This window comes from Pygocentrus nattereri, chromosome 16, assembly GCF_015220715.1.
Source record: "Pygocentrus nattereri isolate fPygNat1 chromosome 16, fPygNat1.pri, whole genome shotgun sequence".
NCBI classification, from domain to species: domain Eukaryota; kingdom Metazoa; phylum Chordata; class Actinopteri; order Characiformes; family Serrasalmidae; genus Pygocentrus; species Pygocentrus nattereri.
The window spans coordinates 24,472,669-24,533,616 of NC_051226.1; the positions used below are offsets into that span (position 1 = coordinate 24,472,669).

A 60,948-nucleotide genomic window follows, 5' to 3' on the forward strand; every position below is an offset into this window, starting at 1 on the left:
AAGAAAGCAAGGGTTTTTCTCAAGTTAATTTTCTCAGTGCTTTGCATTTTCAGTCAGGGATGCTCCTGCAAGTCCCTATGGGCACATTTGGGCCTACCACGTGCGCATTAGAATGACTCAGTCATCCAGTATCCCTTTTGTGCACAGGGGTGAAATTTGTTTGGTGTGTCATCATTTCAGAAGTGTGATATTTTGTAACCTACCACTAGGGCTCGAACTCTCCAAATTTGGCAGCTACGCCAGTGCTTGACCACCAACTATAAATACAACCTCATATGAACTCTTAGGAGCTTGGCATCACTTTATTTGGGCCTAAAAGTCGAAATTTCTTTGTCTGAGATGAAGAAAGCAGAAGGTCTGAATAATGAACTCCATTACATTCCATTTATATACTCCCCATTCAATTTGTAACAATCAACAATGTTCTTATGCATTTTCCCTTGAGAGAATTATTTTAGAAATATCTAATTTATTTGTTTATTGTGCTGTTTTATATTAAATAAAGGATAATTTAAACTTCTGGCTTGAGTTCAATGCACACAGAACTTTTGACATTTGATGTCTGTATTAAAATCTAGTTTCAACCCGAGCTATATTTGCACAATATGTTTATTTTACGTTTCCAACAACAATACATTCATTCACATGAAGCTGCATGTACAGAGTTATAGTTATTAACTCATACTCAGAGCATTTACAGTGCTTACATTGGGAATTCATTGGAGATCATTTAATTACACACTACTTAGCATCACCTAATATAAAGTGTGACTCAGTATCTGTGACCGCATTCAGAACAAAGAGCTACAAGCTATCTTGCATAGTTAGCACTGCCAGGTCTAATCACACTTAAACGTTGCTTTCTAAAGCTCACGCCTGTCCAACTTTGCCCTGGCTTATCTCTCCTGTGTAACAAATCACAGCCTGGAGAGGAGCAAGCCAGCCCTTACTGGGCCCTGATAAGTGTCTGTCTCAGTAGAGATTCTGACAGCCAGCTGGACAAAAAGAGATAAGAGCAGGTCCTCCATAGCTGGCCTCTTCTCATCACCACATGCCCCACATGTTTGCCTGGGGTGAAAGGGCCAAGCTTGCTCACCAAATGGCTCTCTGCATGCCCCTGGCTGGAGCCCTCACACTCTGTTTTTAAATGATAATACTGACACCTGATCTTATCTTTGGTTTAATTAACCCTTTTAAAATACTAAAACACGCTGTTTTGCTGGGTAGGGCTACTACAAGGTAACTTTGGGACAAGGAGTAGAGGCTGGCTGCAGTATTGCGAGAGCAATTTAAGTGTGCTAAAACTACTAAATGTGAAAGTAGAGAAGCTATTTGTAGATGTAGACTTCTAATACTAATCTAATCTAATACTAATCTAATTTCTCCCCATGTGAGATTTAATCCATGAATCTCCTAGATTCGCATATTGAGACTAATTTGGCCTCAACTTCAATTATTATTATTACTATTACTTTAACAAGAGATGTCCTGGTTAGTTTCTTACAACTATGAAATATTTTGAATTACTGAGCAGCCAAGATTGCTAAGAAGGTCCTTCTACAAACTATAAGTGGAGTGGAGCCAAAAATCAAAAAAGGACTTGTTGCGAAAAAGTTTCAAGACCTTAAATGTTCTTTCAACTTATTTAAGTAATCCTTTGCTCTTGTACAGAGTGAATGTTGCACTTTATAGTACAGCACTGATTTTTTTCTCAACTTTTTGAGCAACCAGCATGCATTGATTATTTGCTACCATCTACCATTTAAAGTTTCCTCATTGTGTTTATCTTCCTCTGGCCGGTAGTGGGTGTTTTTTTTTTTGGAGAGCAGGAAGGTTTTTGCACGACCAATGAGCTCATCTTATTGACCTGACAGTTCTAGCCACAGCCGGTGAGGGAATGATTTAGGGGAGATATTGATGCTGTTGACTCAGTAGCTCATTTGCGCTGACCGGTTCCTGGCTCAGGGCCGTTCATACTGAAAGAGGTGCACCTCTTCAGCAATGGGGCTCAAAGGCCATATGTTTTAACATTAGTATAATATTTACAAAGATTTTAAGGTGGTAGAGTAATGATGCAAGAACTTACTACAGCCTTAATTAAATCAATTCTCTACACAAGTCCTCTGCTTTAGAAATCAGTGGCTTTTGGCAACTCTTGAGATTTTTGGGATAGTGTAGTGGTTAACACTTCTGCCTTCTACGCTGACTTGGGTTCAATCCCCACCAGGGCAAACACCCTACACTATACCAATAAGAGTCCTTGGGCAAGACTCCTAACACCGCCTTGGCCTCCCTATGTAAAAATAATCAAATTGTAAGTCGCTCTGGATAAGAGCGTCAGCCAAATGCTATAAATGTAAATGTAAATTTTTATATGCTTGAAAATGACTAGAGATGCAGTGATATGGGAATTGTGGGCTGGAACAAATATCAAATATTTTTCATGAACACATCTGGCATTACCAGTGTCAATATATACAGCTACAAAATGTAGAAAATGGATAAGCGTGACAAGCAAGCAGTGTTTCTTTTTGAAAGTGTTTAAATGGAGTAACATGAACAAAATACAGACCATTTTGCCAATACCAATATGATTCCAATATCATCTGGCAACCCTCAAATCAAGAATTAGCAGTAATAATTAATAATGTGCAGATGTGCTCAGAGAACCACTTCTGCTAACATAGAGCAATTAGGCACGTCTAATTGTTTACACCTCAAATCTCTTTAAAACTTCTAATCTCAGCCAACAGCAGCTCCTGCCATTATCCACATTTCTGTATTATTTACACCCCATCATAATCTGCTCAAGTGGGTTCTGTATCAGCATTAATGTTATCTGAAGGATTCAGTGTGTTCAGCAGTAAGACTATTATAAATTACATCACATTACATCAACTGTTAGCTTTCCCATTACCATTCCAATTAAGATTACAGTGCTGCATCACCAGTCACGATCCAGTTCTATTTCAAGAGCTCTTAGAGCACAAAGGACTCTAACATCAACACACTACCGATAATATTCAGCTCAGATTACATAGGATTTTGCCAATGGTAAATCCGTAGATCTTACAAAGATGCTAAACCTGGTTTTTGCAGGCTTTAATAAGAGAATTTTTTTATTGTGTGTGTTCTCCACAGAGCACAAGCATTAGCCATAACACTATAGAGGGACCATTTAAGAGATATAAACAGCCCCTCAAAAGATGCTAAAAGATATAATTCACTTACAGTGGTGTGAAAAATTACTGAGGAGAAATTTGGGCCTCCTGCCCTGTGCAGAATTGCTTTATTTCATACAGGCCTCTCCACCATTGCACGGTAGTTGGATCCACTATGTCCTATTATGCATCAACCTCGAAAAGCTAAGATTCTCCCTGAAGGGTTCCTTGAGATTCTTTCACAGGACCTGGGATCCTATGCTTGAGTTTATCAACAATTCTGTTCTACTCGAAGATAGCAATGCCTAAATATGTGAATTGAGAGGTACGTGTTGCCCTTTTGTATCTTATTTGTTTATTATTTTTATCAATATTGTTACCAATTTATTTATTTATTAATTTATTTTTATTTAATCTTATTGATATTTGTACATATTGTAATTTATTATTTACCTTTAGTATTATTTACACATTGATTTAGACCACTCTTGTCCTGGTAGATATTCTGTTTATCTCTGTAAAGCTGATCCCCAGGAGCATCTTTAGTGGAAGTAGGTATTCTAAGGGGGAGGGTGGGTTATGGTTTAAGGATAAGGGGTTGATGCAGAAATTCACTTTTTGTTGTTTTACATGAAAAGTGTAATGTGTCTGTGGTTCTACAAAAGGCAATAAAAAGATGTGGGAGAAAAAAAAAAGAATCGCTTTACTTCAGCCACATTATAAGGCTTTCGAGCATGTATTTAAGGGCCTCTCAACAGGGTCTGTGTAAAAAAAAAATTGACTAAGCCTCTCCTGTTTGAGCTTTAGATCATGGACTGACATTCCCCTGCAGGACTTTCTCCTAGAGAGCAGAATTCATGGTTCTGTCAATTATTGCATGCCGCCCAGGCCCTGAAGCAGCAAAGCATCCCCACACCATCACACTACCACCACCATGTGTGACTGTAAGATGTATGATGTTGTTATTCTGGAATGCTGTGTTAGTTTTATGCAGGATGTAGCGGGACCCTGTTCATTTAGAGATAATGTGGCTCGCTCGAGTCCCAAAGCCTTAAAAATGGCTTTGAAACTCTTTCCAGACTGACATATTTCTCGTCTCTCTCTCATCTCTACCAAAATGTATTTTTATCCCAGCTGCTTGGTGAGACCCTTTAGTCTATTTCATATTGCTGAGAAAGTTCTTTTAAAATGATGTATAGAATTCAACAGGGCTGGCAGTAATCAAGCCAGAGTGGGTCTAGTTTAATTGATCCCAATTATCAACTAAATTTTGTTTAATCTGTTGACTGAGTAATTACCTCTACACACAGCCAGGTGGTGTTTGTGAACATTTCCTACAATAAATCTAAGTCTTTTTCTTAAATTAGATTTTGTTTGAAGATCTGAAACACGTAGATGTGACAAATATGCAGAAATAGAAACATTTTTTCATGACACTGTTTTTGTAGTGATCTTTAGGACTTCTACTACACTACCAGAACTTAGGACACATCAGATTAGATGATTTTTAAAGTGTAAGCGTAAAGGTTTCGTTTTTCTCCTCCACCCTGTGCTTTCAGGTATCCAACAAGTGTTCAGCATATGTAGAATACGTTCAGCATAGGGAACTGCTTCTTGCTTAGGGAAAGCATCCCAGGAGGCTCCTCAGGAGAGAATGCCAAGCGTGTGTAAAGCTGCATGAAGCCACAGGAGGGAATAACATATCAAAAATATGAAACACTTTAGATTTGTTTAACACTTTTTTTTTGGTCCCTGTTCAACACCTTGTTTGGTATAGCTTTAAGATCACATGAAATCTGATATCCACAGTTGTTCTAAAACGTGGAAAAGTGTGAGTGTGTTGAAAGCCTGGTAGCGTGTGTCAGGTATTATGATGACAGGGGGCCTAAAAAAATCACTGAAATCAATTCCCTTTGACCCAGTAATAGCACACCAGACAGAGAGAGTCAATATCCACAACATATAACCTTCTCAGTCCAAAGACGAAACAAGTAATGTTTTGTTATGAAATATGCTCCCTGCTGCATACTATATCATTTTGAATAAAGGAAACATATAAACACATATATATAATATTCAGTGTCCAGTATGCTGAGAAAATATATATGAAAAGCAAGCACTGAACTTTTTCCTAAGCTAACTGTAACCGCAATAAAATGTTCCTTAAGTCTTGGAACTACTTGCACTTTGGCATGAATGGCTCCTAAAGTATAATAATAAAGACCTTTTTAACTCAAAGCATATACACTCATTTACATGACTATACCTAAAATGAACAAACGGTTGAAATAATCGAGGTCACTGATGAAAAAAAGTCAGAAAGTGTTACGTCATATTACAATCTACATAGATTTGTATGTAATATTACACATACTGTTTATATTTCATGTGCTAGTGTCACAGAGACACAACATGTGTTCTTAACATCGGCTCTTTAGAAAGGAAATGTTCATTTTTGCTTAACTGGGTCTGTTGATAATAAATATATGTTTACATTTTTTAAAAGCTTGCAAATTTCATGTGCCTAATTCCACAGTCTAGATCCACAGAAATCCACTGAAATCATGAAATGGTTATCCAAAATTCATAGAACATCATCTATCGTCACTCCTAAATAAATAAAAGATTTACTTTTAGTTTTTTACTTTTAACAAATAAAATAAAAATCTTTAATGATTGTGTTTTGTAAAACAAGTCAAAATTTTTACTTTGTCCAGATTCTTGGACATTAAAATTTATCTCAAAATTTGCGTATGTAGAAATAAATGTCTACTATTTTTTTTTTTTCATGAGAGGGACCTTCTAGACTGACATACAAAGAAAAACATTTCTGAAATAAACACAGGATCATTTAGTGACAGTCTATCTCACCGGCTGCTTTGGTTTTATTTACAACAAGACAAAAAAAGAAAACACTCTACCAAATGACAAAGACGGAGCTCGGTGGAAAGTGGAATATGAAATCTGCTTATTTAGAGCTTGAATTCCTGGGAAAAAAGCGTCCAATATGGTGGACATTTATAGTCAGGAGTTTACACAGAAACCTGCTATCATTCCAATGCATTTCCACTGTCATTTTGACATCACTGCACACGCACTGAGTAACACAGTAAAGTGTGATCTGCTCCTAAAATATTCAACTCTGCATTTTCACAAACAAGACACAGATACACGCTGCAGCAATTTCTCACTTCATCATCTGCCTGATCATCTGTCTGAGCTGAGAGAGCTGAGTCATGCCAACTGCTCAGCAGTTTATCACAGTTAATGTTCAACTGTTTGGCCTTCGGAACTCCGCTCCGGACGAGAGCACAATGGCTTATCTGTGTATGTTTTCTCTTTCTCTCTATCTGCTGATCGGGGGAAGTATTTGAACACTTGTTTATACACAGAGCTTCTGCAGATAATGCCTGGAACGTGTGGGCACAGGAAGTGTGAAGGGTAAACACCCCGTTAAAACGGCACCATTTTATTTTGACTCATTCCCACCCACAGGTGTGACTAGATCTGGTCCACACTTCATGAAGAAAGAGTTTAACCATATTTTAACAGTATTTTACTCTTCTGCAGTCATCAAAAAAGGAACATGAAGAAAGGAACTATTCATGAACATGAATAGAAAAAAGTTTCTATTCAATTCTACATTTCTATTTCACTTGCCCAAACATGCTTAAAAGCACTAATTAGGGATGTTTTAATATACTGGAATATCCCACTGCAAGAGAAAAGTCTCTTTTATATCACAATAAACTCAATGACAAATATAATAATTGTAAATAATTTATAGACACAAAATAGTTTTAATTAATCAGACAGTGATTTATAACTCCAGTGGGGAACAATTAAAAAAAAAAAAGAAAAACAAAGGCAGAGGCCTTTTCAGCACATCGTGTATCTCCATGCTCCTGCAAGTAGACAGAGGCATGATTTAGAAAGAGGAGATGAATATCTCCCAGTCCAAGTCTGCCACAGGAGAAACAGGGAGTCTGCTACATATTGGATCACATATCCTAAGGCTAGGCCCAAGGTCACAGACAATAGAACATGCTGAAACCAGAGAGCAGAGAAATCAAGCTAACCTCATGCACACTGTGATGGGATAAGAAGAAAGAAAAAGGAAAAAGAAAAAGCGGAGGAGACGTGGGCCTTTCCATCGTCAGCAGGCCCTCATAACTCCTTCACAGTTTTCTGGGACATTATTTATTGCTCTGTAATTTCGGAGGTGCCAGGGGAGCATAATTGATTTGGCTTGGATTTCAGGCATGGGAGGAGCGGGAAAGGCCTGTGCAATCGGAGCACAGAATCTGGGCCCCCGAGCCGCCTCGCTTCACCTCACGGCCCGTCATAATCTCCCAACGGCCTCGCTTTATCAGCATTCCCACAGCACGACGCGTCTCGGCGCCTCCTTTGCACCAATCACTCCCAAGCAACCCAAACTGCAAACTACATTTTCTTTCTCCTTTAATGGCAGACTTCTCCAATGAGGCAATGAGGAAGGGAAGGTGGAGTGAATAAATGTTTGTGAATGTCAACGGGCTAAACCGCTGTGTTATGATCTTGCACGCGTGCAACTTCGACTGATGAAGGTGCCATGCGTGCAAAGAGAATGGAGGTAGGATCCAACCCAAACCTCAGGAAAATGGTTCCCTCCACTTGAGCGGATCAGACTGTAGAGGCACCGGTCTGCAGACTAGATCTTTTCAGGGTCAGCCGCAACTGAAAGTGCTGAGAAGTGAGCTATGGTGAAAGTTTTTGTATAGTCAGGAAAAAGTCAAGATAATGCAGGATACAGTGTTATTGAAAGTTTCTAGCCTGGAGCCACATTGCCCAATGTGTGTTTAGGTATACAAAGAAAGGTTTGGGGGTGGAAGAGGGTGCACTCAGAGAGACATGGACAGAAAAAGAGGTGGAGCAAGACAAAATTTAACAAGTAACAAACTTTAAAAGTAAAGCACCAATATCATTGCCATGGTCTAGTCTAACATTGATATCAGGTAGGAAATCAGGGCTAATAGTCCCTGGGTTCTGAGACTAGAGCTCTATGTCTTTGAGGGGGAGGGAGACAGTTCCCACACTTCACCTCTAAACACCATTTAGTGGAGGCGTTAAGACAAAACAAACAGCAAATGTCAAGCTGGCAGGAGTTCCTCTGAAACAGCTGAACATATGCAACTTCCTAATTTGCAAAGTTAAATTTATGACCTTAATTCAATTAAGTGTGTGAATACCAATTAATTGAACGAATAACAAAAGAAAAAGTATTTGAAATGTACGATCCCTGTTCCTATAAGATGATTAAAATCTCAATCTTTCCTTGCATTTTCACAAAGCAGTCTATAAAGGCATGGTTCAGCTTAATCATTCATTTCATTCAATTACAGGCCTCTAAGACTTGCCTACTAAATGCTTCAGCGTTGTCTTTCCTCAATCTAAACTGCCTCTTGCCTCTCTGTGGTCATCAAACCCACATGATAGCCAAAGCTTCACATTGACATAATTTTGTGGATAGACTCAGCTCCTTGCCCATATGTGCATCTAGTGAAGGTGAGTGAAGGGTGTAATTGTGGGGGCGCTGTGGTGGGGACTCTGTGCTGGACTGCAAAGCCACAAGCCCTTCCAGACTCCAGCGCTCTGTTTGTTGACAGCATTCTAGTAGACGCCTAATTAGTTTCCAGACACAATGGCAGCTCTCCGCCAATGGCGTCGGTCATGAGCCTCCATTTCTTCCTCAAAGCTGGCCCACTGAGACTGTACTGGCTAGATTAGGCTTAGTGAAAATCCATCAACAAATGGGTATTCACCCACAAACCCACATCCTCTTCACTACACACACAGGCCCATGCACATAAATCCACAACTAGACATAAATATGCAAACTCACCAAGTGCACACACACGTACATACACACCCCTCCCATTTCTTTCACCATTGCAGGTAATTGGCTGTAAGGTATTATCTGCCTAATTATCAAATAAATCCCGCTCTTCCTCTGCAGTGCTGCATTTACACAAAACAGGAAGGGGGGATTAGTGGGGCGCGCTGTGCTCAGATCCGGAGCCCTGCAACTCACTGCAGGAAATCTACTCAGCATTCAGCACACTTTACACATGCCTGCCAGCACAACACACACACACACATGCACACACATCTTTCTCAGAGTTTGCTGCAGTTTTCATATAATTAAAGCATTATAGAAATGTTTAAATAACTGTAAAACTATATCTAAAAATTATTTCAATTATTTGAACCATTTGAATCATTTATTCCATGAATGGCCAGATTTTGCCCATTTATCTTACATAGAAATATGAAAGTACAAGTAATTTAATGGCCAGAGCTGACATGTTGATCATCCTTGCCCAAATATCACATGATTTGTGCAAATGTTCTGCAAAGAAGCGTCAACATCGGGCATAAGACCTGCAGTGTTTATAAAGTGTACATAGCCTCTTGAAAAATAAAGTCAGTGCTGTATCAGGCACATCAAGAACAGCCTTTCCAAACATATGTAACAGGTACTGAAAAATGCCCACTTTTTGAGGATATTTTCCTTACCATTGGCATTGAGGTGCCTAAACAGCATGTGCTCTTCATCAGTTTTCTCTAAGGAAGATATCTGATTGTTATTTCTTTTTGTATAGGATTATTTTTATCAGAATTTTCTAAACCGAATTTATTTTTTATTTCAGTTGCTCCAGCCTGTCCCTGCCAAACTTCCAGCTCAGATAAAACCCAGTTAGCTCACACTTACTGTATCATACAGTGTCTATCTGACACAGCCCTGATGATGGACAAGAGCACTGCTTTCTAAAGATATTGACCTTGTTGGTGAATGACTCTGTACTGAGGGGGATGTTGAACATCTGTTGGAAATTGCACAGGGGCAACGGCAGTGGTGGGGGCAGGCTGGCTGCCCTTCCTCTTGCAGGCATTATCTCATCCCCAGAACACTCCCGCTCCATCTTCCCCTGGCTGACTCTACGCACAGAAGCATTACTCGCATCTGTCACCCATTAATCGCCAAATTACGGAAGAATTGCGCGTCAAAAGCCATTACCAGCGCTGCGTCCCTAGGCTCCCATATGCTTTCTTTCTCTCACACAGTCTCCTTTCTGCCTCTTGTAGGCCTTCACTGTGTTTCTCAACAAATGGGAAAACAGCGTTCACTCCTATTTGTTAAGATCATGCAGAAATGTAACACTTCCACTCCCCCTTTTTGTTGAGAACTGTCTTATTATTGGTTAGCATTTCTGGATAAAATGTGAGTTTACTCAACATTAAACATTGAAAGACACAATTTCTGTCTGAATGGGGACTGATAGAGACTTAAGAAGCTGTTTTGTTTCCCTTCACAGTCTTACAAGCTTCATAACGTTCTGAGATTTTCTCTTCCAATTTTGTCTTCCAACTTGTCAATATCGAACTTTTTACATGGCACTGCAACTTAAGCTAATACCTGACTTGATTTTGACAGGTTACTAACTTAGCACACTTATTCCAAGCAACTCACAGCTATGAGGAGTTTAGCATTCTACCTCATTTAACACACCTGATTCAACTCAGCAAAATCAGCTAATTGGCAAGGTTTCCATGAGCTGGATTCAGAAGCTGCATTCTGAAAGCTAGGCTGCAGGCAGAATGGTGGGTTTGTATTGCATAATCCAAAGCACAGGTCTACTATGGCCTATTTGTCACATCAGTGGAAAGAAGTTCATACTTCTTTCATACTTCAAACATACTTACTGGCAAGATAAAGAAGCTCAGGTGCCTAAACTTTTCAACAGTACTTTGTATTGCATTATAATATAAATATTTCTGAGAGCATTCACCCAAACACATGCATGAGAATGATGATATGTAACTGGAGCTGAAGTAAAGAAGTGTCACTAAAATCATTTTCACAGCAATATTACACTTAAAGAACCGCACTGTAAAATGCTGCACTACATTGATCAAATGACCTTTACCACAATCTGGAGGAAATACTGTACGCCAATTTGCAAAAAAGTGAATGGACAAATACTTTAACGTAAGGACACACCATGATGTAAACAGACCAAAAATTCATTCTAGAAGTCTGTGTTAACATTCATGCAGTTTCACCGACTATCACACCAACCATAAATGGTCCCTGTGCAAGAAACTGTGGAGGAGTAAGCTGTCCTTGTACTTCCATATCACCATAAGAACAGAGGTACTTTGCCCCTTCACTCTCTCAAGTGCTGTGTTGACAGAGAAAACAGCCTGGCGAAATACATGCCAGAAGAACTTTGAGATCCAGTTGCATGCCTCCCTCTGTGTTGGTGAAGTAGCTCAGCCTAACAAAGCCCCTCGATTCAGGTAAGGAATAGTGCTGACCTCACGTCACAGAACTGTAGGGTTGGGGTGGGGGAAAAGGCCAGCAGAGGCTCAAACCAGTCCTTTCACAGCACTTTGGGAACAAAGACCCACTTATACTGCCAGCACTGACAGCTGAAAACATCTTTAAGCTTAGGCTGTTGTAAGAAGTGTGTGCATGTATGTGTGAGAGAAAGAGAACAAAAAAGGACACTGGTTAACATCGAAATTGACTTTCTTTTTTCCCAATCAAGAATACCATCCTAATTAGGACTAATTCATCATGAGTTTTTACAAAAACACCTCCCCTACTCTTCACTTAAAGGCCTTTCGTATTTGCCATTTTAAAGCAGATACAAGAGGACACATGACAATAACCAAAAAAAGGAAAAAAAAAAAACGAACCTACAGCAGTCTGAAGAGAAATAACAGCAAAAAGACCAACAGCAGCTACTGTCTTACAGCTAAATCACAAATACTCTGTGGTTGCCAGTCACCTCCTGTTGCTGGTAGAAGACTGTGGCCAGCCTGCCTGAGGAACAGCAGGCCTCCCATGCGTGACCATGGCCATAGGCCCAAGACTCACCCCTCCTCCACCACAGCTGTTGTTTTCAAGGCTCAGGGCTGCAGGTCAAGACCCATAGACAAGCACTGCAGACTCAATGCAGCCTTTGTCTCATTCTAAGCGGACAGTAAGGTGCACCTTTTGGCCCAGCACCCCAATAGAGAGGCTGGGAACCCCATACTGTGAAAGTCCATGGCAGCCATTTTGAATGAAAAAGCTCTGTGTGATAGATACACACAAGATTGGCAATGCTGTAAAAGTTAGGCAAAGTGAAAGAGAAAATGGAGCAGAATGGCACCACATCAGCAGGAAACATTAGGCAGAATCTGCTTGTAGCCGTATGTCACAATTCCACTGCAACATTAAAAAAATGCCACTGGTTTGCAGTGGAATCAAATCCATTAAGCAAACTCTTGGTTAGAAGCCATTTTGCTATTAATTGCTATGAACAAAAAAGGTGTGCACTTGAAGATCTGTATCATTATTCAGGTCTTATCAAGTGACCCTGTAATGATGGGGAGCGATGTTGAGGCGAAATTATGGGCAAATCCAAAATCAGGCTCAAGACAGTCTAGGGTCATAGAGCCAATATGTAAAACAGGAGGGACAGACATAGCAGCAAAATGAAACAGGATCAAACAAGCAATGGAGCCCGGAAGAAACACCAACAAAACAATTCAAACAGTACTTATCAAACAACAGATCCAATACATACATCCAACAGAAGAATCAAACAACAATTCAAACATCAAACAAAGACCAACAAGAAACTCAGGAAAACACAGGACTTAAATTAAGAGACCCTTATTAGCCCCACAACGGGGAAATTTCACCTCCGCATTTAACCCATCCGTGAAGTAAACCATCACACACACTAGTGAGCACACACATTTCCCCAGAGCGGTGGGCAGCCCAATCCGAAGCACCTGGGGAGCAGTTGGGGGTTAGGTGTCTTGCTCAAGGACACCTCAGTCATGTGCTGTCGGCTCTGGGGATCGAACCGGCGACCTTTCGGTCACGAGGCTGGATCCCTAACCTCCAGCCCATGACTGCCCCACAATACAAACAGGGATAACGAAGGATAACTGGACGCAGGTGAAAAACACAGGTGGGAACAATTGGGGCGGAGTCACAAAACAAAGGGGGCAGACTGGGAAGAAATCAAAACAAAAGCACATGACAGGACTAAAACGTAAACAAAAGCACATGAGGAGACGAGGAGGGGCCAATCGTGACAGATCGCTCCACCAAGGCACGTGGCACTGAAGCATGCCAAAACAAAAAAAACTAAACAGACATCAAGGACCCAAAAACAGACAGAACTAAACAAGTACAGAACACAGAACACAAGGAACAGAAGACGGAACAGGCACAGGAAACAGGGCAGACAAAAGGATAAAGGAACTGCGACGTCCACGGAGGCAGGCAAGCCTGCAACAACGTCCACGGAGGCCGGTGGGTCTGGAGATGCAGCGACTGGCAGCAGGACCAGAGGCACGGCGACTGGCAGCGGGTCCAGAGGACGTGGCCACGAGATCAGGAACTTGGGCAGCGGATTGCTGCACCAACTGGAGGAACACACGGACACAGGACCCTCTCGGCTGTTCCCAAGGCTCACTCGAGCTATGGGAAGCTCGCAGTGGCGCTTGAGAATGCGCCGAGTACCATAGTAAGGGTTATCTGCAGGTTCCTTCCATCTAGCCTCATCTTGCGATGCAGGTTGCTTCCCAAGTTACTTACCTGAGCTCTTGTCGTCCAAACTGAAGATGGGATGATCCTTCACCTTTCTATGGGACCAACGAGATGCTCATGTATCCTCAGTGCCAGGGCATTTGCTGTCTCCGGCTTGATGGTGTTGGGACATGTTTAACTCGGGCTGCTTAGAAACAGCCGGAGTTTCATCCCAACGGAACAACCACATACCAGAGTCTCGCTTCCTCGCTGCGTCCTTTGGTGGCTGGTCTTTGTTGTTTTTTGTTTGATGTTTGAGGTTTGATGTATGTTGTTTTTCTTCCAACCCTGTTGTTTGTGTACCTGTTTATTTACATTATATCTGTCCCTCCTGCTCTACATATTGGTCACTTGAACCTGGACTGTCTTGACCCTGATTTTGGATTTGCCCATAATAAATCTTGCTTGTCTCCACACATGCTTCCGCCTCAACATCGCTCCCCATCGTTACAGACCCCCACAGGCCTAAAATCAAATCTGTATAAAAAATGATCATGTATACTTTGCTATCTGTGAATATATATGTATCACTGCTGTCAAAACCTCATAGCTCCATTTTTTGACCTTTTTCTGTGTTTGACATAATTTGATGAATGGACCAAAAGAAACCTCCCAAAATTACTTTGAAAAAATTCTTGTCCCCTTGACTTACATTAAAAGTAAAGCATCTTTTTTCATCGTCCTCCAACAGTAGCTATATACATGTGTGTGTGGGTGTGTGGAATCAAGTAGCTCATATGTCAAGAATATTTTGTTGGTCTGGCTGAGGACACTAGATTCTCTGCATGCTTTCTTGAACAGAGGTATTCCAAACCCAAGATTTTTTTGGCTTGTCCTGTTTCTTAGATTGTGTTTTTTATAGAGCCTGTTAGCTTTTTCCAATATCTTGGGTTGTGGGAGGTAAAGATTATGTGGCAAATCACTTCCTGAGGAAATGTCTCCACCACCGACAGCATTCCTGGAGCGACTGCTATGCTAATATCTGGCCATGTTGCAGAATGTCAGTGGTCTGAAGGTTTGAGTGGGGAAATGCACCATGAAAGGCAATAGCTCTGGGCAGGAAGCCGGGATCCAGCAAAGGAAGTGTCAGGATGTGAACACAGCAAACATGGCATGTCTATGCCACCTTAAACCCCCCCCCCCCCCCCCCCCCCCCCCCCCAAAAAAAACAAGTCCAGCACCTTCAGCTGGGTCTGACCCAAACTTGTAGGGCAGTATCTTGTTTTCAGAGGGGGTCTCGTCCCTACCCAATTTTACAGCTGGATGGAGAACTTCAATGGAGTCACTGAAGCCAGGTCTAGACAATGGACTGCTAGCCAAGCCAGCACGCCAACCCAGGATTTCCTGGCTTATGGCACAAAAAACTATGCACAATTGTTGCACAATGAAGAATGAAACTCTTGTGCTTTTGGAAACTAGTGCAGTAGAAGGATTTCAAGGCTGTCATATTTTAGCATTTGCATGTGTGCAAAAAACTCAAGTACTCTTACTGATGCGTCCAGTTAATGGAATCCAGTAGAGTGCAATCAATACATATAACAGGACATAAGAAGCAAATATAAATACCAGGGGCTTTTCATATGCACAGTTCTTGAGATTATAAGCAGGGGCATAACTGGCCTTGAATGCTTGCTGACCATAAGTGACCATACTGTAGACTTGCATGGATTCTATCAGACCTTATTAATGCGCCTTTGACTTTGTACCAGTCTGCCATGCTGACCTACCTTTGGGATATCCATGGCTAGTCTTTCCTGAAATGAATTGAAAACAGATTCAAACAAGGATCTTGTTTCTCTTCATAATATTAAATTGACTGTCCAATAGACTCAGCTTCTACTTCTCACTCCATTAATGTGCATAGCACCTCAACTCACAATATATTTTCTCTGCCAAATGCCCTCAAAACACACTCCATTTTGTTGCTGTTTTTGTTGCCTTCTGTGTTTTGTATTACATTGGAGCACTATCTTAAAAAGAAAAACATTTGATTGCAAAAAAAAAAAAAAAAAAAACAAGATCCATTTCACTATAAATATGGAAAAGGTCCGCTTGGCATGTTTGACATTCTGCAATCTCAAAGCACAATTTATAAACAGCTACCTCTAGAATTTTTATAAATAGCTACATCAACGGTAATATATTACATAAATTTAACAGGTAGTAATTTGCTTCTTGCACGTCTTTCTATCTTCAAACCTCAGCAGTAACGATTGGTTTGGCTGATGCCTTCACTCTTCCTGACGATCCCAAACTGCGCTTCCTCTGGCAGAGAACATAAGCCTCTTAAAGGCAATGCAGTGGCTGAAAGGCAGCAGTGGAGGGTGGCTCTGTTTGTCTTGTGCCTAGTGTTTGGGTGGCTAAGCAAATGCTAGTGAAGGTTGTCCAACCATGCAGGCTCAACTCCTTCAAAAGGGTCCAACAGAGGGGCCATTGTGTTTGTGGAACAGGAGAAGCCACTGATTACAAGCACCAAAGTGAAAGATCTCTTCCTCCTTAAATCCCAAGGATGGCTAAGAAGCCAAAGTCTCTTCTATTATTTCACTTTATTTCAAACATAAAAGGACTAGTTGAGAACAACTTGCAACATGTTGAATAACATGTGATGGAAAGGCCATTTGGGCCTTAATTATGACTTTCTATGGCATGGCCCTGTAAACCAAGAGTCTGTGTATGACTCTTGGCTTACAGGGACATGCTATAGACAGTTGCCAGTTTACTAGGCACCCCTTAATTCCACACAAATTGTACATTCTAACCAGCCATAAATCACGTGACTGTGGCTGCAATGATTTAAACAGGTAGACCTGTGTTTCCAGAATGTGTTCTTAATGTTTAATGGAACACTGGAATGGTCAAACCAGTAACCTTAGAGACTCTGAATGTGTCATGATAGTTGCAGATAGGTATGCCTCTTTAAGCATTTCCCAAACAGCTGTTGTCCAGGCCTTTCACACATAACCCTTTCAAGTTGAGCAAAAAGCAAACAGGACAAAAAGAGATTGTGGATCTGTGGGGTCAAAGTAGAATCATGAGAATCATGTAAGCATACACAGGCACATTTCAACACTGATACCAAATAGCTGCACTTTGTAGTTCTACAGTTACAGACTATAATCCATCTGTTTCTTTGCATAATTTTTTATCCCATCTTTACTCTGTTCATCAATGGTCAAGAGCCCCACAGGACCACAACAGAGTAGGTATTTTTTGCATAGTGGATCATTCTCAGCATTGCAGTGACTCTGACATGGTGGTGATGGGTCAGTGTGTGTTGTGCTGGTACAAGTGGACTGAGTTTTTAAACACCTCAGTGTCACTGCTGGATTGAGAATTGTCCACCAACCAAACATAGCCAGCCAACAGCATCCTGTGGCCACAGATGAAGGACTAGAGAATGATTAACACAAACTGTGCAGCGACAGACAAGCTACTGTCTCTGACTTCACATATATAAGATGAACCGACAAATTAGGTGTATGTAAAATAGTGGACAGCAAGTGTTGCAAAAAACTATAGCTACACTGCTGGGTCTGAGCCACTTGTACCAGTGCACCACACACTAACATGCCATCACCACATCAGTGTCACTGCATTGCTGGGAATGATCCACCACCCAAGTAATAACTGCTCTGCTGTGGTCCTGTGGGGGTCCTGAAAATATGTGTGAAGGAGAGGGGAGGTACCTAATAAACTAGTAATTAACTGTATGGTCCATAATGTCACCAAATAATCAATGTTCTCAGAACATGATAGAAAGTTTCGGTTGCTTCAGTGGGCTGCACTGCCCCTGGCCCTCAACTCTACTGAGTATCTTTAGGTTGAGTTCAAAAGGGCAGTCTGTAGTAAGACCGTGCTATTGGACACACAGTAGCACAGTCATTTTCCTATGGCACAATATTCCTGCACAATGCATCCATCATCTCCTAGAATACATGGCCAGACTACTTTAGTAGATGCCAAACTAGAACCATATAAAACGTCTCTGCATGGCAGATTCCACAAGCATGAGTAGCAATTCTATATCATTAATTAATTCTGGAACATCCCCTAGTAATGACATCACTCAGTGAGGTACTGGGCTCAACTGAATGTTTTCCTCAGACATATTCTATTCCTTCACTTCACCATATGGGGGTATACATGATCAGAAGCTCAGAAATGCCAGTACAGTGCTGGCTACATATGGGACATCCTTCAACCCGACCTTAAGATTTGAGAACAAGTGTTCTCTTAGGCAACTAACTGCTGTTATGCTCTGCCAACTGAAGGTGCTGAATCTGGAGAGCCACTCATGCAGCTGTAGTACAAGCATCTAGTAGATCCTGCCAGTGCCCTGAAAGAAGATTATTGTGCTGTGCTGCTGCAGGACCAGCCCTCACTGTACTTCTCTAAGTCAGCCTGCTTTCATTAGCTCCCCTGTTCAGACCTCAGCTACAGATCTGCCTCACATCCAGTGGATCAAAGCACAGGGAAAGGGCTCTGTAATGCAATAATGTGTGTCCACGGGGGAGTCCTTCTCTGGGAAAGTGCAATAGGTTAGAATATCAGTGAGATTTGCCGGCTGACCGTAACCGTTCACCTGTTGTCTGGTCTGGCTAGCCACTCAGAGAAGCACTCCATCTCCACTTCCTCAGACACTTAAATGCTGAAAATGATATCCATCTGTTTACTGTGGCAGGAGGTGCAAGACACTTCCCATTTGGGGCAAAGTTGAAGACCTGCAATTTGTTTGTGTTCTAAACACACAAAAACTCAGTTTATAAATTTTAATCAAATCAAGTCTGGAGAGTTGTTTTAAAAGGAAAGCCACAATTGTTTTAATAGTTGATACAAACTCGTTTATGTAGACTACCAAACAATTACTTTCCAATAATTCACTACCTAAAAAATATATATATTTTAGGATATTTTAGGGGCCCTTGTGTATACAAATTACCACATAAGAAAGACTGAAAACAAGCTCCAAAGCTGCAAATGTTTTACTTTTTTAGTTTGGCTGTGATCATTTGATGAGGAGCTTGACAGGTGGCTGTCCAAGATGTCCATTCACATAGGTTGTAGCACATACTCCCTGTCTGGCCATTGCAGATTAAGTGCGTCCATCTGTCAGAAGAATAAGAAGCAATCTGCTGGAATTTTCAGATTGTGAAAAGTTTTGGTCTAGTGGGGAATGGGAAGTAATCTGAACCCCACAGCCACCTGCACTGATCTCAGAGCCCAGGAAATGGAGTGCATGAGAGTTACAGCTTACATAGAGGGTTAATCCCCACTTGAGAGTCACATGTAGACATATATGTTATCCCTTATGGGAGCAATATAGAGTGAGGTTGATAAGGATTACTACAAAATGAACTTATCCATCACACTATAGATTTATTAAAACTGTTTAAATACAATGAGCTTGATGAGCAATAAATGACACTACACTGAATGATGTCCACCCTGGCTGAGTTTACATTGCCTGTCTGAGTTGAGATCACGTCCAGCAGTAAATTTGTGCATCAATTTGCCAGAGAGTTTACAGATGCTATTGTTAATCTCTTGCAACATGATACACCTCTCTCCCACCTCTCTGCCACACCTCTCCTCCACACTCACTGACACCTTGTTGAAACAAATACAGTTCTAAAACTAAAATGATTCATAAGCGTGCTGTTGTTTGTCCCTGCCAACCTGCCCCCCCCAGCCTGCTCCAGGCTTTTCCCACACTGTTCATCAACAGTAGAGTGGAGTGAACCTCAGCCGCCAGGCAAAGAAGTGTTTGACCTTCCCTTATCTCCAGCTCTAAATTTCTCTCCGTGTTTGTTGCATTAGGTCACCCAACATCCGATTTGGGTTATGAAACAGCATTGCTGCAACTGCCCCAGAACGTTTGCTGATGCTTAGTCTTGGAATAACATTGCAGGGGACGTTATGTTTTCAACATAATATGTTTGAGCTGAGATTAAACATGCAAGTCGCGACGTGTTTGTTTTTGGAGGATATACTTTTCAAAGATATTGCAAAACCGCAAGAGAAGGGTTTTTACCTTTTGGAAACATTCTAGTTCAGCCACAGATGAAAATGTAGCCCTTGCATATCTAACGAGACCGAGGAAAAGGAGATTTCTAAACACTTAGGTGACAAACAGATTTCGTGGAAATCCCCAAAGTTAAACATTTATATTTTTCACCCGAGGCAACTACAATTTACATCTGTTGTAGTGTTTCTGCACTCATACTTGGGTTAAGCTCTACTGATACTGGTGTTCACAGGAGTCAGCTAACCGTACCCTGGAATTAGAAGTATTCACACACATTTGAGTTTGTTTGCACAATCTGTAACTCCTTCTCAAGCAGTGAAAGAAACTGATACAGCAGTAAGAGACAATGAACATTGTCAGTTCATGTCCATATTTATTCTTTTCCATTCTTGCCACCTGTGATTCCCATTTGGTCAGTGTTCACACAGGCTTTGAGGCACTGACCTCTGGACATCTCCATCCAAGACAATTGAACACTGAAAGGGTCCTTGGGAGAGTAGTGAACATAGCGTCCCCCACCTCCTGCCAAACCCGCACCTACAAAGTCTCCCTCAATGAGTACAAGGCCAGCACTTGCACACACAGGACCCCTATACCTTCTACAGCAGGGCCTGTCACTTAGAAGAGGCCTCAATAGTAGAAAATGTTGTGGCATTTCCATCTTGACCATGGGGCATAAGGAAATAAAGAATTAGATTGTTACTCAATAATCTAATAAAAGTAGTAATTAAAAAGTCCATTAAACCTAGACAGTGTACCCAGAGGGAGATTAAAAAGATGTATTTACATAGACCAAAGATACCCTACACACACACACACACACACACACACTTTAACCTACTGCCCATTGGTCATCCACAGTTGAAGTCACATTGCAACACTAGTTTAAATTCAAATCTGCGTGCCAAAGTCTAAGAGTTGATTATTAGTAGTGCTATTAAACCTGCTAAAATGCTGGGGCTTTGGTACAAACAAAAGTAAGGCATAAAAAAGGCCACACAAATAAATGTCCCTTATCAATTCTCCTAATATAAGACGCATATATTTCCTTACTAAATCCTGATTTATGAGATGGCACCAACGCTTACAGATTACCAACATTAATATGTAATCATGGTGCCCCTGAGGCAGCAGCAGATGACTCTTGATTAGTTTGCAAAGATCTGCAGAACAATTTACTATTGGCAGACGGAAGATCTGATTGAGAAATTGTACAAAATGTTTATCATAATGTTTAGCACAGTTCAGTCACTGTAATATTTATGTTGTTTACTACAATCATTTCTGCAGCAGGAATTTAGTAAGAACTGATTAACAGAACATGGTACTGTATTTAAAAGAACTGTAAACTGCTAAATTTGAAACAGTTCATGTCCTCTATAGTCAGCAAACTTTTCCCAATTGCAGAAACTCATGGGGAAGAGCTACACTGCGAAGCTAATATCTCAGTAGTGAACACACATGCTTATGGAAAAACTAATGATGGTGTATTTGGCTAGTTCAAGGCACAGTGGGAGTCTGTGCGTCTGTGTGCTGGTTGTATATGGACCTAGGCTGTTTATACGCTGTGGCGCCTTAGCAGAGGGGGCAGAGCGCCTCACTCACTGTGAATGGAGGGGCCCCAGACACCTCCCCTCTCAAAGTAAATAGATCTTATCAATGAAAACAGTGAGCCCTCCTTGTGCTCCCCTCGTTTTCTTTTTTTATGAATGGAAGTCGCACCTATGCCAAAACCAGGCCTCATTCACCTTTATTACTTAAAAGGAAAGTACCAATACTCTAGAAAAGGAAACAAATTACTAAGGAACTATGAAACTATGTTCAACTGGGGAGTTGCTAAATTGAATTAGCATTTATTCATAAACAGCCAGAGTCAAATGCAGTGCACGTTTGCTGGGAATGATTCTGAATGGTTTAATATTCAAGGGATAACTTTTACCACAACATCCTGACTAAGTGTTAGAAAATATGTTTCTGAAATACCAAGACTCAGGGCATGTGCCCATAGGTCATTTGAATATACCAAGGGCTCCATCTAGAGGGCAAATGGTGAACGCCCTTTACTATAAAATAAATAATCCATTGAGCCACATAAATATTTCCAGGTACATTTGCATTTTCTGAAACCAGATCCACACCTGGAAATTACCGGGTTTTTTTTCCTGAAACATTTTAATAAATGATGTTTACTGTACATGTAAAGCTGATCATTCACGACACAAAAACTAATATGCTACCAGTAAGGTTAAGCAAGTAGGCCACACTCCACTTTTTTGCTTTTACACAGCTTTAAAGCCCTAAACGTTATACACCTGGGGACAAAACAACTCAACCTCAAGTGTTTAACAACACAATTGGTATTCAAATTCAAAAGTATTTAGTTTGCTGTACATGATTCTACATTACTATACATGACTCTACAATATCACACCTTTCTCTCTTCTGGTATGACAATTATGTTACTCTTAACCCTTAATATTTCTTAAAGTATGTGATAATACACCAAACTCAAAGAAGTTTGCTTATTATATGCTGACATTTTGTCAGGAATACAGAAACATTTTTCAATTTGCACCCTTTCAGCATCAGTAATATATACTGTATATGTGAAATTACACACAACCTTCTTAAACTCAAATCACATTCATAAATGAAAAAACATTCATATTATCACTAAACAGCAGATGCAATTTGATGTGTTGATCGTGTTCTGAGCGTGTCTATAAACACACACCTACACTCGCTAAATATATTTAGTAAAAACGTTCAATGGAAATTAACAGAACAGGATGGAACCAGTGAGTCTCCAGTGTAAATGCAGCTGGATTTTTAAAATGGTCTTTAAACGAATTTTGACCAAAATGGACACAAGATTTAACAGCAACAATAATGATTAATAAAAACTGCATTTATACATGTGTGTATATATATATATATATATATATATATATATATATATATATATATATATATATATATATATATATATATACACACATATACACACACACACACACATACACTCATTCATACAAAGAGAGAGATTTGTACACACATTACTATATTACACCCTAAACACCAAAATAAAATTATATAATTATTTGAACATTAGAACTTTCTAACCCTTGCACAAACTTGCTTTTATCAACTGGGAAAAACCCTTCAACTTTTATGCTACATTTTATGGTAACACAAAACCTGAGTATCATAAATTATTAGTACTGGAAACACAGTACCAGTTAAAAGTTTGGAAACATTTACTCAGAAGCACTTATTTTCCTTGCGTCTACTATTTTCCACACTTTAATAGTGAACACATCAATAAACATTGTCTGTTTTCGATTCTTCTAAGTCTTGATGACAGCTTTGTACATTCTTGGCATTCTTTCAAGAAGCTTCACGAGTGGCCACCTAGAATGCATTTCCAGTGCCCAACCCATTGCAAAATTCTTGCATCCCCAATAGCAACCACGTATGTGTTTTGCAGCTTTGCATGTTGCATTAGCACTGTAGGCTGTTTGCTTATTATTAAAAACTCAGCTTTAGGGCTTAATTAACTACCTGAGCAGTTTACCTCTGCATGTGGTATCAATCTTCACTTATATGGACAGATTGCCATGATTTAACTGTTTAAAACACTGTAAAAGCTCTACAAGACCAATGCAAATGTATGACATACTTCTACATATTTTTCAATGAAACATCCTATTAATAAAAATATAAATAAAAGGCTTGTTTATGTCTCCATTTCCAGTGCACCATATGTGGAAATCAAAAGAACTAATGTTACCAATACAGAGAGACTGCATCTGAGGAAAAACAACACACATAAACGAGAAAAAAAAAAACAATAAGGCAGATGTACTTTGTATAAATGATCTAGGAAAACACACAGTGGCTCAAATAAGACTAAAAGGTTTCTGTGGTCTGAAAAAAAATCTAATTGGGTAAATGTGTCTCATTTACACAAAAACAAACAAACAAATAAATAAATAAATAAAAAACTTATCTGCAGCACTTCAGCCCTGTAATGTGATCATAGTCCAGGACATTTATTTAAAAAAAATATTAAGGTGTTCAAATCTTTTGAATGGTACTGTAAACCTAAAAATGGGGGTTACAGATGCTACAGAACGTAATAAGGGTCTTGCATGTAGGTAAACAGATTCAAACTGAACGTGGCTTTTTGTTCCCGTAGCCTCATCTGTACATTTTCACAATAATTTGGACACTTCAGACATTTTCATCATGAAGACCTTCCTTTATCACGAAAGTACTTTTTTCCTGGTACATTGAAAAAAAAATTACTGATGATGTAAATAAAATATAATGCTGTTTAATCATGCTGATATTTGCTGTTCTACTTTATATTCAAATATAAATTTGTCTCTTTTCACTAATTACGCTTTATTTTTTATTTTGTTTTAAGGTTGGAAAGCTTGTCTGGTTCAAACAACATAACTGAACCGACCGTGTTTCAATCATTTTAGCAACTATTACACTTATCGCCACAGCCTGTTCCCATCAGCCCCATCTATGGAGGTAAAAGATGCAATACTCCCCACCTTCAGCTGAACTGCTAAATAACAGCAGGTGCTGCCAACAAAGATTAAGTTTTCATTTGTAGCAGAAGTGTACACGCTGCTTGTATAAAACTTTTTTTTTTTTTAACATTTAGCAAAAAACTTAATGTGCTCCACACTCACTTCTATTAAGCTGAAAGGGTTTCAGCTGGGCACCCAGTTCCATACATTGGAGAACAGCCCCTCATTAAGTTTCTAACTGTGCACTTGAAACATGAAAGAATTCAATGATCAGTTTGCACATTTTGCTTATTTGCACAAATTGAGGACATGGTCACTAAACTGGAACATGCTGCTTAATAGAGAGGATTAGTCAATTATAATAATGATGATGCACAAAACAAGAAAGAAAAAACAAGCATGATCCAATCAGTACAAACTGCAGTCCACAGACTGTGGTGTAAGCAGATGATTGCAACCTAATGACTTTTTATCCAGGCAAATAAAAGGTGAAACAGGTCAAAGAAAAGCTAAAACCTCTACTGCCCTCCACTGGTCAAACTTATGACTTTACATAAAATAAAATGACTCCTTGAACACAGCAGTAAAAAACAAAAAACAGGAAATATAGCACTATTTAACCTACAACATACACCAACAGACACCCTCTTCATTGCTGACTAACAAAAATGGCTAAACTTAATCCATTATGCTAAAACGTCAACAACATTTGAGAGAGATTTCATAAAAGACATTCCTTTTGAAACAAAATTCATAAAACAAGGTTTGAAAAAACATTTTTACTAAATGTCACCAGAAACTGTAGTGTTCTGAAGCATTTACGTAGCATATTTTGACAAACACTCTTAAGTTACTTAAATATTTGTAAACTGAAATGCAAGGTCTCATAAAATGCCCTAATGAGAGGGAAACAGAACTTTTTTCTCTGACTTCTGCTATCTTTCACTGTCTGAGAGAATGAATACAGTATGGAGGTTAGAAGTTGTCACTCATCTATGTCTGACTGAGAAATACACCAAACACAAAGAAGAGCTGTGATAAGCAAAAGCTGGCATTAGGAGGTGCACAGTACAAACAGACATTGTCTGTGCCCAACAGTAGCAGCTCGTCACACACGGCGAGGACAGTGATGGCCAAAGGCATCTCCTCACTCATAGTCCTGGTTGAAGCTGCCCCAGTCCTTCTGGGCTGGGTCCTCGTCGTTAGAGCCATACTGGTAGGCTGACTGGTGGTTCTCTGAGGGACCAACAAATGAGTTGCCACCTCTCTTAAGCTTAACTCTGTAAAACAAATGATTAACAAAATCAGAGGGCAAGGTATAACAAACAGCACCGTTCTAAGAGAGACAAACACACAAATACCCAGAGAACACTGCTGTAACAATTACCATATGTGGATTAGCACTGAGAAAATACATACTGGTTCTTGTGTTTGGAGCCGCTGATATGAGCCTGGTACTGTTCCACTGAATTGAGCTCAATATTGCACACAGTGCATGGATAGCCCTTTAGTGTAGAGGCTGGTGGTTTAAAAAAAGAAGAAAAAAAAGTTAATTTCTGTTGTCTCTCAACAACACAAAGCCATGCAACTATACATTACTCAACACATTTCTGTCATTGCAACGGTGACGCTACCTGGTGCGGTGGAGGGTCCATAGGTCTCCATCAGTTTCTGCTTGGTCAAATGTTTTTTATGCTTCTTGCCAACATAGTGCTGTTGAGCCATGAGTGGGTTGTTGAAAGAAGCCTGGCAGATGGAGCAGAAACGGTTGGGGTCTTCCGCAGCAGGGCCCTGCCCTCCTGTAGTCTGCACATCCTCCTTGTTAACCTTAGCCTTAGGCTGAGGTAATGCTGGTGGATGGTTAGATTCCAAGTGAAGGGGAAAAAACATTTCCAAGGTTGTTTTTCTTCATATAAAATCTTAATTACATACAGTGAAATATCAGTCCAAATTCTAATGAAAAACACCAGTTTCATTTTAAAATACGAAGACAGTTTATAAATGGCGCTCATACCTGGTGTCTGTGGACCAAAGTTTTTTAATCTAAGATTTTTGGCATGCACTTTGCCTTGATAGTGAGATTCTGCCACCACTGCTGAGGAAAATGTCATGTTGCACACATGGCAAGCTTTATATTTGTCCCCTTGACCTACATCACTTACCTGCAACAAAAAAAAAAACGAGACAAAGGCTGAGCATTAAGAGAATCAGACATATGACAAACTAAACTTTGCTGTTTACTCATCTGTGTGCCAGACTTACAGCTTCATCTGATGAAGATTTAAATCTTTTAGCAAATGGTTCTTCATCTTTGTGGGTTGACATGTACCGGCGTACTTTACTTGCATGTTTCTTGCTCTTGAGGTGGAAAAAACAGAAGGCAATATTACAGTGCAAACTTTAAACATGCATGTGTCAACATGATCATCAAGCTATGCCAATACACCTATAAAATAGTGTACACTTTATATCTGGACTTCTCAGAGCAGTTAGCATCATTCAAAGGGACCCCTATGAGTGAGTTTACCTGGTAGTGAGCAAGTTTCTGAGACTCTGAAATGAGGATAGCGCTGCACACTTTACACTGCGAGTCTGAAAACAGGTCGCTGTGTTCCTGGATCATTCGGTTAACTGCAACAGAAAGTTAACTGGTGATGAAAAATGAATTAGCCAGCTCGCTGCTGCGACTCAGTGAGAGGAACGTTTGGCACTAATGAAATGGAAAAGCAACAGGAGCCGATCTTCGTTTCGCAGCCCGTAGAAATCCACACGGGGGGGGACCTCTAGCGTTATAAGTCCGAGCTGAATTATCAGCTTGTTCGCTTAGACGTCCTGCTCTTTGCATTACTGCGACCTTGGGAGTCAGTCAGTCTCTGTAAAACACCTAGCTAGCTCGCTAAGTAGCTGGGTTAGCTCGCTAGCTTCAATAGCACCGCTGCTGCTAGCTAGGCTTTGTTGTGCTTGCCAAGCAACGACTGGAGGTTTTTGTCCACATTTCCCTCCACTAAGATATTTCATCTGCATTTCGCGGCTATAATTGTAAGGAACGGTTAAGTCTGTGTAACTGAGCTTACCTTCTGCTGCCCCTGAAGGTAAATATGGAAAATCTCCATTCGCTCCTCCGTGCGCCATGTTGTCCAGGAGGCGGTGCGGTGCGGAGCGGTGTGGTGGAGGAGGCACAGACACACGAACATCACCACCTCCCCTCCCTCACCCTCAGCAGCCAGCCCAGAGTGCCTTTCATCTGTTCTCATGGCCAACATGGGCTCTCACTGACCACACAACATGAATTCACTCCTTTGTTTATCACTCTGCTCTCTGTACAGTTTAAACGCAGTACACAGCAGGTAGTCATTATCATTAGGGTGGCGCAGAGGAAGCAACAAAACGGGTAAATATTTAAATACTCAACACTTCTCGACTCTAACGCGCTTATAAGTTGACAAGCTAACTTAGCTTCTACTAGCCAAGCCTGCTAAAGGTGTTATCCAAACATTACTCGGGGCGAAAGCTCGGTTAGCTAGTTAACGCTAGCGGGCGGGTAAACTAACCGTAACATCTCGAGGGAACGCGGAGGCTTTAATGTAGCCAGGATTTGGTGATTTTCACATAAAAAAGTCGGTTCTGTCTGAGGTGTAACTGCTCATTTTGACTTGCAAGGCAAAGGTCTGCGTTGTTAAACGTTTAGCTCCCCTTTCGCCTGGTTTGCGCGGTTTGGGCCGGCAGCCTGATCACGACGTTTAGCTCCTCCAGAAGATTTTGCGCGCGTTGGTTCTTAAACTGGGTTTCGGGCCCGAGCAGGTCACGTGACGTGAAAATGGTTTGGGGCGAGAAAACACTCGCCCCAAACACCTGAAATAAACTCACCAGCACCCCCACTCTGCTCCGACAGCAGTTCTGAGCTACTTAATACTGACTAACTGTATGCGTATTGAGCTAAGTGAGCGGTAAACAGTACTTTCGGCCAGCTAATGATTAGCCATGTCAGCCTAACGTTAGCTTTCAGAGTATCTGCTGCCACAGCAGCTCGGGTCTTGCTAACGTTAGCTGGCTAGTGGATGTCGCTCCAGCGTTGTTGCCCGCAGTATGCCTCGGAGGAAACGGACCACACCTCAGAACGAAGGACAGAGAAAAGTTCGTCGCGCTGATGATAATCAGGACGAGGACACGTTGGTCATCTCTGACTCCGAAAATGAGCAGGTAACTTTACGTGGTGACTTGATCTAAACTCGACCAAATCTGACTGTGCAGCCCTGTTTGGGACTTATGGCGGGCAAGTGTTGTGTGTACAGTGGAACCTGTCAGTGTCTCATTGGTGTACAAGTGAATGTGTGAATAAAAGTATTATTTTTTTAGCAGTGTGATTAACTTCTTCCACCAGGAAGAAAACGCTGTCGTCAAAATGTCGCCAAGGGAAGCGCGGAGGAGGGAAAGGGGGAGCAGGTCACAAATGCAAGGTAACCCACATAAACCAGCCACCGAGGCAGGAGCACAGCAAGTAACTGCGTATCCTGATTAGTGTCTAAATGTTTGATCAGTAGCAGAAAGAGTCCGTACACTCTTAAAGATGGTTCTTCACTAAAGGGACTGGTTCTGTACAGAACCTTAGTTATATGTAGAACCACTTCGTGCTTATATGATTATTTTCATGGTGAAGGGGTTCTTCTGATTGATGGAGATTGTGTGTGTATATAGCACCATAAATGGGTTCTAGTATTGTTATGGTGTCAAGCTTGTAACAATAGAAGAACCAATTTTGGTGCTATACAGAACCAAAAACAATTTTACCATGCAGTGAACCATCTAAACATGAAACGCTTCTAAATAGAACCATTCCTTTCTCTGAAGAACCTTTTTTTAAACATGTGGTGTGAGCCGTAAACCAGATAATCACACATTTTTCAAAGTAATGAATTATTTAATTATTAGTGTTTTGATGTCTTTTGTATCTTAATTATATATTCTAATAAATAACTTGGCATTTTTGTTTAGGTAATAAGTAATGATGTTGTTTTGTGCTGTCAGACATGACTGAGGAAGAGATGTTGGACCTGGCTATGAGACTGAGTAAACAAGAGGCAAGCAGTGCTGCCCAAAGACAACAGCTGGAAGACGATGACATGAGAAAAGCCATTGCAGAAAGTCTTCATGTAAGGTTAAGCATCTGTATAAGGTTGTGTTTACATAACAGGGAGAAATTGTATTCTTTCTATCATTTCTGATTTAAATTTGTGGGATTGGACATGTTTGTGGTATCAGTATAGCTCAGAAAATCCTGCCTTCTGCCCAGTGACTGCTGGGATAGGCTCCAGCACCCCCACTACCCAGAAAGATAAGCGGCCTAGAAAATGTATTTGTGTTTGTGTGTGTGTGTGTGTAGCTAAGATAAAACTTTGATATGACCAGAATTGTAATTCAGATTGTCACTGACACTACAAAGAACAGATCATACGTAACGTGCTTTGTGTGCTCATTGTCTTTATTCTGGTGTCTTTGAGGTTAAACGTTGGAAACCCAGTCATCTTTCACTTAAAGCTACTTTTCTATTACAGGTCAGCCAAAGCGAAGCTTTGGACGTGACCTCTGAACCAGCTAGCTCTACGACAAAGCCTAGTCAAGACCCAGTCACTGTGACCACACACTTGAGACGCAAGCTCTCCTTCCCCTACAAGACTGAGATGACCAAGGCCAGTGACGATGAGGTTACCTCTGCAGCCGAAAGTGGCGAGCACAGCGTGCAGGATATTAAGCCACTGCTGCCAATGCCTGATCTGTCTCAGCAGACCCTGTCACAGCCCTCACTTCCAAGCCCATGTCTGCCTCCTGTGCCTTCTACAACTTCTCAAGTGAGTTACATTGCATGACACTGACATTTACTTCATTTATTTGCATGCTTTTCACAGCCTGTAGTCTGATCTTTGGTGACCATAACCCTTGCATCAGTGGTGCAGTGGTTCTCAATCCTCATCCTCTGCATACCACTGAGTACCACTGTCTTGCCCATAGATAGATATTCACAACACACATGATGCAACTAATGAACTGTTTAGCTGACTGGGTGTGTTAGATAAGGGAAAACAACATGCAAGGCAGTAGTATTTAAGGTCCAGGATAGAAAATTACTGCAGTGGTGATATTTCAAACTCACTATATAATTTTTTTCATAATTAGTGGTTAGTAATACATGTTAACCTTTACCCTCAAAAACTCCCTTAACAAACGAAGAGAAACAATTTGTCACTAATGTGTGAAATGGTTGTACCTAATTTGGCAGCCACTTTCAGTTATAGAAGCTTTCAGTTTACAGTAGTAAAATGGTATATTTAGACGCTTACTGTAGCATTCCTTTTGAGAAGACTGTGACAGCCTGTCTAGAGAAATTAGTCATAATAATTAATCCAGTACATTCCATAGCGGTCTTAAACAGTAAGGCCTGCTTTTTAACTTTCGTTGCAGCCCTTTGTTTATGGGTTATGGAGTTAACTGTTTAAAAAAAATGAAAGGTTAAGTGTTTAGAAGAAATGCTGACTTGCCTGACATGCCTTATACAAACTTAGTCGTTTGTGCGGCAGTGCAGCATGTTAGTAAATATGTCGGCATTCTTTTGTTACAGGAATGCTACTGTACACAGTGGAAGGATCCAGATGAACAAGTACTTAAAACAGAGTCTCTGGAGGATGAGCCTTCACAGAGCGACTCTCAGGCCCAGGGTTCCCCTATTTTTCTTCAGCAGTGTAGTGTAAGACTGAACCAGGATGCAGTGATCACCAGCAGAGCTTCATGGAATCCCCTGTCAGTGCAGGACAGTTCTCTCAGCTTAACTTGTCTTGATAGCTCGCAGCTCACCCATCAGCAGAACCCATCCCCTTATAAAAGCCCTGTTTTTGCTAAGACAGACCCTAAAGGAAGTATTGAATTGACTAAGGACGAGGTTAGTTGTACCCTTAAAGATAATTTTGTAGGCAAAGTATGCACACCTAAAGAAGAAGACTCAGAAAAAGCTAAAGAATCTTCAAGCCATAAAAAACAACTTCACGAAAGCAGGGATCCTCGAAAACGCCTTTCACTCTACATAAAGTCTCAGCCTTCACCTCACACTTCAGTGCCTGATGACGGTGTTGGTCCAGAGCAGGTTTGTGCTGTCATAACTGTAACCTTACATAGCAATCATGTTTAGAATGACTTCATTAATTGTTAGAATGACTGTGTTTGCTCTGTTGATAGGAAACAGTACAGCCAAAACAGTTGAAGGATGACTGTCATAGAGCCAGCTCAAATGCTGTTCTTGGTAGGACTTTCTCTGTTTGCTTTGTGCTTTTTGTTCCACACAGTAGTATCCACTTTTCTGTTAAGCAGTTAACTAGGGCATGTGTGGTGTTTCCACTGTGGCTGCAAAACTGAGCAGTGTGCTGCAGTCCGTGGCATCACGCAGAGTGACGATGGTTCCTGCCGACAGGGCCTGCCAAGTTATTGGGCTCCCTGTGCGATGGTTCCATACAAACAACAATGGTTCTTTCTTAAGTCTCGAACCTTGAGATGCCATAGAAAGTATATGATGTGTAGGTTTTCATTTTTGTCTAGTATAGAACTATAAAAGCCAGACATATGTTTTTTTTCCTATTTTAATTACAGTAATTTACCCTAGTTAGGGTAAATTATTAGGGTTACATTTTTGTTTCTTTGTGATGTTGGTCAAGGGTCAGACTGAATTGCCAGCACACTAGCAAACAGTAACAGTGCTCTTGTGTTGTGTATGGACGTTGCAGAGAGATTCCCAAATTCAGAGAAGATGCCTTTGCATGTAGAAAGCCAATCTTTGGGGGAGTTCACCAGTCATATGGTCCTGCATTTGTCAGATGATGATGAAGAAGAGGAGGAGGAGAAGGTATTGTTTTGTGTGTGTGTGTTTGTTTGTTTGTTTTGTTCATTTCCAATGCATTTTCCCTGTATGCATGTTCTATGTGAATATAAAAACATTCACTTACATAAATTGGTAATTAGTACATATTTATGTGGAAAGTGTTTATCTGTTCGTTCATGACCCTGAATAACTCATTACGTTCTCCAGGTTGTTGATCCAAGCCCTGTCTTCCACCAGGAGCATGTTCTACGCCCAGGCCATTCAAGGCTCTCTCCAACCCAGCCCTGCTGCTCACCACCTACTGTCGCCACAGCACAAAGCTGCTCCTGTACACATGAACACTCCACACAAAGCTCTGATTCCCAGCATGTATGTGTTCGGAGGAAATTCACCTCCAAGACTACTTGTCCAGCCGAGCCTGACCAGCTAGAAGTTGGCTTCCTCAAAAAACCTGCCTGTGATTCTAGACATGCACACCTGACGGACGGGAAAGGGGATGGTCTTGTGTCTTATTACTGGGGAGTCCCCTTTTGCCCCAGGGGGCAAAGCCCCGATGATTATACAAGAGTTATCCTCAGCCAGTTGGAGGTGTATGAGAAGAGTCTGAAAGAAGCCCAGCGCCAGCTCCTGCACAAAGCAGAATGGAGTCTGCCAGTGAGTCATGCAGGGTTAATTAATCTACTGTTGAGCATATTGGCATATGATCTCACAATAACCATACTAAACTTTAAATTATTTAAATATTATTTTTAATAATTAAAATTAAATATTTCCACATTGGAATGTAGACAAATAAACATTTTTTACATTTAAAAATAGTCCATAAAAATACACCAAACTGAACTATGTTTGTTTAAAAGTGGTTTTAGAATTTTATTTTAGCCAAAAAGCCAGTGCAGATTTTATTGAATATTGTAATAAAAATGAATGCAGCTAATGTAGAAATTTAGGTCTGAACCCAAATACAAGCCAGGACGTTTGGGTCCAACCCAGACTGACCCATAGCACCAGGTTTGGAATCAGAACTAACCCAAGAACAACAAAATCATGTGCACAAATAGCTGCCATTAGATCATGGATAAATGAAATAAAAGTATATACAATATGATATATCAAAATAATCACCTGTCTAAAATTTACTTTAAAATTCCGCTACAACTTCATTCATCAGAGAGTGCTTTTGCACATTCTGAAGTTTTAGATGAGCTTTCTAATCTCCCAATACATATTTGGGAAATGACATCCAAACCCATTGTGAGTGGTCAGATCATGTTTGGACAAATATTTCAGACTCTAGCATAAATGCATTTCTACACCCCTAACTGCTAATAAGACACTTCCTTTTAGGATTTAGTCAGTCCCTCTTGCTTAATCTATTATTACACAAGCAGAACCACAGGAGTGGTTTTAGAAATCTTTATTTAGAAGCATTGAAATTAAAAGCTCTGCATCATAATGCCAGGTAATTACATGATTGAAAGTGGATTGTATCTGCATTAATTGTGACTGCACACATGCTTAAGTTCTCAAAGCCTTTTTGGTGGTGTTATGGGTGCAGCTGTTCCCGTGTCCAGCAGAGAGGCCATTCGGCAGGAGAATGAAGCGCCACAGAGCCCCTCAGCTTCTGGAGGAGGAAGAGGATGAAGAGTCAGAAAAGGTGATGGAAGAGAAAAAGAGAGAATTGGTCGAGGAAGAGAAAAAGAAAGAATTGGACGAGGAAGCGGACGAGGACAGGGCAGAATCCCGGGGGGATTCAGAGAAAGAAGTGGAACATGGACAAAGTGAAACATATGTGGTGGTCTCCTCTCCAGAGACGCAGGTGGAGCTTGTGGTGTGTATTATTCACTGCAATGAAACACCTTGGCTAAATGCTGAACAGCATGTATATTTGTTTACTTAGTTTGTATAAATGTGTCAAATTGGGATTTAAGTTGAGTGTTTCTTATATCTGGTATGAAAGGCTACTGAATTTGACCTCAAGTTGGCATTCTTCTTCAAGTTTTTTTGATTGGTTTGTTTGTTTTACATCTTTTTAATGTGGCTGTATGTCCGGCATTAGTCTGAGCAGCTATATACCTGTCTTGCTCTTCCTGTAGCATGATAGATGGATCGCATAACTGTAGTAACAGGCATTTTGGTGAAGTTGTTGTAAAGTATTTTACAGAACAAGAAATGAAATTCAGATGTATATAACCCAAGTAATGTTTTTCTCCAAAGCAGAACTCCCCTTTGCTCATTGGACAAAATGGGTCTTCAAATGCCATTAAACCTTCCAGGTAAAACACTGACCAGAATATAATATTTTTTGGTAATGTGTACTTTTACTAATAAATCCCTCATGTAAATTATTTGGTATTTGGATGTTTTACCAGTTTCACTGAAATGCCACCAATCTGGCCTAAAAAGTTCCACTTCAAAAATGTTCTTTTACAGTTGTACAAAGTCTGGTCCTCAGGATCTTTCTGATGACACCCAGATCCAACAGCCTGATGAGCATGAAGACATTCAAAATGAAAATTATGATGAGGAGAACACTGTGTGTCCAGGTAGGATCAGGTCCAGATATTGTCATTCCAGGCAAACCTGTGTTATCCTGCCAGTGTTCATGCAACTGATTCAAGCAGTACACAGTTAACAAAGAGTTCCACTGTTTATCACATTACTCTTGTACTTCCAGGTCTCTAACAGTTCTTTAGTGCTCCCACAAGATTCTAAAATGATCTATTTAGAGATTCATGTGTTTTGAACCATGAAGTGTCTTTCCTCCCACCATCTCTTTGAACACAGAAACTCAGATGACTGAAGACAACACACCAGAGCTGATGGTGACAAGTCCTGCACAGGTACCTCTTTCAGAACAGATGTTTTTTTTTTTTGTTTTTTTGTTTTTTTTAAGGAGTTTAGAGAATTTTTTTCCAGTCATAACTGATCCTTTCCTTTCCTCTCTTAGCCGCAGTCATGGGCAGAGAGTGAGGTAATGGAGGTGGATGAAGGAGAAGCTGCTGAAGAGGAGCGAATGGAGCAAGAGCAGGCAGAGGAGGAGGAGCAGCAGCAGCAGCAACAAAATGAGTCGGCACCTGCTCAGAGCCAGAAAGTGGAATGCCCCATGTGCTCTCGCCTCTTTCCCATCAGCAAGATTGAGGTGCACGCTGCCTACTGTGATGGCAACACAGAGGACCAGGAACAACAGGATGACCTTTCACAAAGTCAGAAATTGGCATACTGTATAATTTCTACTTTAAAACACTGGGCTTTGTAAACAGCAAACTGCTTTTGCTCACTGTTCTTTGTTATATTTAGTGCTTACATTGCGCAAGAGGACCAGAAGAATACCAACGGAAGAGACTTTGTCGGGATCAGAGAAGTAAGTAGGTATCGTAATTCTCACCAGAAGAACATGTGTTCACCTACTGAATAAAAATAAATAATAATAAGCAGACATTAATGGCTGTACAGCAGGTCAGAGCAGCGAGAGAAATGCTACCTGTGTCAGAGGTTTTTCCCATCCAAGCAGTACAGCCATCATGTGGAAAAGTGCCTTCAGCAGAAAGGTCCCAGAAATAATCAGGTGAGTTTGAAGTTGTAGATAGATGTCTATATTATTTTAAATACTCTAATCATGTGTTTTATACCTGGAATATGTCCTTGTTATTGGGCACTACCTGCCTTTGTTCACACAAAGCACTGCTGCTTTTTAACCCTGTATGTCAGTTAGACACTACACGTCTGAATAAGACTTGCATTTTATTAAGGTTCTCGTTTTTGTCACTTATGATGTAGGGAAATGGTTTGCTCTCCGCCCTACATCAGGCAGAACGAGTTCATTTAGGTATGTATTCTTCTTGGTTTGGCCTTTTGCTCGTGTCATTTTAAGAGCAAAGATCATTTATTTTTGTGCAAATAAAACTTTGGCCCTGCTCTTCAGCAGTTCTTGTGATGGTAACATGATGTTTACAGAAACTGTTTGTAATTCTTCTAATAAAGAACTTAAATTCTTTTCAGATGATGATGACGGAGCTGGACCATCTGACATTACAAACAAAAACCACGGGTAGGTTCTAAACCGTTTTGGCCGTTACTGTTTCTTTCAAGCAACTTGATCTTGACTTTAATCACTTCTTTGTGAACGCTTCTGCAGTGGCCTTGCAGACTCATCAGAGGTGGCTGAAGCTGGTGGAAATGGAAACTGTCCAGCATCAGGTTTTCACGTGAGCTCGTCTCCCATCAAATCCTTCACCTCAATATCCGAAGCTACAGACTGCCTCATAGACTTCCAGCAGCAGTACTCAGCCAAGTCCAGCCAAAGACTTGGAAGGAAAAGGAAATTTAAGAGATAGCATCTATATGCTCTATAAATATGCTTTATAACAATGGTGTCTGCTTTTTAAAATGCCAAGTCTTTTTTGTATGCCATTTTTATAATTATAACGTACAAATACAATTAAATGTTTTCTGTAATGTTATAAAAGGTGCTTTACCATTCCATCTTTATACTTGGTTATTTTGATTGTATGTCTTGTGAGGTAAAAAGCAAGCAAAGATTTATAATATAAAATATTCATAGAATGGTTTTAATTTAAATCATTTACTCCTGCTGTGACAAAATGACCAGATGCATCTTCTTAAAGGAGAAAATTACATTATTTATGAAAGATTTATTGCAAGTGATGATGGACTGTTTTCATTGTGGAGCTCTTTGAATGCTGCTTCAATCCATATCCATGTCATTCCAGCATGCCCAGCGTGGTTATTGTTGTAATCTTAATTCAGAATGGGTTATCATAGCCAAACAAACAACCTTGAATGATGACAGTTGGCTAAAATGAGTTGGCCAATGTGAATAAAGACTAATTTTGAAATTTAATGTTGAGACTTTGTGTATAAATATTTTGATAGGACTCACCAATCACAAAGTGCTTTCACACTTACCCCAAGAGACATTTTGACACTTGAAATTATTCACAGAAGTCCATCATTGGAAGTGAAGGTTCATTCATTTGATATTTGTTGTTATTTCTCTAGTGTTCTTTGGCTGATCTTCATATATGTGGCAGACAAATATGAGATGAATAACAAACGCATTCACCATTAGCCATTTATTGTATTTTTTAGGTCTTTTGAGAAAAAGACTAATTACAAGGTTCCAAGAAGAGTTGATGTACTACTCAGGCACTAAAACTACTAATAGTGGTGTCTGCCAAATGCATACAAGTAAATGGTGACTTTACAAACCATGGCGGGATTTCTCAACATCATCTTGGCACAAAGTAGTGCAAGCATCACTGAATGCTCTCTCTACCAGTTAACATGATCTAAGACTAGGACGTATTTGGGAAACAAGGCCCAGCCTATTTGCCTACTCATGCTATATGGATATATTTCACTTTGCCATAAACTGATAATCTGAAAATCCAAAAGCTGGTAGGTCTATGTTGTGATTAACTTTTGGTGTATAAGCTTATTATTTTAGCACATGGATATCAACAAGCCATGACTGAACAATGGCTTTGAGATAGGCCTGAAAATGTTATAGTCAAAGTCTCTTGGAGAGCAGACCTCACATTCCTGTACTCCAATGACACTACAATAGCATCATCAAAAGGCAAGCTTTGGTCGGGCTGTCCGTACAATCTTAGAACATAATGCTTGAACACTTTGTATCAGTGTCTTTAGTATCCATGTTTGTGTTCCCAGCCACTGAAGTAGAACCGTGATGATGTCTGGATATATGCTAAAAACAGCTTGAACGTCAACATAAAAGTATTGTCCCGCAAGAAAGCCAAAACTCCTTCAAATGGTACTGAAGTTGGCTTCAAATTAGATTGTGCTGTACGGAAGCTTTATCACATATTTAATCAAGGTCATCTCAAAGTAATCAGTAAACCAAAAAAACATGGTGATACACAGACTACAATCTTACAGGAGTAACATTCAAATGTAATTGGTTATAATTGTTTTTTGTTTAACAATTACCTGATTCAAAATGATAGAACATATAACAACGAGGAAAAACATACAGAGACAGGCTCAGCTGGCTTACTGTGAAGAAAGCACAGTTGTAACACCAAATGGCATCCAGCATATCTGGTTATTCAGCTTGTAGTTGAAGACAGCTTTTGTTTGGAGCTGTGCATCCCAGGCCATCTTACTTTGTTTCATCATGATTTATTTTTCAAAGTTGGCAAGGCATTACTGACTGTACCGTTGGGAAATATTGCTATTTCTAAGCCTGAATCCCAATATACCATTATTTAGTCTGAGTTAAGTCTGATTTATTAGCACTAATTATACTCTGTTTTTAATGAAACATGCACTTGGCTAATGTTCTTTAAGTATGGTAGATATCCACAATATCACTAAATTGATTAATTAATTAATATTGCCCAACTCTACTACCCTGTGATGGACTGGTGACCTGTCCAGGGTGTTTCCACCCAATGATCACTAGGACAGGCTCCAGCACCCCCTTGACCCAGAAGGATATGTGGCTTAGATAGTGTATGTGTATGTGTATGTGTGTGTGTGTGTACCCAACTCTAAGTAATTACATTTTTCTCTAAGTGTCCAAATTGTAGTGTTCATTTTGCAATTTCTAGTGAACACTAGGTCACTGCACCAGCTGAATGTGCCTTCAACTGCATTGCAAGTCTTTTGTTACTAAGCAGTGGAAAAAGGAAGGTTAGCTGACTTTTACAGCAGCTAATGCTATAAACCATCATGGGTCTGGTTTAGTTGTAGCATGTTTTTGACACATCGCATAAAAACGACAGACTGTGGTTGGCCATTTTGCATGTCAATCAAAGCCACGGAACGACCTGTAGGCTCCTATAATAGTATCATGGACACTGCACTTTTCAAAACAAAGTTACGCAAATGTTTGAAGCCCGGATTCATTTACCGATCCGTTTATTTTTACTGATATTCACCCTTTATAAAAGACAATAGTAGGGAAGGTTCTATTCTGGCCTCAGTCCAAGTCTGTGTTCTACAAAAACAGAGGCAGTTTTCTGCATTTACGTTCTGTAGAATTTCACAAAATGTGTAAGAAAAACAGTGTCAAGTAAAGTAAAAAAATATATAAGCAAAAACATTCGTTCTGTGAAGGCTGTGATGGTTCACACTAGATTACAATTAGATCCTGTTGGTACCAGTCTTCTGTTTCCTGGCTCACTCTCCCACATCTGCAGAACGCTATTTAGTGGTATGATACTGACTATTTTGAATACAGATGTACTCAGTTTAGTGGATAATTTCAAACTTTGCCATGTTGAGATCACAGAGATGAATAAAGTTCTATGGGACGTGAAGACTTGATGCACTGAGATGTTTGATGGATGTAATGTCGCCCCCTTGTGGAAGCACAGTGCAGTTTCTTCTCCCTACATGAAAGTGTTGGTCATTGCCCTGTAATCATTTCTACTGTCATAAGACTCATAGCAGGCCTGATGACGTATAAGGCCAGAGTGAAGCTATTGACAAAGAACAACGTACACATAGCATTTCTGTGCGTCTCAAAGGTGTCTCCAGTGTCCATTTTGTGACCATAGGATGGATACTACACAAATTCACCCTCACCACATTTGTTGTCAGGCAAAGTCCTTGTTCATGTACATGTAAAGTATGTTACAGACGTTTAGACCACATGGATTGCTAGTACATCTGGTAAACAAACAGGACAAAGAAAGAAGCTGCACTGCTTTCGTCTCTGTTGTAATGACACAGTTCATATAGAGGTAGGATGCGTGGGGGCACTTTAGCATTCACACTACAAATGTTCTGTGGTCATAAACATCTCTGCCCACCTCCCCAAGGTGGTTTGAGTGATTGGATCACAATGTGTCTTTCACACCTGTACCAAGCACTGTCCACTTATGATCAAATCACTCAAGACACATGCAAATGCCAGGTGTGAACGGGGCCCTTGTGTGAGCTTGTTTCTTGGTTTTCAAACACTATGCTAGAGATACTAAGTGGAGTTTTCCACAGCAAATTCAATACAAAAACTGACCCAAATGGGAAACAACAGAACTTACAGTTTTGCTTCACCTGCTTGACACAGCTTTTTGGTCCTCATATGCCACTCTGAAGTGTCTAATTTGGCTAGTTACTCCTTATTTATATGAAAAGGGCCCACCAGCAGGCCCAAAGCTTTATTACACACGTCTATTACCCAAGAATAGCTCATCCAGCTTGCACTGACATCCGTGTAGTTCCTGTATAATAAGCTTTAGTATATAAAAAGCCTGGGATTTTAAGAGGTTAACTATCTTGCATTCATTGATTGTGCTGACATGACATAATATATAGTAATTTTCTGCTTTAACATACTTTAGAATTTCGCAAAATTGTGTAGAATAAAACAAAGCATGTGTTTTTCTCTGTCATGTGTCAAAACATAAGCTAAAGCGCTCTGTGGAAGCTAGCATGGATGCTAATAATGTTGGTGTTAGCTTGCTAGCTAGTTGGTGTCAACTCTGTAAACAATTCACAAAGCAAAAATTCTAAAACATGATTATACTGTTTTATTTTGCACTTTGATGCACATATTGGCAATGTATTTGGCCCTGTCATAGCGCTTGATGACTTTATCCTCACCTGGATGAGTAAAAGTTTGCTAAAGTGGCTTCGGCTGCCTGCAAGAGAGGAGAACACCCTCAAGTACCATTAGGTCTTGTTGGTACCAATCTTGAGTGGATATCAAACACCCTAAAGCTAGAACCTGTGAGACTGGATCAATGGCCAATGGAATAAGCTTATCTCTAGTTTTCTGGTGCCAAAGGTTCTGGTGCTTATTTTCTATTGCTCATTTTTTATGAAGACTCCAGGAACTGTACACATACAGTCTATTTCTCTGCTGTTTCTCTCTTTCTGAACCAAGGCGGTGCTGATTTACCAGGAGTCCCTGGACTGATAACTCTGAGCATGACTTTTTGCCCTTTGACCAGATAAAGAGAGATGAGGTCAGACAACACACTGCTGACATACAAAACTATGGCACCACATTAATTGATAGCATGTCACAATTTGCTATTTCAATACGTGAAAACATTGCATGTGGCTCCTACTAGTGGCCTTATTGATAATATTTTGCTCCAGTGGGCTGAATTACGGCACCCACAAGACAGAAATGAGACATGTAAAAATATATTATACAAGCTATTATACAATGTAACATCAGGAGTTCCTTAGAAGACTCAGAATATTAGACCTGTTTTACCCACCTTGCATAAGCTACCACATGAAATGCATATTGATTATAAAATACTGTTGCTGACATTTAATGTTATACCTGTTTTTATTCTCCAATTATTGCTGAATAAGTGAATTAGAGACCATCTGTAATCCTTCTCTTGAATGAAGGTTTGTTAGTGATTGTAGGAACAATCAAATCTACAGCAAGAAAAGAAGCATTTGCATCCAGAGCTCTGAAACTTTGGATCAAAAAAAGCTCAGACCATCATGGCAATTATGTTGAAAACCAGTCTTTCATTTCTGGGTCAGTTAGGCTGCTCAATTAACAAGGGGTTCAGAATAAATGGTATTGTTCTTAGGCCTTTTGTTTGTGAGGAGAGTTATGCACTGTTACCCATAAAGAAATCCTACATATAGCCATATATGTACATATAAACACACACACACACACATTTTCACGCAATATATATATATATATATATATATATATATATATATATATATATAGAGAGAGAGAGAGAGAGAGAGAGAGAGATAGATGTATATAGATATAGATATATATAGATATATATGTGTATATTGAGATATATGTCATATAAATGTTCATATGTGGCTACTATATGTTGGATAAAAAGGAAATCCATATATTGCTGTTAGTGTGTTAGCCTGGGCCTAACATGTTAGCTTGAGGCTAGGGTGTTAGATGAGGACACTATAAAGCACAGCTTTTATATAAAAATATATACTTTTATAATTGTGCATTTCTATTTTGCAGTCGAATAGTGAAATTTGTGCATGGTTATACCCCTAGTATTATACTGTAAGATTTTTAAATCTAAGCTAAAAACATATATTTTATGTATGTCATTATCTTAGCTTATCCATTTCCAGACCTCTGAAGGAAATCCAACTACTATCCAGTAGTCAACAATTTGGTTATTAAGCTCTTTATGAATTCAAATCAGGTCTACTAGTGGTGGATTTTAAATTTGTGTTCTTTTTATATTTCAAATAAAGTGAGCAGTTTGCTCTTTTTTTTCCCTCTCACATGACTTTAATATCAGCTTGGTTGCCATGGCGAATGATGGTGGACAATGATGAGCCATTGCAGTGGGAGCAAACACATGAGACAACAGCATAAAGACACTGCAGAGAAGACCGGTGATACCGTTTATGCAGTAGGGGAAGGAGCTCGTAGAACAGGTTGTGTTTCTGAGTTAGTCACAAGCTGCACAAGATGTACTGCAAATTCAATGGGCAGTAACTGGTCACATTACTGTTTTTGTGCCTTTACATTGAGGAAATTACTGATTTCGAGGAAAGTGGAGGTAGAAGAGGGTCAAACAATCTGTTTTACCCCAAACATAGTCAGTCAGCCAAAACATGATTTGCAGGTTTATGGTCCAAACTTGAAGCTACAAAACAAATGCAGTCTTCTCCTGTTATTCGCTATTCAGCGTACTTTCACATATAGAAAACCGTAAGCTGGAAGTGCCAGAAACCACAAAAGCAAGTCCATTTAAGATTAGTCAACACCTTATTGTGACTTATTGAAAGTCTGCGGTGTAAGCACGCAGATTGCTAAATGCTAACTGGTGATAAGCTTTCATATGTTAGCTACATTAGCCTCAGGACTGCTGTGCAAAACTAAATAAGGAAAATTAAGACACCAGACATGTTTTGGATGATTGCCTGCATCATGAGAGGAGAATGGTGCTCCAACATATTCCTTTAACATGGAATGGACCACATTCAGGAATGTCCAGACCACTACTCTGTCACCTCAGGAGCGTACAAGTAGGAGAGGTGAGGTGGTTGCCTCTGTTTTGCTTTAAAGGGAGCAGGATATTGAAGTTTAATCTTAGGTGCATGCTCACAAAGAACAGTACTTGACAGTATTAAGCAGGCCTTAGTGAAGATTAAATGTTATTATGTGTTAGCATAATAAGCTTGTATTGTATCATCATGCTTATAATAAGCTGTACATTCTACAAGGATCATATCACTCTTTGTAAACAACTATTAATATGGAGGTATTAATAGCTGTTTATAAATATAATTGGTGCTCTATATCTACAGCTTCATATAGCTGCCAAAGCAATAATATTCAATAACTCTCTGCTAGAGGAGAGCCTTTTATTAGATTTTAGATTTAGATTATCCTTTTTTTTTAGGTTTTAAAAGGTGATCAGTATCTCTGGGAGCTAGCATGACTGATCCTGATTCAACTAGCCGCTGTTTTGGGGGAAGGACCTCAGAAGCTCTCCACGCATGGGACAGCTTCCAGACCAGATTCATGTTTGAAATAGAGCTGAATGTAGGACAACTCTGATTTTCCATCTGCTTTTGTACAAGCCAATCTCTCAAAGCAAAGGCAAATGTGGACCCCCCCCCTTTTATTTAGAACGGATAATGCCATGAAAACTAATTTTCTTTTGAATGTCTGTGAAGACATTAAGATTTGTACCAACAGAGAGAACTGTATTTGTGTTAATGTATGCGATTAGATATTTTGCAGAGAAGACTGTGAGATCTAGCAGATCTATTAAAATCAATTTGGCCTGTTTCTGTGGCACTACACTGACCACCATTGTTAGCCACATGAGGGACCATTTCAGCACCGTTGTAGGAATGGATAGAATCATCTACACCAAGAACCTTCAGTACGCACAACCATACATGACTCCTGTTTGCCCTGCAAGTGGCAACCTATTTACCTTTAGTTATGGCCATTTGGATTGCTATGGTATACATGCATATATCGCACACATAGTGTGATGCAAGTTCATCATATGAGGTCTAAGTGAACCACCTCCTAGACTCTCAGGACAGCAACCATGGGGTGTTTTCATGGTATCCATTACACACAGGATGGCCACTTTGTCTCAATGGCTGAATGGTGGCAAGAGAGAGTGACATAGAAGACAGAGAGTACAAAGATTGAAGCGTTGCATGCAAACTATCAAAAAAAAATTCCACGGCAAAAAATGAATCAAATTACTGAACAAAACTACTAAAATATCTCTGCAGTGTCTTCACTTTTTCTGTTGGTTTATACAGAGATGAGGCTCAGTGACTCATTTTCCTGCATTGCAGCTAATGTTCTGCTGTAAAAGTTATTGTTCACCTGTCTCAGTGTGTTGTGCTGTTTTGTTCTACTTGTTTCCCAATCAGGACTAATAAAGTAAGAAATATTCATTCATATTACTAAATGAGCAATTACCAAATTATTTTTCAGGGCCTCATTTTATTTTGAAAACGGGTTTGAATGTTACCTTCTTAAACACGGTCACCATCACTGTGCTCTACACATTCAGCATAATACACATTTAAAAATATGTTTCTCCAAGAGTTCTTTAGTAAAGGCAGTGGTTCTGTGTGGAACTATGAGCTCTATACAGAACCATTTCGTGCACCAAAAAGGGTTCTTCTATTGTTACAAGCTTGACATTATAAAAGCAGACCCTGCTGAAGAAAATAGCACAGACCAGCAGCAATTTCATGCTGGTCTAAGATGGTTTATGCTGCTTAATGCTGGTCTGGTTCAGGTTTAACAATGCAGGTTGACCAGCATACCAGTATCCAAAACACGTTTTGCTGGTGACCAGCAGGTTTTCTAGCAGGGGAAGAACCCTATTTGGTGTTATACAGAACCATTTTCAAAAAGGATTATGTACAGAACCATATACAACACATTCTCCCTTAATCTAAAGAACCATTTCATCATGCAAAGAACCATTTTAGCATGAAATGCTGCTATGTAGAGCTCATGATTCTAAATAGAACCATTGCATTTAATAAAAAACCCTTGAAGAATCATCTGTTCTATCAATTACTAACCATATCCACCAGTATGGTTTTAATATATAATATCTTTGTTACTGTTATGAATTTTGAGCTTAGGCCATTGAGCAATTGTAAAAAATGTGATATCATTGTCAAAGCTGGAAAAAACACGTGAACACTCCCCCTGCTGGACAAACAAAGTTGCAGAAGTGAACAGTTTTCTTTGAATATTGAGTGATAGTGGGTTTGGGCAGTAAAACATTAACTGTCAAAGCTCTGTTGAGCTGTAACGTCTTGAGTTACTTTTTGAGGACTGGTTGTTTCCTCTCATTTCATTTCCATCTTGAATTCCTCGGGACTTCAGACACAATGTCGCCCTTAATGTGCGAGGTCACGTGACTCACAACAGGCCTGGATTAGTTTTCTGAATTAAAACCTTCTTTCCTCAAAGTGAGAAGAACACAGAAAAAAAATCAACACCTTCAGCCTAATTTCACAGGCTCAACAAATGATATTTCCTGGAAATAATATCTGATTCAGTGAATCAAGCTCAGTCTCATCTCACACTACGGTTACATGTGTATTACAGCCTTTACATATATATTTTTTTCTCAGACCAAACACCGTGTTTTTCTGCACTCAGTACCACACTATGCGCATTAATAAAAGATAATACACTTTTTATTACAAGTTCTTTGGGAAATCGAGTTTGGCCACACCTAGATCCTGCCCCATTTTCACAAAAAACACACTAAGCTTTTCCTCTGTAGCATTTCTGTGAGTGTGCCGGTGAGTACCCGGCTGTGTAACTTGATAGGGGGCAGAGAGAGAGAGAGAGAGAGAGAGAGAGAGAGAGAGAGAGAGAGAGAGAGAGAGAGAGAGAGAGAGAGAGAGAGTGAGAGTGTGTGTATGTGTGAGTGAGAGAGAGAGAGAGAGAGAGAGAGAGAGAGAGAGAGAGAATAAGGGAATGCTGAACTGCAATGGAGCAGAATACCATACAGGTAATGCAACTTCCAACTTTATATTTCTGTAAAGCGACGAGCTGAGCTGTTTATGCCTGGGACTCAATAACTTGGCCAAACGCGAAGCATTTCAGCGCAAATATCTGTGTAATTTTATCTTTTTCCCGCTGTAACATCGCCACGTTTTGAATATTGTTAAAAGGCTGAATTGAATCTCTATCAAGCCAACGACTCGACAAATTTCGACTCAGCTGAGCGAGTCGAAACTTTTGGGATTGCGATAAACTTGCGAGAAAATTCCGTCTTTGTGGGTCGATTTCTGAGCTCTGCCTTCCAGCATTGTTGTATCAAAATTGACCGCATTGAATTTAATTTCAACATCTCGATAATTTTTTTTGTTAATGATTAATTTCTTTGTGTGTCGTGTCGGCTACCTAGGTCCTCTTTCTCCCCCACCCCCACATTCTCACATTTGCCTAACAGAATTTGTTTTATTTTTCTCGAGTGTGCTCCGAGTTTGATATTAAGCCTCTCGAGACGTTTCCTCATTTCATAAATGCCGTTTTGGGGCTGTTAGTCGAGCGACTAAAACTAAACTAAACAGGAACTTTACTTTGAAATGACGTGGTGATATTGAAAGGCTCGGAAATATTGTTGAAGACAGACATGAACGAGGTGGAGCGAGAGATTTATTGTAAACCGCGAACATCATGTGCTGCTCGGCGAGTATTCTCAATAATTTACTGAATGTCGCCTTAGATGAAGAACCGATAGCGAATATGGACTCATGTCGGTGGCGAATATGCCGTATATTGAGAGACTGATTGCAGGTTTGATCAGAAAGGGAGAGAGAAGCGGGCGAGAGAAAGACAAGCCTGAATGTATAGACTGCTAATATTTTGTCACGTCGAATTACACTTTAGGAAGTGAGGCGAGCGAAAATACTCAAATATAACGCTGGGTTTTAAATGTAGGAATATAGGAAGTCGGTCTCGTTGAATTATTCTAACAAGAAAATAAGAGAAAACGAGCCGAAGATCGATTTTGGGTGTGTATTTTTCATGCTGAGCGGATTTCTGCTGTAACTACTTATCGTTGATAAATTTTCCAGACCTACAGCAGCAATAATAACTGTAGCCTAAACAGTGTTGGGTTCTGCAAGAAGCTCCAAGGTCACATAACTTGTAGCCTGTGTGTTTCTAATTGTCTTTCCAGCTCTGTTTGCTGCACACCAAATAGTCCCCAAAACGCTGATATTATCTGGGTGTTTCTAGTTCAAATACATTGTGAGCCAGTCTTACATTTTGTGGTTGTATCCTAGCCTAGCTGAAGCCCAGCCCGCCATACCTCTTTTCCGCCGCTAGGTGCTTCACATGTGGCTTAGCTCTCATAGGATAGGGGCTGGAGAGGAGGGGGGGTTATGTATGTATGTATGCATGTGTGCATGCATGCGTTGGTGGGGGTGGGGGTAGTGGTGGCTGAGAGTGGCTTACTTTCTGACCCTTCTGGGGGCTATTTCACAAATTGTGATTCCTCAGTCAAGCTGGATAACTTAAGCCCAAATTCAAGTCTGTCCAATAGGGCTATTTCTACTGGAAAATCCTCACCATCTTCACAAAAAAGATGGCTGTTTTGTTATTTTCTCTATAGAACCATTTCATGATTAAATGATTTTTCAGATTTGTATATGATTCTGTATAGATTTATTGAAAAAAAAATTGATTATATATGGCACCAAAAAGGCTCTTCTGTTGTTACAAGCTGAACATAGTAACAATGCAAGAATCAGTTATGGTACTGTATAGTGTCATTAAAAAAAAAAAAAAAAAATATATATATATATATATATATATATATAAAATATCTAAAATATAAAACCATATACAGCATGTTCTCCAGAAATCTGAAGAACAATTTTGCCATGTAGAGAACCATTTAAACATGTACTGGTTCTAAATAGGACCAATCCCTTTACTAAAGAACTCATAAAGAACCAGATTTTTTTCTCTCTCTCTCTCTCAAGAGCGATAGCCTTACTGGGAAATCCTGCTTTGTGGAATACCCCTCCCAGTGGTAAGGCTGGGTAATGATCATGGAAAGTATTATTTTGAAAAACAGAATGTCAGCAATTCCATGTACTGTGTCCAGTTTAGCAATTAAATAGCTATATTACTACAATATCTTTTGAATTTGACAGTAAAGTTGCAGGAATTATTTGCATTTAAAATGAATAAACATAGTAAAGCCTTATAAAAAGTTCCCGTTCTGTCCTGATCATGGAGTTTTTGCTTATTTTATGACCACTAAACCACCCTGGCACTGTATATGAGGAGTTTCCTTTGTGAAAAATATCACATTTTAACCCTCAGAGAAAAAAAGTATGTGTGCATTTTTCCATCACTATCAGAGCTGTTTCTAAGTAGCTTAATACACTGGAATGTGTTTTCAGCCATGGAAACATTAACAATGACGACCAAGGAATTTTTAGTAGTTTAAAGATGACTGAAATCCAGTGTAACTTGCCCCTTTCAGAACTTAGTGGTGCCTGTTTGAAAGCAGTTTTCGTCCAATGAGTAGAGAGAACCTCTCACATGAACCTTAGCAAATTGGAGCAGAAGAATGAAGTCTTTTGTCATTGACGTTGCACTGCTTTGAGAAATGTGCAATGACTATTGCAGAAATGGATAATTTGGATCATGTGAAGGGGTGGCTGTATGTGTTTGTCAGTCCAGTTTACATAGTGAACTGCTATGAATCACAAATGTCTTGAATCATTTAAGAGTAGATTTTTTTTTTTTTTTGTTCCTCTTGCTCTCTTGTTTTCCTAAGAATTTTCTGTTTACTTAACAAGGCACTTTGCAATATTGTCTGGCCACCAGGAACACAGCAATAAGGTATTATGTAAAATAATTTCTCTCTCATGTATAATGGTGGTATTTTTTAAAGGACAATTCAGCCATTGTGTGACATGCTAAGATTTATAAAATGAACAGAGCAGGCATTAGGATGTCTTCTACTACTGTTTTTAGCTATACCGCATACATCTGTCTATTTTTATAGATAGCGGTATGTCATACAGTGTCAAACCACATAAGCAAGTTTATTTTAGATTACTTAACTGGTGGTTTGAGGTTAATCTGTAATGACTTAGGTGTGCAGCTTGTATCATGCCAACATTGGCGATTTTAAGCTTTTATTATGTGTTGGCTTTAGCCTTGTAGTTCCAGTGGGAAAACTCAAGAAGCAACCTTCAGACACCAGACGTCGTGGCTGATTGACTTTTATGTTTGATTTGTAGTAAAGGGGAAATTGAGTAAACTTGTATTTTATAGGAATTACAGTGCTCTCATTTCAACAGCACTTTCTCACATCGACGGTTGAAATTCTGCTGTGTTGTTGGAATGGCTTTCTTCACAGGACGCCATAATTACTTGACTGCTGTATATAAAGTTAGTAATAGTTTAATTCTTTTGTGCTTTTGTTCTCGTCAGTGGTTAGGCCCTCCCTGCTGCCGGCGAGGCACCTTTGCCTTCTACAAGTCGGTGTGCTATAGGCCGGAGGCTGGGGCCCCTGTTAAGGTTTGGACGCTGGGTGAGTTCTACTATGTGCGCTGTGGCCCTCAGGAGCCTGTGTGCATTGCAGAGGTCACCCTGCTTTGGGAGGACCAAAAACAGGGCCACCTACTGGCCAGCTCCAGACTCTACTTTCTCCCAGAGGACACCCCCAAGGGCAGGACTGGGGAACATGGAGAGGTAAATGAAGCAGAGTATAAGAGGGGGATTAAAAAAAACAAAAAAACAGGCAAACAGTGAGTTGGGAATTGAATGTATATCAGATTTAGTGATCTGTCACGTTAATAATATTAATACAATGGTATTAATAATCAGAATAATAATCATACTGATTCAAATTTTATTAGCTCTAATTGATAAATTAGAGATACTGTCTTAAAAAAATGATGGAAGTAAATGCTCTATTTTTTGGTAGTGTAAAGAAATGGGAAAGGTTAAATAACAGCGTCTGAATGTAATATCCATGATAAAATGTTTGCACCGTGTGTTGGTGCTTTTGAAACATTTTCAGTAATAATAGTTGTGTGGAAATCCTGGTAATTTGGTCACTGATATCATGGAAGGATAATAGGTGTAAAAATGTTTGTCTTAAAGTTCAGTCTGGGAAAAGCTAACCACTGTACTCAAAGCAAATCTGAATTTTTAGATTATTCATTAACGTCAGCAAATAATCTGCTTTTAATGAATTAATTTATAATCCTTAAATATTAAATCATTTCTAGTTTATTTAATGCGTAGTCAGTATGTAGTACAGGAGAAAGAAACATGAGCAAAATTAGATCAGCACAAAAGAAGTCTGGATCTTTTACCGTGTTAGTAAGAAAGAGTCTTCACATGATTGTCTCCTTACTAGAAATCAGTTCCTTTTAACAGAAGAGGCAGGCATGCTGCTCTCTCATGAGCCTGGCCTGTAATTCAACTGTTGAAATACTCAGAGTTAATGAGGTTAACTTTAATTGCACTTGAGCTTTTGTAGCGCGTTTCAGGGTCTAATAATTCAGTGAGATGAGCACTTTAAAACCCCCAGATATATTTTTTTTTACTGGAAAAACACAGTTGTCAGAGAAGCAGCTTAATGCGTGTATGTGTAAGACTGAGTCATGGCAAAACCAGTCATAGCATTTGGAATTTGGAGTCAGATTTCTTGCCCATGTTTTATTTAAATGTGGTGTTTTTAAAGCAAAACAAATCCATTTGACTGAGCACAGAAGCTGGGAAAAAATATTAAGCGACGGGCTCCTGCCGCGAGATGCCTTTTTGTCACTGTTTTGTCATGCAGTTTTAAAGGCGGGTTCCGGTGTCAGTTGTGCTTTTACACTGGTTTTCAGCAGTTCGGATGGATTATCTTTGCCTGGGGGTTGGTGGCCTATTGTTACCAGTTGTAGCTGAGAGTAGCAGGCAACCCCTTTGTCGTTTGGGTGTCAGAAGATATTAGGCTATCAACCAGCAGAACCTGCTCTGGTCTGCTAAACTTATGCAAAGTTTGAATTTGCCCAACTCTGAACCTTATATTACTAAACATATAGTGCTTGCTTGATATGACCATGAAACAATTTTGTGATTGCATGTATGCTAGGATGAAGTCCTCGGTTTATCAAAGAAGATTGTGGTCAAAGTGGAAGACTTGGTGAACTGGACCTGTGTAGAACCACCCCAGTGGAAACATAGCTGCCCAAAGAACAATGGCCTCCACACACTTGACAGTTCCCCAGGTCAGCCTCAAGGAGTGAAAACTGAGGGTAAGGATAACTGTTTACATGGAGCACAGTCATATGCAAAAGTTTCAGTACCCCTAGTCAAATCACATGTTTTTTTTTTAGTTTCTTCTACTTGAAAAAAAAGTTAGCACTTCCTCTACAGGGAACAAACTTGAATACAGAATTTTTCTGCATATTTTAGTACATAGCTACTACTTAATTGCTAAGTTTAATAGAAAGGAAAAAGTCAAATATAATTTATAAAATGTTGCTTCATTTTTGCACACTTATTCTATTTAGGTAGTTATATTCAGCAAATAAACAATACCTGTTGGGCAAGTGTGCAGAGTTGTGTTCTCTGTAAAGGATATGTACAAATTTTCACTTAGAAAATCAACAAAAAAATGTCATTTGACTGTCAATTTTGCATACGACTATATGTGCTTGTATATTATCTAGGAAGATATGGGACACTCTGGGCAGAGGCTGATGGTTAACATTTTCTATGTACATTTGCATTTACAAAATGTAAAAAATTGCTACTACCACAGCTTGGATTATACTGACATTTATACTATTTTATAGAAAGTACTAAAAAGGGAAGTAAATGCAGACATTTAACCATTCTAACCTAAACATTCTGCTCTTCCAGAGTATAATGAAGACAGTCAATATGTCAAATCTAAATATGTCGGATGCTGATACTTTCATTTTAAAGCAATTAGCTGAAAATACCAGTATGATTATGAAACCACTGTGCATCTCCAGTACCATCAGATTGTCACAATATGTCCTTTAAACTCCAGTCAGTTCACATTTTAAAATTAAGTCTCTCACAAGTACTTGACTAAACTACATCACTGGATTTAAATAAACACACGTTATATTTATATAATGTTTCAGATTTTTTCCCCAGTCTATCATAATAATCAAAGCATAATTTACTTTACTTAGTAATAAAAATCTGGACATTGACTAATTACTGTACATGTTAAAATTTCTCAATTTGTGTATATAGAAATAAATATGTACTATTTTTTTATTTTTCTAGAGAGGTGTACTTGCAATAATATTTAAAGAACTATTGATTTTGAAATAATTACAGGATAATTTAGAAACACTTGGTCTTTGAACTACCATATTTTTTGTTCATGACAAGATAAAAAAGAAAAGTCTATTAAACAGTCAGTCAGTAGCAACACTGAGTTCTGTAAAACACAAAGTGAGTGTGATGAATACCTGTGGAAAAATGCCCAGTATACTTATTGTCCATAGGAATACCATTTTGGTTGCATGACCTTTTTAACACTTGATGATTACTGATTGTGTCAAAGCGTAATGACACCTCTGGCTCAAATGTGCACGATTTGGAGAACTGCTTGAAAGTTCCTGATGGGCATTTTGCATTTTTCCCCCAGATGGCTCTCTAGCAACGCAACAGAAGGTTAAGGTGCTGAGTTACCCCCAGTACTGCCGCTTTCGTTCACTGCAGAAACGCATCCAGGACCAGACGGGCTCCTCAAATCTGCAGGACCCTCACCTGTTGGCTTTGGGAGGACTAAAAATGGCCCTGCCACATACACGAGTCATGTATTGCAGGGACATTTTCAACCACCCAAGTCTTAGCACCAGCCCAAGTTTAATGTCTCAATTTGGTAAGTTTTGCCTGTATCTTAGATTGTGATACAGAGTTGCATGAGTAGATGTATTAAAAAACAAACAAAAATAAAAACAAGAAAGGTAATGAAAATCCTTGTTTTAATATTGGTGCACACATCACACTGAGCTACAGAAGTTTTGGAACCTTTTTTAATACTGACAAATTGGCAAGTAGCTCAGAATGTCTGCTCTTGAAGTGTTTAATTTTTTAAAAGTTTTACAGTCACAAAGAAGTCGTATTAAATTTAGAAGTCACAGAATTTAGTTTGTTCAGTGGCGATGACATGATTTTATCCATGTCTGTCTGCAAGGATGCTCTTCTGTAAGCCTAAAGGGACGACCACGGAAAAGAAGGGGTAGAGACAGCAGTGGGGCCGAACAGCAAAGCTTCAGCCAGTCAGAAACATGGGCAGAGAGGTTGAAGGTATGTTTCCAGAATGAGTAGAATGTCTTTCGCTTGTTCACTGTTTTCTGATCAAGGTGTGCATGTGGGGTCACTACCCAGGCAATAATTTTTTGCCTACAGTGGCGTTTCTCACAATAAGGAATGCTGCTCTGGAGTATAATGTAACATGTACACTGCCATGCAGAAGTGGAATCAACGTTGTTAATGTAAAACCAATTTGGTTGCGGATACATACATTTAAAAATACAATACATTTATTCTATAGAATCATATATTTCAGATATATAGTAAATAAAACATTAAGAAGGAAGTTGGAATGAAATAAATTTCCAGAATGTCTCATTAAAAAGTATATTGATAATTACTGTATGTCACTACCCAAATAAAATTGCCAAAATAGTTGACATATTGAATAAAATGTCTAAAAGAAAAATGTTGTTTGTAATATTAAATGTACATTGTTCAAGTTGTATTTAAAACAAAATTAGTGATTCCTTTTGACAAGTTGTATTGCAGTGTCACAAAATCTACAGGAAGGAAAAATTAAGATCTCTCTGCTGATTCTGGAACAGAGAGACAAAGTCTTTCACTTGTTTACTGTTTCCTGTTCAAGGTGTGCATGCGTCCACACGCCTGACAGAGGCAGCTGAACAGGATGTTTAAGAGTTTTGAAAGACATGCCAGTGGCAGTTAATAAAGTAAAGCAATAGTTTGGTGAAAATTTTACTTTTGATCAGCCAAAATATTTAGTGTCAGCCGTCAGCTACATTAGCTTGAAACAAACAAGTAATAAATGCTTATACCCAACAATTAGCATCATACAAATTGCATCCCTGAATCATGACAAACTTGCCTCAACTGAATCAAGTTAAACCATTTCAAATGGACTTTTTTGGGTACTTTCTGACACTGTATGTGTGCTTATCTTTAAAAGTGGACAAACACATGGCATAAACAAAAACAGAAGTTGCAGCCATATTGAAGTCTGAGTTTTATATTTATTTTTGTCCATGATTTCGGCACCAAACATGTTTTGGGTAAAGGAAAACTGAGTAAATGTAATTTTACATCAAACAATCGGTTTAATTGTCTGAATGCCTGGGTTCAGGAAAACCTGATGGGCGATGTGGAGATGGGATGGGAGGGGAGTTGGCTCCCCCATCCTGAGGAGCAGCTCTTCCTGGACCGGCTGTATCTCTTCATGGAGCGTCGAGGGTCCCCGATCAGCAAGGTCCCCAATTTGGGCTTTAAGAAGAGTGAGTATTACTCTACTTGTTCAATATATGGTGAAAATTTCCCCCCAAAGACCACAATTTCAACTTCAGTCATGACTCAAGCTTTTTTTGTTGTTGCTGTCGTTACTTGATTCCATCTGTAAGTCTTTTGTTCATTTGTCCACAGTTGATCTTTTCCTCATGTATTCGGTTGTCAAAAAGCTGGGAGGCTATGAGGCAGTAAGTTTGAATACTGCACATTTATTGATGCTTTCTATATTGTAAAGAAGAAAGTGATAGGGGTGAGAGAGTTTGATACTGCTATTCAGAGCTCACTTGACTTGTCTTGCCTAAAGGTGACATCTCGGCGATTGTGGAAGACAGTTTACAATGAGCTGGGTGGCAGCCCAGGCAGTACCAGCGCCGCCACCTGCACCAGAAGGCATTATGAAAAGTGAGTAAAAGTCTCCAGTTACACCAGCAAAATCAGTGGCACTGCTGTGGTTTAGTCCCTGACAGAGGACTGTTTTATTCTGTTCAATAAATTGCAGGTTGATGCTCCCATATGAGTTGCACATAAGGGGAGGAAATCAAGAGCAGAGTAAACCCAAACCTACAGAAATGTCAGTTGCATCCATCAAAAAGCCTATACGTGGCAGAGGAGCACAGGGTTCCATGAAGAAGAATGGGGTCGCTAGCCAGGCAAGTACTTTCTCCCTATAGTGGTGTTCCTAGCAGTGAATAATATTGCTGCCATGCAAAAGTGGAAACAATATTTTTTTAAATAAAAAAAACTAATTTAGTTGCAGATATATGTATAAAACAGTTGTAATATGATAGTTATTCTACAAAATCTTTCTTAGTATATTCTACAAAATATATATATATATATATATACTAGTTAACAAAATATTAAGAAACTTAAGAAACAGAGCTGTAGCTGATTCTAAAATGATTGACATTGTGTAACATCAAGAAAAGTTTAAATTAAATTAATTTCTAGAAAATGTCATTTTAATTTATGATTAAATCTGACTAAAATGTATTATTTTAAAATATATATATATATATATATATATATATATATATATATATATATATATAAAATGTGTATAGATATAATAAAATATCTAATTAAAATATGTCTCTCACATAGAACTTGAAATATATTTAATAAATTATCTAAGAATACATGGTTTTCTAGTTTATATTATTAAAATATTCATTGTACAACTTAGTTTATACAAAATAAAATTAATGAAAGTGATTCAAAAGTTTACTTCATTTTCTGTTCCATTTCATCAGGCAGCACCACCAGATGGTGTGGTGGTGAGAAAAAGAGGAAGGCCTCCAGGTAAAAGGAATGCTAAAGGTCTGGCTAAGAACAGAGTTGGGAGACCACCTTTAATTGCCAAAATTCGCAGGGAGCAGGTAGAAATGAAAGAACCCCAAACGTTGCCAGACTACCAGCAATTTTCTCAACCTCCCGCATCCATCAGTCATCTGCCTTTCCAATCTAAAGTGGTTGAAGATATGAAGATAGACCTTGAACCTTCAGCTCCTTCTTCATTGTCTGGTCAATCTAAGCTTCAGATTGGTGGATCTTTGGAGGGGTTCAGCCCCACCAAAGGCATGTGTCCTCTGGACCTCTTCAGGGCTCGATTGGGCCTCAGTGGAATGGGTGGTCTAGAGAGAACTCCTCAAGACCCCTCAGTCCCTCATCAGACGACTCTGCTCAGCCAGACCAAGGCCAGGAACCCTGAAACACCTGAGAATTTACAGCATCAGTGTTCAGGGTGTGGCGTGGAGAATCTGACCTGGATTGGAGGCCCCAGAGACAGTCGGACTACCAGACCACCCCTTCCTCCTCTCAAAATTCTTCCACTGGACATTGACTGTAGCTTGCAGTTGCGCCAATTGATGCGAACGCGCCTGGGCTCGGCACACATGAATTCATTCACCAAGCGCCTCTCGGAAGCTCTGGCCCAGGACCTTAGCAAGTCCTACCAACCCAACGGCCATGTCCTGCCCGTTCCTCAGGACCAGGTTGTCCCACTCAACCTGAGCAAGAAAGCCACCACCAAGAGGTCTTCTGACGACACAGAGGTTAGGGATTTGCAGTGCCAAAACTATGGAGAATTACAGGCCAAGAGGCTAAAGATGGAACCTGAAGATTTGCGCCTGACTCTAAAGCAGAACGGAGGTTTCTCAGAAGTTCCACTGGTCCAGGATGAGCCAGCTGACTTGAGTTCTCCACAGAGGGTCAGGGCTCTTCTACAAGGCAGGACTAGCTTAGCCTTGACTGGCTCTGAGGCTCCCAGTGTTGATGTCTCCTCTGACAGTGTTTTCCCCTCCAATGTTTGCTCCTCTGCCATTTCTCGGAAACAGGAGAGTGAATTGATCCCTGTGGATCTCAAGTTGGGAAAAGGTCCTGTCTGGAAAACAGAACCTGAGATAATACCGGTGTATCAAAATCCTGAACCTAAGTGTGAAAACCTCTCCCAGTGTATGCCTTATGAGGATTCCACAGAGCAGGACTGCAGAGTTCCCTCTCTTAAAGAGCTCTCCAGTTCACACTTATCCAAACCATCACAAAGCTGTTGAAATGCAGGCATGAAAGCAAAACTGTCTCACTGCTAACACTTGTCTACTTCATCACTCCTTTCTGCTCTTCACTCCCACCCGTTTAGCAGTTACGTGTTGTGCTCAAATGGACAATCGTATTTTTTCTGTGCATTAGTAATCCATAAAACACTACTACTGTACTAACTGATTTTACCCTGTGGTTTACCTAAGGACAAAGTGACCCACGCAGTTGGAGTACTTTATATATATTTTATATTCAGAACATATAGCATTGAAGAGGTTCAGTCAATAAAGGTTATTTAACATGACTTGGGGAACATTTGGTTTTGTTGTTTAAAAGGTCTAAGTATGTGGTGCTGTTTCAGAAACAATGTAAGTCATATATTTTAAGATCTTCTGTGTTGCATTGCAAATCAGATTGTAGATGTACATCTACACAGCCGCTAATATAAAACCCAGTTCCACAGGAATTGGAAGGCTACTGTATTTTTCTGTCATTTTATGGTCAAAATATGCTATTTTATGGCTAAATAGTTAATGTTTTATATATAGTGTAAGCCAGCTTTATCATTTTTCTTCTATTCATTGACATGCCATCATTTGAGGCATGATCCTTCTACCAGTTTATTTGTCCTTTTTATTTTCTCTTTAGAATTTAACTAATGTAAGTGCTCCTTGTTCTGTTTTTCATTGTCTTGATTTTTGGTGTCAAATGTTAAACTTTGTTCTTTGTGCAATTAGTCATTCTTAGGCTTTAAGGATACTTGTTCACTGAGAGCTTGGTTCCTTTTATTTTAAGGGCATTGCTGTTATTGTTAAACTTTATTGTATATGATTAAGGAGTTGTTTTTAGCCACCTGTGAGGGCTCATTCTTAGCCATTTACATGTCAGTATAGAATTTAAGAACATGTTTACAGAGAAGCAGATATGGAGTGACTGTGAGGGGACCAGAAAAAGCTTTTCTCACACTTCATCTTTCTCTGTCTCTCTCTTTCTCAGTCTCCATTACAGGTTTACAGCATTAATTCAACCAAGTGAATCACAAATAATGTGTGATTTGATTCAGCAGCACTGTTTAATGAGTCTGGCATTAATCCATTATTGTATTGTATCCAACAATGTTGGACACATGTTGTTTCCTTTCTTTTCTGTACTTGAAAAATAACCAAAATACAAACCTGCTTTTTATTTAAGGTCATAGGAGCTATGGAAAGGTGCCTGAGTCTTAGTAGTGTCAAATTCGGACCTTTTTTTGTGTGTTCATAGCGGTTTTAAACATTTGCCAAAATGCTTGGTTTGGTGAAGCATTTTTAAGAAGCAACAACAAAACCTATGTTGATTTAATGTGGGTCAGTAACCTTTTAAATGATGCTGTTTGATTCCCTCTTCGTCCCCATCCCCTTTAATATTCTGTGGACTGTCTGAAAGGAACTCCGGGGTTGCATTTTCTCACTCTTCTCTTTTAGAATATCCATTTTAAAGAAACCAGACTCTGGCAGAATGTCATAACAACACTGAATATTTATAATAAAGTTACTCTGATCTTGTGCTATTTTTTTGTTGAAAACAATATTTCTTAAACCTGTACTGTCCATGCTTGGCCAGTGGGTGGTGACATTTGCTCATGTGCTTTGTATGCAGTCCTGAAAAGGAAAGGATCATGCAGTGCACAACATGCAGTCCCCCATTTTGAAGCGAAGGTATTTATTTTCTCCTGCACATTAGAAGGAGAATGTTTTTTTGTAGGATGGCCGCCGTGATCGGCGTCAGAAATATTTGATTACTATGTTTTTACTAATAATATTTTGTGCAATCAGCAGTTTATTACACTGCGGGTCAAAAGTTTGGAAGCCACATTTTCAACCAACTAAAACTAATTCTATTGCGCATACACGAATAAAGTGATTCCTGAGCAGTTTTGCATGTTTCAAGTAACTTCAAGTTTTTCTAGAAGGATGAGCAAGGCTGTAGATGACTATAAAACTGCTGAGAACAATAAGAGTGAAATCTCATTCAAATTAACATCCAAAATGCCTCATATTTCCAGTCTGGAGCTGATCTACTTTGAATGGTTGTGGATGAAACACCACTTTTATGATTTATTTTTTTTAACATGTATTCCAGAGTGGGCTTTACACACATTCTGCCTATTCTTGCTGCAGTTATAAGGAGTGTTTCAGCCCTGCTTTTCAATCACAGGCAACCACAACAGAGCTCACTTACATACATCAGTTTTAAAAGCACAGCAACAAAACCAGCCTGCTAAAATATAGAGGTTGGAAAATTATCATGTGAAAATGAATTATGACTGACTTTACTACATAAAACCACACACACTATAAATAGCACTAAAATTACTGAAGTGATTCTAAGCTTTGGGATGGTAGTTTTTAGTTCCTGTATTGTACTGAGCAATATCTCTTACTGATCTGAGAAACAAAGTTTAATTGTTTCTACACCAAAACTAGCTCAGTGAACCTTTTTCCAGTTTTCCAGAGCTGATACACAATACGCTCCTCTGTATGAGACCGGCTCCTTGGCACTTTCCAGTCAGAGCCAACCCCCCAGTCCACACAAAGAAGGAAATTAGTATGTTTCATTGCTTTCTGAACCAACACAAAGACGCACAGGTTAGAACAACACATTTGAAATCTGCCTCAGACAAACTTCTGTATGTAAAGTTATTTATATATGCAAATAATTACCTGTAGCATCACATATGCTTTGCAACTATGCATATTCGAAAACTGGTCAGACTTCTCCATAATCACAACTTTTAAAACTATGTGATCTGCTTTCATTTTCATGTGTCTGGTATGTCTGGGGTACATAAACTGCAGCCTAATGTTCTCCTATTTGAAGCTGTCTGTAAGCGTCTAACACCTGATATATCATGTTATTGTTGACACAAGCGATGGCACGTACATCATAAGAAGGCCAAGAGAGGCCCGATGTAGACGCGATCATATTTCACTTTCTATCCTCTCGTCTCTCCGTAGTACTTCTGTTTTTCTCTTCTACATTTAGGCATGACAGCAATGTTGAGCGATTTGCTTTACAAAATGACAGATGCATAGAACAAAGCCTTGTAGTTCTGTAAGAGTAATTTTATTATTTTATTTATACACTTTTAAAAATAAAGGCCAAAAAGGTTTCTTTGGAATAAGGCCAGGGAAGAACCACTTCGGTTCCCTAAAGAACCTCTCAATGGATAATTCTTTAAAGTGTGAACAACAATGTTAAAGGGTTCATATCCAACATTTTTCATGTATTTTATTTTCCCACTTATACCGTTTGTGTGCTTTTATGCAGCAAAAAGGGTCATTTGTTTTTACATGACCATTGTCCACCCTCACTTTATACCTTTGAAAATGAAACAGGCTGTATTTGCTGTTGCGCTGTCAGAGCTGAAACACTTCTTAGAACTTCAGTGTGAATGAGCAGGGCTAGTCTGCTGTAGGCTGGATAAATGTCAGTGAGTTGGTTCTCATGACATCACAGAAACAATGAATTAAAAAAGGGCTCTTGTGGCAGCATAGTTTCCATATTTGGACAGTATGGATTGGATAGTGCATGGTATGTTTTGAAATGATGTTTATTTTAAATTTATTAAATTAATTTATTTTACATTTATTAGATTTTTTTAAAA

At 39.5% G+C, this 60,948-nt stretch overlaps 4 protein-coding genes and 1 non-coding gene across 12 annotated transcripts in view; 4 read left to right on the top strand and 1 right to left on the bottom strand.

Moving 5' to 3' along the window:
- fgfr4 (fibroblast growth factor receptor 4) overlaps window positions 1–516 on the top strand; it is a 12,656-nt gene extending 12,140 nt beyond the window's left edge. Inside the window, exon 21 of the mRNA XM_017704310.2 lies at window positions 1–516. This exon is cut by the window's left edge and continues 1,390 nt beyond it. The gene's annotated coding sequence lies outside the window, so the exon portion shown is untranslated.
- Window positions 517–23,106: 22,590 nt separating this feature from the next.
- znf346 (zinc finger protein 346) lies at window positions 23,107–27,559 on the bottom strand. The gene is made up of 7 exons (XM_017704308.2): window positions 27,438–27,559; window positions 26,891–26,994; window positions 26,626–26,721; window positions 26,378–26,525; window positions 25,998–26,213; window positions 25,783–25,882; window positions 23,107–25,643 (listed from the first exon to the last, which is right to left on the bottom strand). Exons 1-7 carry the CDS (start codon window positions 27,493–27,495, stop codon window positions 25,511–25,513), a joined length of 855 nt encoding a protein of 284 aa, XP_017559797.1. The 5' UTR covers window positions 27,496–27,559; the 3' UTR covers window positions 23,107–25,510.
- An 858-nt stretch (window positions 27,560–28,417) lies between these two features.
- On the top strand, window positions 28,418–37,088 carry uimc1 (ubiquitin interaction motif containing 1). 7 transcript variants are annotated; one of them, XM_017704302.2, is made up of 18 exons: window positions 28,418–28,563; window positions 28,745–28,820; window positions 29,389–29,513; window positions 29,916–30,209; window positions 30,977–31,495; window positions 31,588–31,651; window positions 32,130–32,248; window positions 32,432–32,878; window positions 33,783–34,055; window positions 34,442–34,500; window positions 34,658–34,770; window positions 35,012–35,067; window positions 35,175–35,430; window positions 35,525–35,588; window positions 35,681–35,792; window positions 36,005–36,053; window positions 36,227–36,275; window positions 36,363–37,088. In XM_017704302.2, exons 1-18 carry the CDS (start codon window positions 28,450–28,452, stop codon window positions 36,559–36,561), a joined length of 2,988 nt encoding a protein of 995 aa, XP_017559791.1. In that variant the 5' UTR covers window positions 28,418–28,449; the 3' UTR covers window positions 36,562–37,088. The 7 variants fall into 7 exon arrangements, with proteins under 7 accessions (XP_017559791.1, XP_017559793.1, XP_017559792.1 ...); XM_017704304.2 differs by having other exon boundaries at window positions 35,684–35,792; XM_017704303.2 differs by having other exon boundaries at window positions 34,445–34,500.
- On the top strand, window positions 31,735–31,864 carry LOC119265491. Its single transcript, XR_005131684.1, has one exon.
- Window positions 37,089–46,119: 9,031 nt separating the features above from the next.
- On the top strand, window positions 46,120–58,851 carry zgc:77151 (uncharacterized protein LOC337153 homolog). 2 transcript variants are annotated; one of them, XM_017704299.2, is made up of 10 exons: window positions 46,120–46,203; window positions 49,656–49,916; window positions 51,313–51,475; window positions 52,852–53,088; window positions 53,404–53,516; window positions 54,607–54,754; window positions 54,900–54,952; window positions 55,069–55,166; window positions 55,264–55,414; window positions 56,018–58,851. In XM_017704299.2, the coding sequence occupies exons 1-10, from the start codon at window positions 46,183–46,185 to the stop codon at window positions 57,314–57,316; spliced, it is 2,544 nt and encodes an 847-aa protein (XP_017559788.1). In that variant the 5' UTR covers window positions 46,120–46,182; the 3' UTR covers window positions 57,317–58,851. The 2 variants fall into 2 exon arrangements, with proteins under 2 accessions (XP_017559788.1, XP_017559790.1); XM_017704301.2 differs by lacking the exon at window positions 46,120–46,203 and adding an exon at window positions 46,708–46,886.
- Window positions 58,852–60,948: the final 2,097 nt, after the last annotated feature.

Excerpts from the sequence above, each read along its gene's own strand:
- uimc1 (XM_017704302.2), top strand. The coding sequence starts at position 28,450 with ATGCCTCGGAGGAAACGGACCACACCTCAGAACGAAGGACAGAGAAAA. Across the intron at positions 31,652-32,129 it reads CAGCTCAAATGCTGTTCTTG|AGAGATTCCCAAATTCAGAG; the intron begins GTAGGACTTTCT and ends TGGACGTTGCAG. Across the intron at positions 35,793-36,004 it reads AAGGTCCCAGAAATAATCAG|GGAAATGGTTTGCTCTCCGC; the intron begins GTGAGTTTGAAG and ends CTTATGATGTAG.
- znf346 (XM_017704308.2), bottom strand. The coding sequence starts at position 27,495 with ATGGCGCACGGAGGAGCGAATGGAGATTTTCCATATTTACCTTCAGGG. Across the intron at positions 25,883-25,997 it reads TGGACCCTCCACCGCACCAG|CCTCTACACTAAAGGGCTAT; the intron begins GTAGCGTCACCG and ends TTAAACCACCAG. Across the intron at positions 25,644-25,782 it reads GGCTCCAAACACAAGAACCA|AGTTAAGCTTAAGAGAGGTG; the intron begins GTATGTATTTTC and ends TTTGTTTTACAG.
- zgc:77151 (XM_017704299.2), top strand. The coding sequence starts at position 46,183 with ATGGAGCAGAATACCATACAG. Across the intron at positions 53,089-53,403 it reads AAGTTTAATGTCTCAATTTG|GATGCTCTTCTGTAAGCCTA; the intron begins GTAAGTTTTGCC and ends TCTGTCTGCAAG. Across the intron at positions 53,517-54,606 it reads CATGGGCAGAGAGGTTGAAG|GAAAACCTGATGGGCGATGT; the intron begins GTATGTTTCCAG and ends GCCTGGGTTCAG.